The sequence below is a fragment of the Pongo abelii genome, chromosome 9 (assembly GCF_028885655.2).
Source record: "Pongo abelii isolate AG06213 chromosome 9, NHGRI_mPonAbe1-v2.0_pri, whole genome shotgun sequence".
NCBI lineage: Eukaryota > Metazoa > Chordata > Mammalia > Primates > Hominidae > Pongo > Pongo abelii.
The window spans coordinates 1,523,830-1,574,447 of NC_071994.2; the positions used below are offsets into that span (position 1 = coordinate 1,523,830).

At 46.8% G+C, this 50,618-nt stretch overlaps 3 protein-coding genes across 3 annotated transcripts; all 3 read left to right on the forward strand.

The window, feature by feature from the left end:
• The first annotated feature begins 288 nt into the window (after positions 1-288).
• On the forward strand, positions 289-4,710 carry LOC112135541 (uncharacterized). Its single transcript, XM_054523997.2, has 2 exons — positions 289-298; positions 383-4,710. Exons 1-2 carry the CDS (start codon positions 289-291, stop codon positions 1,054-1,056), a joined length of 684 nt encoding a protein of 227 aa, XP_054379972.1. The 3' UTR covers positions 1,057-4,710.
• Positions 4,711-12,860: 8,150 nt separating this feature from the next.
• On the forward strand, positions 12,861-23,101 carry LOC112135542 (CLK4-associating serine/arginine rich protein-like). Its single transcript, XM_054523999.1, has 4 exons — positions 12,861-12,902; positions 13,074-13,253; positions 22,379-22,578; positions 22,756-23,101. The coding sequence occupies exons 1-4, from the start codon at positions 12,861-12,863 to the stop codon at positions 23,099-23,101; spliced, it is 768 nt and encodes a 255-aa protein (XP_054379974.1).
• Positions 23,102-35,761: 12,660 nt separating this feature from the next.
• LOC112135545 (uncharacterized) lies at positions 35,762-38,641 on the forward strand. Its single transcript, XM_054524000.1, has 4 exons — positions 35,762-35,775; positions 35,925-36,065; positions 36,276-36,803; positions 38,440-38,641. Exons 1-4 carry the CDS (start codon positions 35,762-35,764, stop codon positions 38,639-38,641), a joined length of 885 nt encoding a protein of 294 aa, XP_054379975.1.
• The last annotated feature ends 11,977 nt before the right edge of the window (positions 38,642-50,618 follow it).

Sequence of the window (50,618 nt, forward strand, 5' to 3'; positions counted from 1 at the left end):
GTGGGCCACAGGAGAACAGGCAGCAGCCCAGGAGGATCCAGGGTCCTGATGGTGGTTGAGAAGCTGGTTCTTAGTGATCACACAGGAACATTGGCCTGGCCTTGTGGGGTCAGACCTTGCATCTCAGTCGGCCCAGGGAGAAGAAGAAGATGGTCCACACCCAAGTGCAGGGAACATCGTGGCGGTTGGCTGGGCACCCTCGTCCAGGCAAGGACACCTTCTGCATCAAGGAAACACGCGTTTCTGGAGTGAGGAGGCTGAAGGCAGGGCCCAGAGGAGAGCCAAGACATGCAAGGAGGTGTGTGCATGGATGGTGAGCTAGAGCAGGTGCAGCTGCCTCAGGGAGGATGTATGGGACGAACTGATTCAGGGAAACCATAAGAAATACTTTCACTGAACAGGAGAAACCTGAAGGTCTGGGTCCAGAGCCTCAGATCTTACACTGGCAGCACACGGGGACACAGCAGCTGGACTGGCAGCAGCAGGGCTTACAGCAGCTGGACTGGGAGCAGCCACAAGAACCACAGCCCCCCTTGGAGCCCCCACAGGAGCCACAGCTGGAGCAGCAGCAGATGGGCACACAGCAGCTGGAGCCACAGCCCCCCTTGGAGCCCCCACAGGAGCCACAGCCCCCCTTGGAACCCCCACAGGAGCCACAACCCCCCTTGGAGCCCCCACAAGAGCCACAACCCCCTTTGGAGCCCCCACAGGAGCCACAGCTGGAGCAGGAACAGGCTGGCACACAGCAGCACACGGGCTTGCAGCAGCAGACTGGCACAAAACAGCTGGAGCCACAGCCAGAGCCACAGCCCCCACAGCCGGAACCACAGCCCCCACAGCCACAGCAGCCCATGGTTCTGGTGGATTGAGGGTGGAGCAGGTAGAGGAGCAGGTGAGAGGGAGGTGCAGGTGTGGAGCTCCCTGAGCCTGGGCTCTTTATATACCTGTCCAGATGTCAGGCATGACACAGGGTCCCTTTCTTGTGACTGTTTACACTGTTTTTCCAGAGCTCTATTTTTTTCCCCTTTGCTAGTGACTTCCTCCTGGCTCAGTTGAGCATCTACTTTCTTTGTTTGCTAAATTTGTCTTTTTCCCCATTTGTTTTGGCCCCTGCAATTGAAACCTCAGCTCCAGGCTGTCTGGTGCTTCCCACCAAGCTCCAGGGTGCTGGTCACCTGCTCTCTGCTGGCCACATGTGACCAATGGGCAGCAGCCTCTGCCCACGAGCTCTCATCTTTCCTGTGTTGACTCCCCCAGTAATATTAATTTTACATTTTTAGATTTCAAAAGTTATCCATGGTCTTTATATTTTACTCATGCCAGTCTCAGCTTTCCAGGTGTATTAGACCATTCTTTGCATTGCTCTAAAGAAATACTTGAGGCTGGGTAATTTATAAAGGAAAGAGGTTAGAATGGCTCATGGTTCTGCAGGCTGCACAAGCATGGCACCCACCTCTGCTTCTGGAGAGGCCCTCAGGGAGCTTTTCCTCATGGTGGAAGGTGAAGCAGGAGCAGGCACGCTACATGGTGAGAATGGGAGCAAGGGGTGAGGAGGGGCCACACACTTGTGAACAACCAGATCTGAGTGAACACACTCATCACCAAGGGGATGGCGCTAAGCCAGTCATGAGGGATCCACCCCCATGACCCAAACACCTCCCCGCAGGCCCCTCCTTCAACACTGGGGATTACATTTCGACAAGAGATTTGGAGGGGACATCCCAACGATATCATTATTCCCCTGAACCCTCAAGTCTCATGTTTTTACATCGCAAAATAGAATCATCTCTTCCCAGCAGTCCTCTCAATGTCTTGACTCATTCCAACATCAAGTCCGAAGTCCCAAGTCCAAGTTCCTTCCACCAATGAACCTGTGAAAATCAAAACACATTATTTACTTTGAAGATACAATGAGGGTGGAGGCATTGGGTAAACATTCCCATTCCAAAAGGGAGAAGTCAGCCCAAAGGAAGGGGCCACAGACCCCATGCATGTCTGAAATCCAGCAGGGAAGCCATTAAATCTTAAAGCTTCAAAATAATGTCCTTGGACTCCCAGTCCCACATCCAGGGTACACTGGGGTGAGGGATGGGCTTCTAAGGCCTTGGGGAACTCCACTCTCATGACTTTACATGGTTCACCCCCCGCAGCTGCCCTCATGGGTTGGAGTTTGGTGGCTGCAGCTTCTCCATGCTCAAGATGCAAGCTGCCAGTGGCTCTACCATTCTGGGGCCTGGAGGATGGTGTCCTCCTTCCCACTGCTCAATTAAGCAGTGCCCCCATGGGGATCACTTACAGAAGTAAATGATCCTTCCCCACCCCTCACCCCTGGGGTGATATCTGTGACCTTGTTCTTCACAGGGCACCCCACTGGGGTGTGTCCCATGCACCCACTTCCAGTCACCCTCCTCTTTCTAGCTCACTTTCTCCAGTGCTTTGATTCCACCAGAACTCTCAGTCCATTGATACAACCACGGCTTCACTGATCCTCAACCTCTCTGATACCTCTTCTTGTTTTGTTAACAGCTTTATTGACATATCATTCATATACCACATAGTTCACCCATTTAAGGTATACAATTCAATGCTTTCAGTATATTCACAGAGCTGTGTACCCACCGCCATAATCAGTTGTAGAAAATTTCATAACCTCACGCCCTTTAATACCCCCCACTCACTACCCCACAGGACGGTTCTCCAGGCGGCTTCAGACCAACGCAATTTTCCCCGTGTCTCACTTGTGGTTCTCAGGCATGACTGCAGAGGGAGCTGAATCGACATTTCTGAAAGAAGACGTACAAATGACCAACGAGAGCTTGAAGAAATTCTCAGCATCATTCATCATCAGGGACACACAAGTCAAAACCACAACAAGGTGTCCTCTCATCCCACAGAATGGCCGCGATCAAAAAGGCAAATATAAATCCTGCAGAGGAAGTGAAGAAAGGGAACTCGTATGCTGTTAGTGGGAAGTTGTACAACCACTAAGGAAAATGGTTTGGAGGTTCCTCAAAAAGCTCAAAATAGAGCTAACCCAGCAATCCGACATGATATTTTGATACATGTATACAATGTGTAGAGATCATTCAGAGTGAACAGTATATCATCTCCTCAAACATTTATCATTTCTTTGTGTTGGGAACACTCAATATCTTCTCCTCTAGCTATCTGCAAATGTGCAATAAATTATTGTTAACTCCAGTCATCATACAGTGCTACAGAACACTAGGGCTTACTCCCCCTGTGTGGCTGTAGTTTTGTATCTGTGAACCAGGCTCTCCCTTTTCCCTCCTCCCCACCCCTTCCCAGCCCCTGGTAACCACCATTCTGCCCTCTACTCCTGAAATCAACTTCTTTAGCTTGCACCTGTGAGTGAGATTATGCGGTTCATCTTTCTGTGCCTGGCTTATTGCATTTAACATAATGTCCTCCAAGCTCACCTGTATTTTCACATATGGCAGAATTTTGTTCTGTTTTAGGGTTAAATAGAATTCCATTGTGTGTATACAGCATCTTTTCTTTTCCATTACTTCTCCATGTTTTCCATTCATCTGTTGACAAGCACTTAGGTGCTTTCATATTGTGGCTATTGTGAGCAGTGCTGCAATAAACATGGGGTGCAGATATCTCTTCAACACACTGATTTCTTTTCCTTTGGATACACACCCCATAGAGATCGTGCCACAGCACTCCAGCCTGGATGACAGAGTGAGGCTCTGTCTCAAAAAAAAAAAAAAAATCCTAGAAGAAAAGTTAGGAAATTCCCTTCATGATCAGCCTTGGCAAAAAAAATTATGGCTAAGTCCTCATAAGCAATTGCTACAAAAACAAAAATTGACAAGCGGGACCTAATTAAACCGAAGAGCTTCCGCACAGCAAGAGAAACTATCAGGGAGTCAACACTCAACCTACAAAATGGGTGAAAATATTCACACACTGTGCATCTGACAAAAGTCTAATATCTGCAGTCCATAAGGAACTTAAACAAATCAACAAGCAAAAAACAAATAACTTCATTAAGAAGTGAGTAAAGGATATGAACAGACACTTCTCAAAAGAAGACATGCACATGGCCAACAACTATATGAAAATGCTCCACATCACTAACTATTAGGGGAATGTAAATCAAAACCACCATGAGATACCATCTCATATCAGTCAGAATGGCTTTTGATAAAAAGTAAAAAACAAAACAAAACAAAAAAACCTAAAATCAGATGCTGGCAAAGCTTGAGAGAAAAGGGAACACTTGTACACTGTTGGTGGGAATGTAAATGAATTCAGCCACCACGGAGAGCAGTTTGGAGATTTCTCAAAGAGCTAAGAATTGAACCACTATTTGACCCAGCAATCTCATTATTGGATATATACCCAAAGGAAAATAAATCTACCAAAAGACACATGCATCCATATGTTAACTGCAGTGCTATGCACAGAAACAAAGATGTGGAATCAACCCAGGTACCCATCAATGGAGGATTGGATAAAGAAGATTTGGTACATACACACCATGGAATACTACGCAGCCATAAAAAAGAATGAAGTCATATCTTTTGCAGCAATATGGATGAAGCTGGAGGCCATTATCCTAAGAGAACTAATGCAGAAGCAGAAAACCAAATACCACATATTCTCACTTATAAGTGAGAGCTAAACATTGAGTACACATGGACATAAAGATGAAAACCATAGACACTGGGGAACAATAGGTGGGAGGAAGGGAGGGAGGGGGCAAGGGCTGAATACTGGGGAACAAGAGGAGGGAGGGAGGGGGCAAGGACTAAAAAACTACTGGGTACTACAGTCACTATTTTGGTGATGGATTCATTCATATTCCAAACCTCGGCATCATACAATATACCCATGTGACAAACCTGCACATGTACTGCCTGATTCTAAAATAAAAGTTGAAGAAAAAGTTCTTTATATACTCTAGATACTAGACGCTTATCAGATATCTGATTTGTAAATCTTTTCTTCCTTTATTATGTAGACTGTTCTTTCACTTTGTTGATAGTGTCCTTTGGTGCAAAAATATTTAACTTTTGATGGCATCCAATGTATTTGTATTTTTCTTTTGTTGCTGGTGCTTTTGGTGTCCTATCTATGAATCCACACCGAATCCAAGGTCATGTTTTCTTTTAATAGTTTTATAGATTTGACTCTTAAATGTAGGCCTTTTGACCCATTTTGAATTAATTATTGTATGTGGTGTGAGGTAGGGGTCCAGCTCATTCCTGTGCATGTGGATGTCTAGTTTCCCAGCACCATTTGTTGAAGTACTGCTCTTCCTCCATTGAATGATCTGGCACCCTGTCAAAAATCAGTTGGTCATCTACATGAGGGTTTATTTCTGGCTCTCAATTCTATTCCACTGGTTTATACATTTATTCTAACAGTGCTAAACTGCCCTGATGACTGCAGCTTTGTAGTAAGTTTTCAAATTGGCAAATGTGAGCCCTCCAACATTGTTCTTCCTTTTAACATTGTTTTAGCTATTCAGGATCCCTTGAGATTCCACATGAACTTTAAAATCAGTCTGTGAATTTCTACAAAGAAGCCAGCTGCTTTCCTGATAGAGATTGCATAGACTCTGTAGATCAATTTTGGGGATATTGCCATCTGAAAAATGTTAAGTCTCCTGATACATGAACATTAGTCTGCTTTTGGGCTGCCATAACAAAATACCATGGATTTGGTGGCCCAACAACAGGCATTTATTTTCTCACAATTCAGAAGTCCAAGATCGGGTGCAAGCAACTTTAGTTTCTGGTGCGGGCTCTCTCCTTGGGTTGCAGATGGCAGCTTTCCCACTCTTTGCTCACATGGCCTTTCCTTTGTGTGTGGAGAGAGAAAGAGATGGAGGGAGGAAGAGAGAGAGAGAGAGAGAGAAAGAGAGAGCGAGACAGAGGCAAATGCTTCCTGGTGTCTCTTCTTATGAAGATGCAAATCCTATGGAAGCCCTTATGACCTTATGTAACCTTAGAGAACTCATCTTCATATACAACCACAACGGGAGTGATGGATTCAACATACGAATTTGAAAGAACATAAATATTCAGTCCACAACAAATCTGGGATGTTTTAGATCTTCTTTAGTTTCTTTCAACAGTGTTTTGTCACTTTCAGAGTTGCAAGTGAGTAGAAATACAATTGATTTTTATATATTGGTCCTGTATTCTGAAAACTTGCTGGATTCGTTAGTTCTATAATCTATAAAACATTGGCCGAGCACGATGGCTCATGCCTATAATCCCAGCACTTTGGGAGCCCAAGGCAGGTGGATCACATGAGGCCAAGAGTTCAAGACCAGCCAGGCCAACATGGTGAAACCTCATCTCTACTAAAAATATAAAAACTAGCTGGGCGTGGTGGTGCATGCCTGTAATCACAGCTACTTGGGAGGCTGAGGTGGGAGAATTGCTTGAACCCAGGAGGCAGAGGTTGTAGTAAGCTGACATTGTGCCACTGCACTCCAACAACCGAGCGAGACCCTGTCTCAAAAAAATCTATAAAACATTAGTAGCTCTTACACATTGACAAGTAGAAGACAAACAACCAAGCTGTTGAAAAGGTGATTCTCTGATAAACAAATGGAAATGTGCAATTAAAAATATAAAAAGTAAATCAGACTCACTGGTAGTCAGATACATGGGATATTTTCTGTGGAGTCCTAATTATGGAAAAGGAGCCAGGGTGGTGGGACCAAGGGAAAGCAAAAAGAGAAGGCAGATAAGCTACAAGTCTGCCTTTCTTCATGGTGCAAGACTTAGCCCTCCTGCGCAAATAACTCACATAAGTCACAATCTTCTTGCACTCAACTTATGACCTCAGTTGATAGAAAAATGCAAATTAGCTCACTGAAACCTTGGCATTATCAGCACTGCATGTAACCCTCTCCAGCACAAGCACCATCCTATAAAATCTCCAGCAGGCCTTTGTCTCCTGGCAGCCAGCTCCTCCCTTGCTGACCTGCCCTTTCCATTCTTGCAACGTATTTTCCTACATTCTCTAATAAATCTGCCTTTCCTTACCTACAACTGTCTTGGTAAATTCCTTTTCTGCCCACGCTAGTGGACTCAGTTAATGGCTACCTGCAATATTTTATATCTACTAGACTGGCAAACATTAACAAGAATAATAACACCTACTGCTAGTGAAATTGGGGGGAAAGGTACTCTGATACATTGTTTTGGGGATATAATTTATTATAGTTTTTTTGAAAACAATAATAAAATTAGGTAATATCAATACAATTAGTCTTGAAATTACTGAAAAAAGATTAAATGTAAACATATTCATGTATACATATATATGTATGATATATTATTTACAGTGTCAGAAAAAGAATCCTAGCAAATTGAAAATTAATACTAAAAGTCATACCCACTAAAAAATTAGATTACACCTGTACCAGTGGACTTGGAGAAATTTCTTCAAGGCTCTGGCTAGTGTGAAATGTAGATGCAGAGAAATGAGCCCTGTAGGATCTTATTTTAGTAGCAAGCAATAAAAATATCTTTTACACATACGTTGAGTGTGTGCCTGGGGTACATAGGACGGTGGCTGGGTGGAGTGGGGAAGGTGTGTAGGAATCAACAAAAAGAAAATGACAGTGAAAAGTGAGTCCAGTATGTGTGATCCTACTTATGGAAAAATTTCATATATATGAATATGCATGTGCATAAAGAAACATAGACTTATACCCAGATCTACTTCCTAGGAGAGGCAACCATGATGCAGGTTTTAGTGAAAAAAATTAAGGGTCAAAGAAATGTGGATAATAAAATTCTAATTGGTAACAATACCCAATTGTGTATGTGCATCTATTTTTTATACATTGTATGTGCAAGGAGGAGGGTTGGGTGGGGGTGCCTGTGGGGCCTGGCACTGGGGGTGGCTTTTATTATTTTTAATTGTGTATATTTAAGACATACAATTCGATGATCTCATATGTGTCTACATTGTGAAATAATCACCACAGTCAAGATAATTAAGATATCCACCACTTCGCATGGCTCTCTCTCTCTCTCTCTTTTCTTGGTGGTGAGAACATTTAGTAACTACCTTCTCAGTACATTTTAAGTACATAATAAACACCATGTTGTTAGCTATGGTCACGTTGCTATGCATTGGGTCTCCAAGCCTTATTCATCTTGCAGAACTGAAGCTTTGGACCCCTGGGCCAGCACCTCCTCATTTCCCCTTTCCCTGCCTCTGGTTCCCATGCTTGCACTCTGTGCTTCTGTGAGTTTCACTCCTGTAGACTCCATGTGTGAGGAAGAGCGTGTGGTGTCTGTCTTTCTGTGTCTGCCTCTTTTCACCCTGTGTAATGTCCTCCAGATTCGTCCATGTTGTTGTAAGTAACCAGATCTCCTTCTTTTGAAAGCTGAAGAATATTCCATATATACACGTATAGATGTATGTGTATATTCCACATTTTGAAAAAGTCAAATACATAGAAACATAGAATACAACAGTGGTTACCAGGGTCTGGAGGAAGAAGGAAAGGGGGAGGAGGAGGTCAAGGGCTTGCAGTTGTGTAGGAGAGGGAGCCGAGCAGTCCAGTGCACAGTGCAAGGACTACAGGTGACAGGTGTTGTGTGTGGCAGGTGTGCTGAGAGAAGACTCCAGGTGCTCCTACCGCACACACATACACACACACACTCACATCATACACACATACTTACCCTCATACACACACATACACATACACACTCACCCTCATACACATACATACACACACTCAGTCTCACACACAATTAACACACTTTACACATACTCATACACACATAATCATACAAACACACACTCATACACATGCATACACACTCATACACACACTTATCCAAACACACCCATGCACACACACTTATACACACACATACAAAAAGGAACCATGGAAGGTGTTGGAGATATTAATTGTAGCCATCATTTCAGTAGTGTACATGTTTACCACAACACCATGTTGTCCACCATAAATATATACAATAAAAATAAATGTAAAAAAAGATGTGTCTTGGGAGAATCCTTCATAATAACACCTGAGAGGTGTCACCTTTCTTGACTTTTTCTGACCACGAAATGCACCTGCCAAGGTTGGCAGATGTAGGGAACTGACCTCCTGGGCCCTCACATGCCCAGTTATCTTTGGCCCTCCGGACTGGAGCAGTTTGTAGACCCTGGAAGCTGGGCCCCAGCACTGACTGCTCGACCTCAGGCCTCTGCCCCATCGGTGGTCAGGTGGCGGCCACGAGGGCGTGGGAGCTCGGCCATCCCTGCCTCCTGGAGTGGACGAGGTTGGCGGCTGGTCAGCCTGCTCCTGCCCCACCCTTGCCTCATGGACCCTGGTAGCATCACTGGCTCGGCCTTGCTGGGCATGCACAGGCAGCAGCACCCGCTCTGATGCAGGAGGCTTGCCCTGCTTTTGGCCAAGTTCTGGGTCCGGCCACTGCCACAGAAGGCTCAGTCCCCTGTGTGATCATCCTGGCTGCTGCTGGGTGCCCATGGCGCCCCTGATGCCCTTCCCTTGACAGGGCTTGGGTTAGCATCAGGCCAGGACCCTCTGGGACTGGGACTTGTGCCCTGTCTGGGGTCCCTGTCCCACAGGTTGGGCCAGAGGCCACAGGGCATGCTGCTGGCTGGCCATGGCTGCGGGAACGTGACACTCACCCTTCCCTCTGGCAGCCTCCAAGTGACGAGTTTTCCAGTGGATATTAATTTCCTGAGGCCAGGGGCCATCTGGGGCTGCAGGGCCCCTTCCACACCGTGCTGGCCACTGCCTGTCATGGGGGTCGGATGCAGGCGATCCCGTGCAGGAGGTGTCCCTGGACCTGCCTCTTCTCTTGCTCATCACAAGGCCAGGCCAAGCCTGGTGTCAGGGCCCTGGTGGGGTTGCAGGGCCAGGCCTGTCCCATGGGCCTGGGGTGTCCAGGGCACACGTAGAGGAAATAGGGGCCCTGCATCCCAGCTCCTCAATGTACTGTGGAAATCATGGGCCCTCAACATTCAGGTCCATGGGAGGCATCCACAGAGACTTCCAATGAAGGAACCGTAAGACAACTCCTGGTCTCTCCTGAGTTGGGGACAGGCCAGCCACACCCTGAGCCCCTGGGGACCCCCAGAGAGTGGCCCACTGTCTTGGGTTCTGAGGAAGTGCTCTCATTGTAGAGCACAGGGGATGTTGTGGCCCACTCCTCTCAGTTTTGCTGTGAACCTAAAACTGCTCTGAAAAAAAAGTCCATTAAAGGAACTAGCATGGGCTGATGGGGAGGGGCTCATTCACCCCTCAGTTGGACACTGTGTGGCTACGAATCCACCCTCAGACCACAGAGTGGGTTTTGGCAGCTACACCACACCCTAGCCTCATCCTGAGCTCAAATTTAACTCAGATAAACCAGGCCCTTTTTCTATTGTTCTTAGCCACTGTTAAACCAGGTCATTCGTTCTGTGTTTTTGCAATTGGCTTTTAAACAAAAGAGCTGGGTTTGGTGTATATTTCCTTGTCAAATATTTTTTCCGCAATTCTTTAAAACAAACAAACAAACAAACGAATTTTCATGAGGACTGGAATATAAGAACTTGATGCTTTAGAGTAAATGGATTATGGGCAAGTTTACCTTATTTTCAAATTATTTTGTTTGTGGCTGTCACGATGTTATTGTGCAAGAAATAAAAACTGGTAGAGTGAAAAATGAAAAACAATTACAATCAGAGCACCCCGGGGTGTTGGCCTCTTTTCCTGTGGGCAGCCCCGGCTGGGGATTGCACCCACACCTGACTGTGGGGGCTGCAAAGTTGGAACAGCAATGAAAATGCACAGCCCTGCAATCAGGTGCTAATTATAAAGTAGGAATATGACTGGCGAGGAGCAGGTGTTTGCTGAAACTCTTCAGATGAAATCATCTGGGTGGACACAGGTGAGCCAAAAACTTGGAATCCCCAAATTTCCCTGAACTCTAAGAAGCCTGTTCTGGCCCACCCTAGTCACCACCTCACACCCACCCACCCCCAGCTAAGGTGGTCCCATCTGCCTTAGAAAGACCCCTTTCAGTGACTTCACTTGAAGCAGTCGCCACTCAAGGACTCACCATCATCCCCAGTTCCACAAGAGAGGTGGCTCCCAGAACAGCACAAACAGAAACAGGCGAGCTTGTCCGGGAGGAGACAGACTACACGCCAGCACAGGTACAGGATGCCGCCCGTCTCATTGTCCAGAGTGTGGGAAGTTGAAACGGGGAAGGATAAGAAATGACAGAAAGTCAAGCTAAGTGTATCTATTCAAGTGCACTCACCAGGGTTAGAGTTTTAGCCTCAGTGTAGGCTTAGTGTAAAGTAATATTGCTGGGGCATTAGACATTTTGAGGCTCTGACCATGGGGAGCGAAAACTGGGGAATGAATTTAATTTTGGTTCGGTGGGATACATTTATGGGAATCAGAGTCCCTTCCAACTATAGCCCAATAATCTCTTATCCTTTAGAGGATGGATTACTTCCAGGAATACTCCTACCATCCACTGTGAAAACTTGCCCAAGTATGGTGACACAAAGATGAATGACCAGGATGATGTCATGATACCATGCATCCTCCAGTGGCTGCACGTGGGCAGCGGAAAAGAAACAAGGTTTGAAAGGTACAGAGGTGCCTGTAATCTCAGCACTTCAGGAGGCCGAGACAGGCAGATCACGAGGTCAGGAGATCGAGACCATCCTGGCTAACATGGTGAAACCTCGTCTATACTAAAAATACAAAAAATTACCCAGGAGTGGTGGCGGGCACCTGTAGTCCCAGCTACTTGGGAGGCTGAGGCAGGAGAATGGCATGAACCTGGGAGGCAAAGCTTGCAGTGAGCCGAGATGTGCCACTGCAGTCTAGCCTGGGTGACAGAGCGAGACTCCATCTCAAAAAAAAAAAAAAAAAAGAAGAAAGGTACAGAGGCAGAGCTGGTTTTCAGAAATGTCTTCCAAATATTATAGCTGATATAGGAAACCAATTCGATGACATTTCCCCAAATTTGATAATCCTAAAAATGAACATAGTTATAGATAGTGAGCTATGAAACTAAAAGCAAACTTTCTAAACTATAGATAATACAAATTTTTAAGAGAGCAGTGCTAGAAGAAATAATGAATTCTCCGCACTATGTCCCCAACCATTAGCGGTTGTAGGAACCTCTAGCTGATGCCAAGAAGGAAGGAAGAGCTTGGCTGCCCTAAAGCTTTTCTTGGCACCACCCATGGGAATGGCAGGAGGCAGGGAAGGGGCTGCAGACACACCCTGGGGGAGAAGCAGGGGCCGCTCCGCCAAGGTGTGGGGAACACGCAAGGCCCTGGGGATTCCCACATAGACTCAGGTGGGAAATGCAACCCTCTGCCTACAATGGGGGCTTGGGTCATTGTTATGGGGCCAGTGAAGAGCCTGTGCCTTGGCAGGCAGAACACCATGATGACCTTGGGCAACAGAGAGGTCATGAGATGCCCGAATACACAAATTACATGGGAGCAACCAAAATGTTAGCACTCTAGAGATAGGGATTATGGGTAATTTGTTGTCTTCCCCAATTGTCTACTTTCATTTAACTAAGACCTCATTTTTAACACTAAAACACTAAGAATTTAAAAATGAGAGAGTTTTTGGCACAGAAAATACAGAAAAGCTAGGAAAGATACCTTGATCCACCAAATGCTTGTGGCCAAAGATGGCAGCTCCAAGAGCGGACGAGAGACACCCTGCGTCTTGATGGCATTTGTTTATACAGGCAGTAAACAAGATGGAGAAAAAGCCAAATGTAAAAGCCTGGGACAGTCTATGTTGGGAGAAACCAACAGAAGCCCATGGGCTCTAGAGACACAAACGAGCCATGGCTCCAGAGAAATGGCCCTGTGGGAACCAGGAAGTTGCCGTGAGCCCCACACTTGACCCTGAGCAGGGACATAAACGGCCCAGACTCAGCAGAGAAATGGCTCAGCAGGAACCAGGAAGTGGCCGTGAGCCCCACACTTAACCCTGAGCAGGGATATAAACAGCCCAGACTCAGGGGGGTCCACACCTGCACCTTCTTCTCACCTGCTAGTCTATATGCTCCATCTTCAACCCACCAGGACAATGGGTTGCTGTGGCTGCTCTTGAGGCTGTAGCTCTAGCTGTGGGGGCTGTGGCTTTGGCTGTGGGGGCTATGGCTCTGGCTGTGGAGGTTGTGGCTCCAGCTGTGGGGGCTGTGGCTCTGGCTGTGGAGGCTGTGGTTCCAGCCTCTGTGTGCCCGTCTGCTGCTACAAGCCTGTGTGCTGCTGTGTGCCAGACTGTTTTTGCTCCAGCTGCGGTTCCTGTGGGGGCTCCAAGGGAGGCTGTGGTTCTTAGGGGGGGTCCAAGAGGGGCTGTGGCTCCTGTGGTGGTTCCAAGGGGGGCTGCCAACCAGCTCAAAAATAGTGCATTATAGAACCAAAACTAAGGACCCTCACAGAGTCCATTTCACCACCTCTGCCACTTCCACTGCAGCAGTGCTGGTGTCCATGGCTGAGAGACCTACAGATGGTTCACATTACAGGACTCTGGGCAGACAATCCCCAGTACAAGGCTGGAGCCCGATAGACCTGCTGGGTGGGTAGATCCAGAAGAGAAGTAATCACTACAGCTCAGCTCTCAGGAAGCCACATCCCTAGGAAAAGGGAGAGAGTACTACATCAAGGGAACACCCTCTGGGACAAAAGAATCTGAACAACAGCCTTGAGTTCTAGACCTTCCCTCTGACATAGCCTGCCCAAATGAGAAGGAACCAGAAAACCAACTCTGGTAATACAACAAAACAAGATTCCTTAACACCTGCAAAAAATCACACTAGCTCACCAGCAATGGATCCAAACCAAGATGAAATCCCTGATTTACCTGAAAAAGAATTCAGAAGGTCAGTTATAAAGCTAATCAAGGAGGCATCAGAGAAAAGTGAAGTCCAATTTAAGGAAATAAAAAAAATGACACAAGAAATGAGGGGAGAAATTTTCAGTGAAATAGACAGCATAAATAGAAAACAATCAAACCTTCAGGAAACAATGAATGCACTTACAGAAATGCAAAATGCTCTTGAAAGTCTCAGTAATGGAATTGAATAAGCAGAAGAAAAAACTTCAGAGCTCAAAGACAAGATTTTCAAATTAACCTAATCCAACAAAGACAAAGAAAAAAGAACAAGAAAATATGAACAAAGCCTCCAAGAAATCTGGGATTATGTTAAATGACCATATCGAAGAATAATTGGTGTTCCTGAGGAAGCAGAGAAATCTAAAAGTTTGGAAAATATATTTGGGGGAATAATTCAGGAAAACTTCCCCAGCCTTGCTAGAGATCTAGACATCCAAATACAAGAAGGTCAAAGAACACCTGGGAAATTCATCACAAAAGATCATCACCTAGGCACATTTTCATCAGGCTATTTAAAGTTAAGACAAAGGAAAGAATCTTAAGAGCTGTGAGGTAAAAACACCAGGAACCCATAAAGAAAAACCTATCAGATTAACAGCAGATTTCGGAGCAGAAACCCTACAAGCTAGAAGGGATTAGGGCCCTATCTTCAGCCTCCTTAAACAAAATGATTATCAGCCAAGAATTTTGTATCTGGTGAAACTAAGCTTTATAAATGAAGGGAAGATACAGTCTCTTTCAGGCGAACAAATGCTGAGATAATTTACCATTACCAAGCCAGCACTACGAGGACTTTTATAAGGAGCTCTAAATCTTAAAACAATTTCCAGAAACACATCAAAACAGAACCTCTTTAAAGCATAAATCTCACAGGACCTATAAAACAAAAATACAACTTAAAAAAAAACAAGGTATACAGGCAACAAATAGCATGATGGATGGAATAGTATCTCACATCTCAATACTAATGTTTTATATAAATGGCCTAAATGCTCCACTTAAAAGAGACGGAATAGCAGAATGAGTAAGAATTCACAAACCAACTATCTGCTGCCTTCAAGAGACTCACCTAACATATCAGCACTCACATAAACTTAAGGTAAAGAGGTGGAAAAAGATATTTCATGTGAATGGACTCCAAAAGCGAGCAGTGGTAGCTATTCTTACGTCACACAAAACAAACTTTAAAGCAACAGCAATTTAAAAAGACGAAGAGGGACATTATATAATCATAAAAGCCCTTGTCAAACAGAAAAAATACACAATCATAAATATATATGCACATATCACGGGAGCTCCCAAATTTATAAAACAGTTATTACTAGACCTAAGAAATGACATAGACAGGAACACAGTAATAGTGGGGGACTTCAATACTCCACTGACAGCACTAGACAAGTCATCAAGACATAAAGTCAATGAAGAAACAATAGATTTAAACTACACCCTGGAACAAACAGACTTAACAGATATTTACAGAACATCAACTCAACAACTGCAGAATTATTCTGTTCATCAGCACGTGGAACTTTCTCAAGGATAGACCACATGATAGGCTATGAAACAAGTCTCAATAAATTTAAGAAAATTGAAATTATATCAAGCACTCTGTCAGACCGCAGTGGAATAAAGCTGGAAATCAAACCCAAAAGGAACCTTCAAAACCATGCAAATACATGGAAATTAAATAACCTGCTCCTGAATGATCACTGGGTCAATAATGAAATCAAGATGAAAATTTAAAAATTCTTTGAACTGAATGACAATAGTGACACAAGCCATCAAAATCTCTGGGATAAAGCAAAGGCAGTGCTAAGAGGAAAGTTCATAGCCTTAAATGCCTGTATCGAAAACTCTGAAAGAGCAAAAACAGACAATCTGAGGTCACTCCACAAAGAACTAGAGAAACAAAAACAAAGCAAACCCAAACCCAGCAGAAGAAAGGAAATAACCAAGATCAGAGCAGAACTAAATGAAATTGAAACAAAAAAATACAAAAGATGAATAAAACAAAAAGCTGATTCTTTTAAAAGATAAATAAAATTGATAGATCATTAGCATGATAGACCATTAGCAAGATTAACCAAGAAAAGAAGAGAGAATCCAAATAAGCTCAATTAGAAATGAAATGGGAGCTATTACAACTCACATCACAGAAATACAAAAGATCATTCAAGGCTACTATGAAAACTTTTACACACATAAACTAGAAAACCTAGAGGAGATGAATAAGTTCCTGGAAAGATACAACCCTCCTCGCTTAAATCAGGAAGAATTAGATACCCTGAAGAGACCAGTACCAAGCAGTGAGATTGAAACAGTAATAAAAAAACACAACAACAAAAAAAGTCCAGGACCAGACAGATTCACAGCTGAATTCTACAAGACATTCAAAGAAGAATTGTTACCAATCCTATTGAAACTATTCCACAAGGTAGAGAAAGAGGGAACCCTCCATAAATCATTCTATGAAGCCAGGGTCACCCTAATACCAAAACCAGGAAAGGACATAAGCAAAAAAGAAAACTACAGACCAATATCCCTGATGAACATAGATGTAACAATTCTTAACAAAATACTAGCTAACCGAATCCAACAACATATCAAAAAGACAACTCACCATGATCAAATGAGTTTCATACCAGGGATTCAGGGATGGTTTAACATACACAAGTCAATAAATGTGATACACCACATAAACAGAATTAAAAACAAAAATCACATTATTATCTCAATAGATGCCAAAAAAAATTTGACAAAATGCAGCATCTCTTTATGACTAAAACTCTCAGCAAAATTGGCATACGTGGAACATACCTCAATATAATAAAAACTGTCTATGATAAACCCACAGCCAACATAATACTGAATGGGAAAAAGTTGAAAGCATTCCCTCTGAAAACTGGAACAAAACAAGGATGCCCACTCTCACCAATTATCTTCAACATAGACCCAGAAATCCTAATCAGAGCAATCAGACAAGAGAAAGAAATAAAGAGCATCCAAACTGGTAAAGAGGAAGTCAATTAGAAATGACTTGATGTGATGGAAACACATCACATGCTCATGAATGGGTAGAATCAATATTGTGAAAATGACCACACTGCCAAAAGCAATCTACAAATTCAATGCAATTCCCATCAAAATACCAACATCATTCTTCACAGAACTAGAAAAAAAATCCTAAAATTCATACGGAACCAAAAAAGAGCTTGCATAGCTAAAGCAAGACTAGCGAAAAGAACAAATCAGCAGGCATCACATTACCTGATTTCAAACTATACTATAAGACCATAGTCACCAAAACAACATGGTACTGGTAAAAATAGGCACACAGACCAATGGAACAGAATAGAAAACCCAAAAATAAAGCCAAATACTTACAGCCAGCTAATCTTAGACAAAGCAAACAAAAACATAAAGTGGGGAAAGGACACCCTTTTCAACAAATGGTGCTGGGTTAATTGGCAAGTCACATGTAGGAGAATGAAACTGGATACTCATCTCTCAGCTTATACAAAAATCAACTCGAGATAGATCAAGGACTTAAATCTAAGACCTGAAACTATAAAAATTATAGAAAATAACTTTGGAAAAACCATTCTAGACATTGGCTTAGGCAAGGATTTCATGACAAGAACCCAAAAGCAAATTCAATAAAAACAAAGATGAATAGCTGGGACTTAATTAAACTAAAGAGCTTTTGCACAGCAAAAGGAACAGTCAGCAGAGTAAACAGACAACCCACAGAGTGGGAGAAGATCTTCATAATCTATACATCTGACAAAGGACTAATATCCAGAATCTACGACAAACTCAAACAAATTATCAAGAAAAAAAGAAATAATCCCATCAAAAAGTGGGCTAAGGACATGAATAGACAGTTCTCAAAAGAAGATATACAAATGGCCAACAAACGTATGAAAAAATGCTCAACATCACTATGATCAGGGAAAGACAAATCAAAACCACAATGTGATACCACCTCACTGCTGCAAGAACGGCCATAATCAAAAAAATAAAAAAAAAATAGATGTTGGCATGGATGCAGTGAACAGGTAACACTTCTACACTGCTGGTGGGAATGTGAACTAGTACAACCACTATGGAAAACAGTGTGGTGATTCCTTAAAGGACTAAAAGTAGCACTACCATTTGATCTTGCAATCCCACTACTGGGTATCTACCCAGAGGAAAAGAACTCATTATACAAAAAGGATACGGCTGGGCACAGTGGCTCATGCCTGTAATCCCAGCACTTTGGGAGACTGAGGTGGGTGGATCACCTGAGGTCAGGAGTTCAAGACCAGCCTGGCTAACCTAGTGGAACCCCGTCTTTATTAAAAATACAAAAAAATTAGCCGGGCGTGGTGGCAGGTGCCTGTAATCCCAGCTACTTGGGAGGCTGAAGCAGGAGAATCACTTGAATCCGGAAGGCAGAGGTTGCAGTGAGCTGGGATTGTGCCACTGCACTCCAGCCTGGGCGATAGAGTGAGACTCTGTCTCAAAAAAAAAAAAAAAAAAAAAAGCAAGAAAGATATTTACACACGCATGTTTATGGCAGCACAATTCACAATTGCAAAAATGTGGAGCCAACCCAAATGCCCATCAATCAACGAGTAGATAAAGAAACTGTGGTACATGTGATGGAATACTACTCAGGCATAAAAAAGGAATGAATTAATGGCATTTGCAGCAACCTGGATGAGACTGGAGACTATTATTCTAAGTGAAGTAACTCAGGAATGGAAAACCAAACATCATATGTTCTTACTCATAAGTGGGCACCAAGCTGAGGATGAAAAGGCATAAGAATGACACAATAAACTTTGGGGACTAAGAGGGAAAGAGTGGGAAGCGGGTGAGGGATAAAAGACTGCCAACTGGCTGCAGTGTATACTGCTCGGGTGATGGGTGCACCAAAACCTCACAAATAACCACTAAAGAACTTACTCATGTAACCAAACACCACCTGTTCCCCAATAACCTACGGAAATAAAAATATTTTTAAAAAAAGAAAGAAAAAAATCCTAAAATTAATATGGAATCTCAAGGAACCCTCAATAGCCAAAACAATTTTGAAAAATAACGAAATTGAAGGAATCACATCTCCTGATTTCAAAACATATTACAAAGCTACAGTTATCAGAATAGAGTGGTTCCAACAATAAGACAGAAATACAGACTAATGGAATGAATAGAATGAAGTACAGAAATAAATCTTCGCATATACGGCCAAATGGTCTTTGACAATGGTGTCAAAACCATGTGATGGCACAAGTACAGTCTCTTCAGCAAATGGTGTTGGGAAAAATGAATATCTACATGAAATGAAGTGAAATTGGATACTTATATTACATCATACACAAAAATTGACTCAAAATGGCTTAAGGACCTAAACATAAAACTCAATACTATAAAATCCTCAAAAGAACAGATAAAAAGCTTCACTGGATTTTCCAATGATTTCTTGGTCATGACACCAACAACATAGGCAACACAAGCAAAAGTGGGCAAATGGGACTCTATCAAACTTAAAATATTTGCTCCTCAAAGGACACAATCAAAGGGATGAAAAGGCAGCCTACAGAATGAGAAAATATTTGCAAATTATACATCTGATATGGGGTTAACATCCAGAATATGAATATATCCATGTATGAATATGCCACATTTTGTTTACCCACTCATTACTTCATGGACATTTAGATGGTTCCACTTCTTGGCAAATGAGAATAAGGCTGCTATGAATATCATCATACAAGTTTTTATGTGATATATATTTTCAGTTCTGTTCTGTAGTTACCTAAGAGTGGAATTGCTGAGTCATATGATAACTCTACATGGAACATTTGAGGAACTATTTTTCAAAGTAGTGGCATGATTTTTTATTTTCATCACCAATGCACAAGGGCTCCCATTTCTCCACATTCTCATCAGTGCTTCTTATTGTCTTTTTGGTAATAGCCATCTCAGAGGATGTGAACTGCTATCTTATTGTGGTTTTGATTTGCATTTTCCTGATTTTCCCTGATGTCTAACAATGTTGAGCTCCTTTTCATGTGCTTATTAGCCATTTGCATATCTTCTTTGGAAAATGCCTATTTAAATCCTCTGCTGAGTCTTTAATTGGATTGTGTGTTTGAGTAGTAAGAATTCTTTATACGTATAGATGCAAGTTCTTATCAAATATATGATTTCAAAGTAGTTTCTTCCACTCTGTTGGTGTCTCTTCATTTTCTTCATAGTGTCCTTAGAAGCACAAAAACTATTCGTTTTGATGTAGTTAGTTAATCTAGTTTTTCCCTGTGGTTTTGGTATCATTATCTAAGAACCATTTCACACTCCAAGGTCATGAAAACGTAACCTGTTTTGCTTCTAGTAATCCTCTAGTTTTGGCTTTTACAATTAGGTCATTGATCTATTTTTTTCTATTTTTTTGTTTGTTTGGATATGGTATGAGGTCAAGATCCAAATTCATTCTTTTGCATGTGGACATCCAGTTGTCTCAGCAGCATTGTTTGTTGAAAAGATTCCTCTTTTTCCATGGAATTGTATGATACCCTTAAAAATCCATTGACCACAACTGTGAGGCTTTATTTCAAAAGTCTCAAACCTACTCCATTGATCCATCTTTCTATCCTTATGCAAGAGCCACTCTGCCTTGATGACTGTAGCTTTGCAGCCCATTTAGAAATTGGAAAACGTGAGTCCTCACACTTTGCTTTTCTTTTTCAAGATTGTTTTAGCTATTTAGGGTCCCCTGAATGTCCACATAAATTTTAGGATCAACTTGTCAGTTTTTGAAAAAATAAATCTGAGATGTTGATAGGAATTGCATTAAACTGGTAGAACAATTTTTTTTCGGAGTGTTTCAATCTTCACAATATTAGGTCTTGCAATACATGAACATGGGATTTTTCTCCCATTTACTTTGGTCCTCTTTACATTCTTCCAGTGGTGTTTTGTAGTGTTAAGTGTCCAAGTCTTGTACTTTTTTAGTTGCATTTATTCCTAGGAATTTTATTGTTTCCTTACATCCTTTTTGTGTTGCTTTTTGCTGTTGTATAGAAACACAGCTGACTATTGTATATAGTCGTTGTGTCCTGCACTCTGCTGAGCTTAGTTATTGGCCCTAATAGTTGTGTGTGTGTGTGTGTCCCTCAGCATCTTCTGTATACAAGATGAAGTTTTCTCTGAATAGAGATAGTCTTGCTTCTTTTTTTCTTATCTGGATGCATTTATTTCCTTTTCCTGTCATATTACTCTGGCTATAGCTTCAGTGAAATGTTGCATAGAAGCAGTGGGTGTGGGTATCCTTTTCTTGTTCCTGATCTTAGAGGGAAACATCTGGGTTTTCACAGCCAAGTATGGTGTTCACTGTGGGTAGATGTCCTTTATCAGGCTGAAAAGAGTCCCTTCTGTTCCTCCCTGTGCCAGACCAAAGCTGTGAGTCCTGTGAGTGGTCGGAGGACACTTGGATTCTTCGTCAATCAGAGCCCAGAGATGGAGGCTTGTGCTCGGCCACACCATCTCGGTTCCCTGAAGCAGCACAGTTTCCAGTGTTGTCCCACAGAGCATCTCAGGGACACAGCTCATTCTAGACTCACTTCTACCTCTCCTGGCTTCACCCCCACTCTGAGGCCTGGCTGGGCATAGAGACCACCCATTATACCCCTTCCTAGGCACTGAGGGCAAAGATTTCCTTCTCCCCCAAACATAGCCACTTATGGAGAAGAAGCAGGAGTCCACGATTCCAACAAAGACTGAATCCCACTGAAACGTAGCTGGGACTCCCTGTGTACTAATGAGAGATACTCACTCATTCACTCATTCATTCACTCATCTTATTGCTAGTGATTCCTTCATTAATCAGTTCAGCAACTGTTTCTGGAATGCGAGCTGGGCCTGGCACATTGTCACAGCTGTGGGAGAAATAAGCTATCAGGGAGGAGGGGAAGGACATGTGGCCAGTTTGCCAATGAGACAGAGGCTGGAAGAAAAGAGTCAGTGAGACCAAGGCTGAGGGGTGGAGAATTTATTTAGTGCTGCACACAGGTGCATTTTGGATTTCCATAGATACACATGATTATTTGGGTTACAGGACATCCATCTGCAAATGCCATGGAGCTCCTGGCAGGCACAGGAAAGAAAGGTTTGTTGTCTCCCATGGAATTATCAAGAAGGGGAATTCCAGGCACCTCCTTGGCATGAGGACCACCCCCAGTGCAGTCTGGCTCAGGCATATGGGGGCATGTGGGAAGGAGGGGCAAAAGTGCCTGGGTCTTGGGATATCCTTATAGGGAACGGGCAGGGAGTGGTTCATTCCATTTCCTCAAGGGCTGGAAAAAGACGCCCTGAGCCAAGGGAGTCACCGCTCAGATCTGGAAGGTGATGTGCTTCAGGGGTAGTCATTTGTTGGGAAGCACAGATCTTCAGGAGCTACCTGAGGTTTCCCACTAGAGCCTCAGATCTTGCACTGGCAGCACACAGGGACACAGCAGCTGGACTGGGAGCAGCAGGGCTTACAGCAGCTGGACTGGCAGCAGGATGACCCACAGCCTGAGGAGCAGCAGCAGGGCTTGCAGCAGCTGGAGTGGCAGCAGGATGACCCACAGCCTGAGGATGAGCAGCAGGGCTTACAACAGCTGGATTGGCAGCAGGATGACCCACAGCCTGAAGAGCAAGAGCAGGGCTTGCAGCAACTGCACTGGGAGCAGCCACAAGAACCACAGCCTCCCTTGGAGCTCCCACAAGAGCCACAGCCCACTTTGGAGCCCCCACAAGAGCCATAGCCTCCCTTGGAGCCCCCACAAGAAGCACAGCCCCCTTTGGAGCCCCCACAAGAAGCACAGCCCCCTTTGGAGCCCCCACAAGAGCCATAGCCTCCTTTGGAGCCCCCACAAGAGCCACAGCCCCCGTTGGAGCCCCCACAGCAGCCACAGCTGGAGCAGGAACAGGTTGGCACACAGCAGCATACAGGCTTGCAGCAGCAGATGGGCACACAGCAGCTGGAGCCACAGCCCCCACATCCAGAGCCACAGCCCCCACAGCCGGAGCCACAGCTTCCGGAGCAGCCACAACGGCCCATGGTTCTGGTGGTTTGAGGATGGAGCAGGTAGAGGAGCAGGTGAGAGGGAGGTACAGGTGTGGAGCTCCCTGAGCCTGGGCCATTTATATCCCTGACTGAGGGTCCTGCTAGGCACATGGTCACTTCCTTGTGTCTATTTATGTTCTTTCCCCAGGAAAATTGCATTTCCTTTAAAATGACACATACGTTGCTTTGCCCTTGTGACTCACTTCCTACTTCTACATTGTTTTCCTCTCCAAACCTTCAAGGCCTAACTCTGCTCCATTCTGGGAACCCCTTGCAATGAGTGAGCTTCACATATTCCTTCCCTGTTCAAATCTTCGTGTCTTTCTTTGGGGGCTCCAATGGACTGAGCCATGTTTCTGAGCCAGAGCCCGAGAAATTCAGATACTGGTGTGGATGAGTGGGTGATTGTGTTGGGCTTCAGCCTCACTACTCTCTGGAATTTGCAGCTTCAGTGGGTGTAGGGGGCTCTGTGCAGGTGGGTTCCACTTTCCCCCCTCCTCCTGCTTTTTGTCTTTTTAGACAAACCTCTGCCAGTCCAGCTACTGCAGCCCTGCTGCTCCCAGTCCAGCTGCTGTGTCCCCATGTGCTGCCAGTGCAACATCTGAGGCTCTAGTGGGAAACCTCAGGTAGCTCCTGAAGATCTGTTCTTCCCAACAAGTGACTACCCTCAAGCACATCCCCTTCTGGATCTGAACAATGACTCTTGGCTCAGGGCCTCTTTTTCCAGCCCTTGAGGAAATGGAATGAACCACTTGCTCTTTGTCGGAGTTGCCTGCAAAAGAAATTGCTCCAGATTGCTTCATAACACCTGCCTCAGTCTTGCAGTGATGCCACCATTCACAACCTCTTATTTGCTGAAGAGCTCGGGTCTCCAGGGCACGGAGAACCCTGGCCTTCTCTCCGGACATGTAGAGAACAATTGTCTATACCTCATGTTTAGGTAAAATTATTTTGTCTATTTCTTAGAGTGCAAAAATAATATGTTTCATGTCAAACAATCTCAGGACACTCACTTAAGCTCAGAAAGAGCCAGGACACCTGCAGTTTTGCCGTTGCAGAGGTAAATATCTTCTTTTAGGATTTGACCCTCCAGACCTTGGGAACTTGGTCCTTTTTGCTGTTCAAGAACACATGTGGTCCCCATGTCTGTTCGTTTCCCTGGTGCCTGGGGACCGAGGCCATGTTTGGCCCATGATGAAGGGCTGTGCTCTTCTTTTTGCAGACAAGGGCCTTACCTATCCTTGATGTGGCTGCACAGAACCTTCTTGACATTGGGGAATGAGCATGAGTCTTGGAGCTGACTCCACTGAGTCTGACCAGTATTCCAGCGAAACCACCTTTGCAAAAATTACAACTGAGAAAATTATGATAGTGAAAGGGATCTGACCTAACCAACTCCATCTTGCTTCTAACCTCCAAGCTGCCCTTTTCTTCCTGGGCATGGGCCAAACTGACTTTGGGAGGAACTTAGTTTACAGTTTAATTTTGAAACAAAGTTGATGACAACCCTTCCTGAAATAAACCCCCTTCTTTGGGGTTTATTAGTTCGTCCTCACACTGTTATAAAGAACTACCCGAGACTGGGTAATTTATAAAGAAAAGAGTTTTAATTAACTCAGGCTGTAGAACAAGCATTGCTGGGGAGGCCTCAGGAGACTTACTATCATGGAGGAAGGCGAAGGAGAAGCAATGCGTGTCTTACCATGACAGAGCAGGAGAGACAGAGCAAAGGGGAAGTTCCTCACACTTTCAAACCATCAGATCTTGTGTGAACGCACTCACTATCATGATAATAGCAAGCGGAAAATCCACTCCCACGATCCAATCACCTCCCACCAGGTCCCTCCCCCAATATTGGGAATTACAACTCGATATGAGATTTGGGTGGGGACACAGAGTCAAACCATATCATGACCGGACTGCCTTTGTAAGACAAACAAATTAGCCACAAGATGAGAAATTATGGCTTAGCAGTGGTGCAGACAGAGTTCACAAAATTCCCGACCTCCCCAGTTGCTTGTAGGGATAACATCACTGTTGTAAAACCTAAGATTGGGGCTCTAGATATTTTTCAGGCCCTGCATTCTGATGCAGAAACTGGTGTTACTTAGACCAGAAATCTGGCTCAACCAGTTCTACAATTCCACCCAGGAACAGAAGACAGCATGAACAAACCAGTTTGACTTCTTATTATTCCATCTCCAACCCAACCGATCAGCACCTTCCATCCCTGGCTCCCAGCCAAGTTATCAAAACAACAACAACAACAACAAAAACGAAAACAAGAAACCCACAGTCTCAGAATTTTGGGGGAGATTGATTTGAGTGATAAAACTCTGGGCTCCTGTTCAACAGCTCTTCATGAATTAAACATTTTCTCCGTCGCAAGTTCCCCCCCCTGCTTGATCAATCAGCTCTGTCTGGGCAGAAGGCAAGGAAAACTCACTGGGCGGCTACACCAACACCTTAAAACCGTGTGTCTTGCACAGGCCCCTTGTCACTCAGATTCTTCATGTGCACAGGGCACGCATCAACTCCTTGCTTGCAGGACTGACCACGGGTTAGCAGTGTGAAGAGGAGTGTCTCCAAGTTGCTAGCTCTCCATCACGGGTGTTGTCTATGGCGAGGGCTTCTCCTCTCTCTGTGACGTCTGTCCCTTGATGTAGCTCTCTCCTCTGAACTCAGACTACTCAGTGTGGTCCTCCAGGGGCCCCGACCTTGCCCTCTAATTCCTCTGAACTTCTTTTCCGAGGCTGTCTTGACCTCTGAAAAATGAGCTGCGGTAGGAACATGAGGACTACACTCTGGCCTTTCTTCTCTTGCCCAAATTCCTGTCTGGCCTGGGGAGTTGTACCCTACAAACCATAATGTCAGATGGGTTTTTATTAACCCTGTATAATAATGTGGCTTGCTTTCCAACCTGACTCTGGTGTAAACGTCACATGACAGGTAGCAGACTCTGGAAGGGAAATCAAAATATTGTATCCCCAAATACGTTTCTATGATGTATTTTGAAATGGCCCTACAAAGCTGTCTTTTGTGGGAAAAATTTGCATCTGTAGAGAATCTCCATTAATAGATCCAGGCCTTTTCCCTTCTAGACCTTTCCCGGATCTAGGGGAGGTTAGCTGAGAGCCTGACACCTCTGAGGTCTGAGAAGGGACATTGGCCGTCTATTCTGTGAGTGCTGCCTAAGAGGCTTCATCTATTTAATAAGAACCATGGTCTCTGTAAGCCTGGCCTGTCAGCCCAGGCATTCCTTTCTACTGAATTCAAGCCTTTCGACAACAGCTTAACACTCTCAACCAACTGTCAACTAAAGAATGCCTAAAACCCATCTATGATTTATAAGCTCCCTTTTTGGGCTGAACCAATGTTTACCTTCCTCATATTGGTTTATGATTTCAGCTGCAATTTCTGTCGTAACCTGACCGTCTCAAGCACCTTTTCTCAGGACCTTTTGAGATTGTGTAACCCCAGCCCAGACCCTCATATTGGCTCTAAATAAACCTCTTTAAATATATTTTGGTAGAATTTGGATTATTCCATCATCAAACCTCATGACACAAGACAGAAGATCCGTTTGCCCCTGAGTGACCCACCCAGGTCTGGCAGTGTAGATTGCATGCTTGCTGTGGATGGGCAATGAGAAAACAGATTTCAGGCCAAGGGTTTTGACCCCCCTGAGGGCACTGGGTTTGGGGCTTCAGCCTCCTGCTCTTTTCTCCAAATGCCAAGGGCTTGTGGAATGAACTTACATCTGCCCCAGGCTCGCAGGGAGCAGGGACCACTGCCCTGAACTCAGAGGAGCCCTCCCCCAAGATAAGTGTGATCTGTCAGGACCCCAGCTTTCTTTCTCTCTCTGTGGTGGGTGGGGTCAACTCTGGGTGCCCCTGACCTTCAGGAGTCTGCTCCTTGTACAGACAGAGCCAGCGGACCCTTTAGGGTGGCCCAGGTTTGGGGGTTGTAAAGGAGGTAGGAGGACACTGAAGCCCCTGCCACATCCAGTTCTGTGGATTCACTGAGCATGGCTGGATGGGGCTGTGCTGTGGGGACAGCTCATGGTGCCTGACCTGGGGGCTGGCACAGAGAGGGGCTGCCCTGGAGAAGGGAAGCAGGGGCATGGGCTGGGGCTAGGGTCTGGATGGAGCTGCTAGGTGTGGGTGAGGCTAAGTGTGACAGAGCAACAGGTGGCGGGGGCTGAGCAGAAGCGGGTGGGTCTGATCTGCCCTGCAGGAAGTGGGGAGCAGGAGTAGGGTAGGGTGACTACATAACTCATCATCCAAACTCAGAGACACTTGAAAAAAATACTTAAATTTTGAAATTGAGACTCACAGGAAGTTGCAAGGCTAGGACAGAGCTCCTGTGTAGCATTCACCCAGTGCCTCCATGATAATTCCTTTTAAATGTGATAAAATATTGATACAGTTTGGCTGTGTCCCCACCCAAATCTCATCTTGAACTGTAGTTCCCATAATTCCCATGTGTCATGGGAGGGACCTGATGGGGGTAATTGAATCACGGGGGTGGTTACCTCCATGCTGTTCTCATGATAGTGAGTTCTCATAAGGTCTGATGGTTGTATAATGGGCTTCCCCCCACCTTCACTCTGCACTTCTCCTTGCTGCTGCCATGTGAAGAAGGACGTGTTTGCTTCTCCACCCACCATGATTATAAGTTTCCTGAAACCCCCCCAGCCATGATGAACTGTGAGTCAACTCTTTCCTTTATAAATTACCCAGTCTTGGGTATGTCCTTATAGCAGCGTGAGAACAGACCTATACAAATATCCACATAAAAGTTACCATTTTTACCACTTCTAATTGTATGTTCAGATTAGTGACTTCAGGTGCCTGCCCATGGTTGTTCAACTGTCACCACCATCCATCTCCTTATCTTCTCAGACTGACTCTGCCCCAGTAAACACCCACTCCCCACCCCCCACTACAACTGTCATGCACTGTCAAAAATAAGAAACCGGCCTTGGCATGAGGCTGTCAACTCAGTCACAGCTTACAAGGATTTCTCCCATTTTTATGTGGATCTTTTAATGTCCAGTTCTGTGACATTGTATCACATGAAGATTCAAAGAACTACCACCACAGTGCAGACACTGACTGTTCCATTGCCCTAAAGAAACGCCTCACGTGCATCCTTCCCTCCACCCCAAGCCCTGGCAGTCACCGATGTGGTCTCCCTGTAGTTCGATCCCATCCAGAATGTTTTGGACCTGGGATAGTACATGAGACACTGAGATCTGACGTCGGCTTTTTTCCCCATGTGGCATAAAGTCCTTGAGATCTATCCAAGTTGTAACATGGGCCAACAGATCACTTTCCTCTATTGCTGAGTTGAATTTCATTGAGGGTAAAGAGAGGCAGGTTTTCTCTCCTAACCCCACAGAGACAGGGTGGATCACCTCCCAAAATTTAGTTTGGATGTCAAGAGAATGAAGCCTCCCTCCAACTTGTGTGACAAGGTTCCTTCCTGACATGGTGCAGCTTTCTGGTGGCAGCAGGGTGGCTCCATGCAGGCTTGAGAATGGCTTCAGAGAGCAGGGAGAGCAGGCAGGCTTGGGGCTGGGTGGCAGTCAGTCTGGGGCTAGCTTGAGGGTGCCCAGGAGTGGGGTGGAGTTCTTGTTGGCACCAAGAAGTGAGCACAGGCTTTCTTATAAGCTTGTCCTGATGTGGGGCAGAGAGGGAAAAGGAGAAGTGCAGCCTAAAAGCTGTCAGCATCAAACATCAGAAATGAAGTCAGTGGCTTTTACCAAGAAGACAAAAAGTAACAAATGCTGGAGAGGATGCGGAGAAGAAAATCACAACTTCCCTGCGTGCAGCATCCCGGAGCCCAGCTCTTCCCACAGTCCAGGTCCCCACGCTTCTTGGAGCTTCTCTTGTGGCTCGTTCTCCCCCTCCTCCCCCCTCCTCCTCCCCCCTCCTCCTCCCCCCTCCTCCTCCCCCCTCCTCCTCCCCCCTCCTCCCCCTCCCCCTCCTCCCCTCCTTCCCCCTCCTCCCCCCTCCTCCCCCAACCTTACATAGGTTGATTGATGCCTCCTCCTCCCCCCTCCTCCTCCCCCCCGTTCCCCCACCTCCTCCTCCCCCCGCTCCTCCCCACCTCCTCCTCCCCCTCCTCCTCCTCCCCCTCCTCCTCTTCCTCCTCCTCCTCCTCTTCCTCCTCCTCCTCCTCTGGCTCATGGCTCTCCAATGTCTATGCTCCCAGGGCTCTATCCTTGGCTGCTGTTCTCTCTACCCTGTAATTCACCTTGACATTGACACACTGGGAACCTTGTTTGTTCCCAGGTGTGTTGCTGCTGTCCAAGTTGACAGCTTCATCCCATGGGTGCAGTGAACCTGTCCTGTCCACATCTCCCCAGATTGGTCTCTCCTCCTGAGACAAGACTTGGAAAACGACCCTCAAAGACCCTCACCCTCTGTGATCCCCTCTTGAGCATGGGTGGATACTGAGATGATGAAGATCATCATGTGGTGATCATGCTCTGCTGTATGGCACAGGGCATGTGTCCAGGTGCAATTCAGGTCACTCATCTGCTGAGTTCATCAAAATGAGCAGATCCTGGGTGGGCCTGACCTAATCGGTGAGCTCTTAAAAAGGAGGTCTAGCTGGTGGTGGCAGAAGGTGTCAGAGAGCGGCATCCCTGCTGACCAGGAAGCAAGCAAGCAGCTCTGCTGTGAATGCCTGTGGCAGGGGGGTCCCAGAGCAATGAGCTGTGGTTGCCTCTAGCAGCTGAGAGTGGTCACTGGCTGACAGACTACAGGAAAATGGGGACCTTGATCCTAGGGTCACAGGGAACTTAACTCTCCAAATGACCTGAATGAGCTTTGGAGACGGCCCAGCTTCACCTGAGAGCCCAGCATAGCCAACACCTCCACTGTGGCCTAAGGATTCCCTGAGGAGGGGATTCCAATTCAATGTCCTAGGATTGACCTTCAGTCATGGTGGGATAATATATTTGTGGTTCAAAGTCTCTGGGTTTGTGGCATTTTGTTATGCATCAAGAGAGGACAGTGAATCCTGAAAATCTGAGACAGGTCTCAGTTAATTTAGAAAGTTTATTTTGCCAAGGTTGAGGATGCATCCCCATGGCACAGCCTCAGGAGGTCCTGATGACATCTGCCCAAGGTGGTCAGAGAACAGCTTGGTTTTATACATTCTAGGGAGACACGAGACATCAATCAACCTATGTAAAATGAACATTGGTTCGGTTCAGAAAAGGCAGGACAACTGAAAGTGAGGAGGGGCTTCCAGGTCTTAGGTAGGTAAGAGACAAATGGTTGTATTATTTTCAGTTTCTGATTAGCCTCTCCAAAGGAGGCAATCAGATATGCATTTATCTCAGCGAGCAGAGGGATGACTTTGAATAGAATGGGAGGGAGGTTTGCCCTAAGCATTTCCCAACTTGACTTTTCCCTTTAGCTTAGTGATTTTGGGGCCCCAAGATTTCCAAGATTCATTTTCCTTTCACATTTCCCTGTTTTCTTTGTACAAGTCTTAAGTCTCAGGCCTCAGATTCCACCTGATCTCTCATGGCTAGGATGGTTTATGCCTAGCTGGGTAGGTCCTGGGTTGTTAGGAAAGTTCATTTTTAGAAGGTTGTGAAGTCTCATGTCCTACGAAGAGAAAATAGGGAGAGGGAGAAAAGCAACAACAAACAAAAAAACAATACTGGGAAATCAATATAGGCCATGTTACTCTGAAGTTCATACATCAGTAGGCAGGTATGAAAGCAGCTTATGTATGTAAATAGGTTGCTGTTATTTTCTTCTGAAGTTTAAGTTGTCCAGCTTCAGTTTTCAGGGCTTTAAGAAAGCACAGCTTAGGTTTCAGTGACTCCAAATTAGGAAAAATGGAGGTGGGGGGAAAGGAAAAAATTGAAAACTATATTTAAAGACTTGTGTCATAGAAAAATTAGCATCCAGTCCAAATTGCAGAAAACAATTTAAAAATTGAAAAACATTAGGCAAGACTAGAATCTAATGATGGGTGTACTATAGTTTTTGAAACATAATTTTTCTCTCTCCAGTTTACCATTTTTACTAAAGACACATCGTGGTAGGACTGCTTTGTTTTATTATAGTTGGCCACATTATTTGTATAAAGTGAAGCAAGAATAATTATTTTTCACATTGGCTTTTAAAATTGGCTTTGATGGAACTTTATTCCCTAGAAGGACTCTAAGATAAGACTTTTTAAAGCTGAGCCCAGCCATGGATTTGTACCATCAAATATCTATGAGATGGGTGAATTCTTCTCTTCTTGAGGTCCCAAGATAACTTGGGGCTCTGGGCCTGTCAGAAAGTGACATTCTTTACTTACCATAGGTCAGGAACCCTGTACAGGGACTGTGTAGACAAGGTATGAGGCCAGTTTTCCCAAGGGGTTTTTATTGGCTCTATAAGTTGAATTTAACACCTTAAAGGAAAGCACACCATTCCACTCAAAGCCTTGATAAAATAACCAGTTTCTCCAATTGTGTCTTGCTACAAATGAAAACAGATTCTTATTGCACTTATGCAAATAACTATATTGCTATAAGTTAAGAATACTTGCAAATAGTTTCCAAATTCTGGAGAAATCAGGTAGAGAGAAACAAATATGCTCCAAATTGTGTTTACAGGAGTATATTCAATTGTTAAAAGCTGTCAATAGCTCCAAAGACTGAAAAAAAAACAAAGGATCAGCAACATTTTATGCAAAAAAAAAAAAAAAAAAATCAAAAGGATTACTTCAGTCTTCTATTAGTTCAGTCCATGCAGTAAATTCCTGTTCTGCTTGATACTCATGAACACTTCAACTCTTCATGAGTTCTGAGAAGATTTTCCTCTATTCTGATGTCACAATCTCCAAAGTTATCAGAAACCTGCATTCAAGAGCACCTGTTAGAGTAGTATAGCTGATTATAAAACCACCTTCTAAAGAAGACCAAAACAAGAAAACAATTGTCTGTGGTTGACAGAAAGTTTTAGCACAGCCAGAGTCAAAGACACAATTGACAAGGAAGTTGTTACCTCTGTGGCACACAATAACTTAACAATTATAATTATTACTGATAATGTATATTACATCATATCAGAATTATAGGGATTTCCCTTACTTTTGGAGCACATACCAATAACATATTTATGCAAATATAGCCCAAAGAAAACCAAACATCATTTTATATTTGACAATGCTTCCTGTATAATTTTTATATCAAATAAGTCAAATTTGTTATTTTGTTATGTCTTTTTCTGACTTAATTAATCCTTTAAGATGTTAGAGATGCCTTGATAATTCTTGATAACCCTAGGCAGTTATCAGCTAAATAGTCTTAAATTTGCATATTTGAGGAGGGATGGGGGACTACCAGGTAGCTGGGGCCAGTGGGGTCACCCTGCTACATCCCCTGCTCCCCCAACCCTCCAGCACACTTTATAACCTGGTCTCTGTGGTCTGGGAAGGTAAACAGTTGTGTTAACACGAGCTTACAGTATAGCCCAAGAAACTTCCACATAGCACAGAATCCACTGAGTGGCTTTTTGCAAGGTAGATGTTTTGTGTTGTGGGTTGAATATGTTGAAGTATCTACTTTAATGTAAGTATATACGGAGTATACATTGAAGTCCTAATGCCCGGGACCTGTGAGTGTGATCTTACATGGAAATAGGAACTTTGTGGCTGTCATTATGTTATAATAAGGTCATTAGGATGGGTTCTGGTTCCACATGACTGGTGCTGTTACAGGACTTACAGGATGAGAAGCGAGACGCAGACACATGTGGAGAGGAGGCTGCGATGGTGCCAGCACAGGTTGGAGCAATGCAGCCTGTGAGAAAACAAAAACAAACAAACAAAACCCTCCCCCAAATCACAAAGCCAAAGGGAAACGTCAAGCTGGGAACTGCATAGGACAAACCCGCCTCCCATTCTATTCCTAAATAAGATTGCTGCAAAGATAAAAAAGCGACATCTCTCCCTCACCGTTTGCCCACAGAGGAATTCCCTGTGGACAAACGACAGGCAGAAGTCAAAGTCCTTCACTCAGCTCCCGTGAGACAAACGCATATCCGATGGCTTCCTTTGCCCTACTGTTTCACTAAGTCAGACTAAGGCATGAGTGACTATTCCTGTAAATTGTGCATTCGGGGAAAGGCTAATCAGAAACTCAAAAGAATGCAAGTTTGTCTCTTATCTACCTGTGGCCTGGAAGCCCCCTCCCCCTCCAAGTTGTCACACCTTTCTGAACCAAACCAATGGTCATCTTACATGTATTGATTACTGCCTCATGTCTCCCTAAAATTCATGAGAGCAAAGCTATGTCCCGACCACCTTGGGCACATGTCATGAGGACCTCCTGAGGCTGTGTCACGGGCATATCCTTAACCCTGGCAAAATAAACTTTCTAAATTGACTGAGGCCTGTCCTAGATGCTTTTTCATTTATAGATCACATGCCCCAGGACACCTGGAGCCCCCAGAAGCTGGAAAAGACAGGAAGGCCCTGCCCTGGAGCCTCTGGAGAGAGTACAACCCTCCCGACACCTGCATTTCTGACTTCTGGCCTTCAGAACAGTGAGAGAATCTGTATTGCTTTAAGCCCCTCACTCTGTGGCCATGGGATCCCGTTCCATGGAACAGGTGCTGTTTTCTGGAGCTACCTGGCTGTCGGGAAGCCCCGTGGGTCAGGCTCCAACATCTGAGCACCTGCTTATTTCTGCTGCAATCAGCTCCTCTCCACGTGGTGATGGCAGCTGGAGAAATGGCTCAACAAGAAGTTGGAAGAAAGATATTTTCAGAGGCACAGCTCCAAAACAGGGTGACTGGTGGGCTGGCACTGGGGGAGGGGGAGAGCACGGGAAAGGGGAGGCATTGCCCCCTGAGAACTCAGCATACACCTGAGGCTATGCCCCCCGAGCAAATGAATGGGGAACCCTTGTTTGAACTGGGGACCATGGAAGCCTGGGAGACCTGGAGCCAATGCACTGCCCTCTCCTCTCCCCACCAAGGACCCTCCAGGACCTGGGTTGGGTGGGAACCGAAAGGCCTGTCTTTTCAGATGGAACATTCTGAAGCCCTTGTCCTGGTGGAAAGAGTGTGACAATAATTCAAGATTAGCGCAGAATGACACTGAGTGGGTCCCTCATCCTAGAGCATCCCCGTCCATGTAACAGGAAGGCTGGGGATGGAGGGGCCACATTCACTTCTGCCCTTGCTTCCAAGCCAGCATGCTCTCCAGCCCCCTGCGGCTCTCAGGCCACCTCTTTGCTCCCCTACCCGCCCCTCCTTCCATTGCTGGCTGTCTCAGCCCCTGAGTCAGGTCTGGGGTGCTCCCCAGCCTCTGGGTTCATCACCCTGGTCCCATAGCTGTGTGCTCCTCTTTTATGAATGTGATACTTTCCAGAATCTCTCTGTAGATAAAAAGAGCCACTAGTATATGTGTACGAGCATGATTCATAATTACACATGGGAAAGGACTGGCTTGGTTGGTTGTGGGACTGCTGAGTATAAAATCTGGGGGGTGGCTTGGTGGCTGGAAGCTCAGGCAGGATTTCTATTACCGTCTGGAGGTAGAATGCCTTCTTTTCCAGGGACCCTCACTTTTTGCTCTTAAGACCCTCAACTGCTTGGATGAGGCCCTGTACATCATGGAGAGCAAAGTGCTTTACTGAAAGTTGAATGTTAATCTCAGTAACAAAACACCTTACCGGCAACACCGGGGTGAGTGTTGGGCAGAACAGCTGGGCACTGCAGCCTCGCCGGGGTGGCATGGGGTTACCATCACAGGCTGCACTCCAGCCCATCACCTGACCTCCCCAGGTCACCTGGAGGATGGGTCTGTTACTGGGGTCTCATAGCATTGCTGCCTGAGCTACCAGGTGGGACTGAGTTTGAGGCATCGTCCTGAACTGAGCGTTTGGTTCACACAAGCCCCAGTCTCCCCCTGGGGCAGCTGGTTCAGGAGGACAAAGTGCTCCTGGGGGGGACCCCAGCCCCATGCTGATCACACAGAGCATCCCCTGCAGGAGGAAGCCTTCTCAGGGACCTCCCTGGAGAAGAGGAGACGTCTCCCATGCTGGGCACGGCAGAGCCTCCCTGCAGGAGGAACCCTTCTCAGGGTCCCGGGGACATCCCTGGAGAAGAGCAGACGTCTCCCATGCTGGACACAGCAGAGCCTCCCTGCAGGAGGAACCCTTCTCAGGGTCCCGGGACCTCCCTGGAGAAGAGCAGACATCCCAGGTGGTCCCAGATATTTCTCACAAGAAACCTCTCACCCCGGTGTATACTGGGGTACACACAGACCCTTGGGGAACTGTGGCAATTCCGGATCCGAACTCTATCCACAAGGGCCCAGCACCCACTGCTTTCATGTCAAGAAAGGAGCCCATGCTCAGAAGGAAGCCGGGCTCTGTAGAAAGACGTGGCACAGAAAGAACCCAAGGAGACGCAGGCTGGGGGTGGGTGTTTATTTAGAGGATAAGGGTCCAGCTGGACTTTAGCAGGTAACGCATAACAAAGTGAGCTTCTCAGTGGGAGAGTGGGGTCCACGGGAGAGAACACAGATCTGGCCATGGCTGAGTTCTGCTGTCTCCTGGGCCTCCCTGAGCTCCAGCACTGGCTAGGGCGCAGGGCAGGGGAGGGAAGCTCTCTGAGGAAGAAGGGAAGGGCAGGACAGTTTGGCCCCAGCAAGTGGGGTGAACTTTGTGATGAGCAGCAGAGGAAATGGCTCACCCCAGGATTTCCAGTGGGGTGATGATGCGGAGGACAGGGTGAGTGGATTTTTAGGGCAAAGACGTGGAATAACCAGCGGATCTCTGTTTCTGATTCCAGGGACTGTCATATTTCAGAGAGACACAGCTAAAAACTGCGTCACAGGTCTGGGATACAGGATGGCCTTCATCTGACACCTGGGGCCAAGCATCAAATCTTACACTGGCAGCATACAGGGACACAGCAGCTGGACTGGGAGCAGCAGGGCTTGCAGCAGCTGGATTGGCAGCAGGATGACCCACAGCCTGAAGAACAGCAGCAGGGCTTACAGCAGCTGGACTGGCAGCAGCTACAGGAGCCACAGCCCCCTTTGGAGCCCCCATAAGAGCCACAACTGGAACAGGAACAGGCTGGCACACAGCAGCTCACGGGCTTGCAGCAGCAGATGGGCACACAGCAGCTGGAGCCACAGCCCCCACAGCTGGAGCCACTGCCCCCACAGCTGGAGCCACAGCCCCCCTTGGAGCCCCCACAAGAGCCACAGCCCCCCTTGGAGCCCCCACAAGAGCCACAGCTCCCCTTGGAACCCCCACAGGAGTCACAGCCCCCCTTGGAACCCCCACAGGAGTCACAGCCCCCCTTGGAACCCCCACAGGAGCCACAGCTGGAGCAGGAACAGGCTGGCACACAGGAGCACACGGGCTTGCAGCAGCAGATGGGCACACAGCAGCTGGAGCCACATCCCCCACAGCCGGAGCCACATCCGCCACATCCTCCACAGCCGGAGCCACAGCCCCCACAGCCAGAACCACAGCCCCCACAGCCAGAGCCACAGCCCCCACAGCCGGAGCCACACCCCCCACAGCCGGAGTCACAGCCCCCACAGCCGGAGCCACAGCCCCCACAGCCGGAGCTGCAGCCTCCACAGCCAGAACCACAGCCCCCACAGCCGGAGCCAGTGCCTCCAGAACAGCCACAGCAGCCCATGGTTCTGGTGGGTTGAGGGTGGAGCAGGTAGAGGAGCAGGTGAGAGGGAGGTGCAGGTGTGGAGCCCCCTGAGCCTGGGCCCTTTATATCCCTGCCCAGGGTCAGGTGTGAAGCTGGGCACATGGTCACTTCCTGGTTCCTGTTTGTGCCATTTTCCCAGGGAGATTTTGCTTGCTTTCTTGAAACTAGAAACAATCACGTTCTGTTTATTGTGTTTTGCAGTTTTACTTCTGGCTCTGCATCTCTACTCTGACTGGCGCATGCCACACCCGTGTATCATAGAAGAGACTGACTGGGGCCCCCAGGGGCCAGTGGACCTGCCACACATCCCCTTCCCCAGTGGTTGTCCTCACACGACTCCTGGCCATCAGGGAAATGCCTCTGAACAGCCACCAAGAGACCCGGAGAGCTTGGCCAGGAGGGGCGTGCAGGACCTCGTAGCTTTCGCAGCTCTTAGGGCAGGAAGCTGGGATCAACTCCTCCCTCCTTGGGGGCTCCCCAGCTGAGCAGCTGCCAGGAGCTGCTTGCAGGGCCTCACGCCTGAGGCTGCATCAAATTCGAGGTCACGCATGTGCAGGGTGATGGGGCTGGGAGGGGCCCGACACACTCGTTCAGAAAGGCAGAGCTGGCTGGGTTACTCTTCCGACACTGTTGAGAGAGACCTTTGCAGGATGTCAGAAAAGGAGGGAGCCAGAGGCAGGGGTGAAACCTGTGTCCCCGTCCTGGGGCTCCCGTGACAAATGACCACAAACTGGGGGCTCAGACAAGAGGAATTAGTTCTCTCACAATTACAGAGGACAGACACCTGGGTGTCTGCAGGCTGAGCTCCCGCCAAAGGCTCTCGGGAGGCTTCTTTCTGCCTCGTCCAGCTTCTGGGCTCCGGGTGTTCCCTGGCTGTTCCTTGGCTGTGGCCGCATGGCCCAGCCTCTGCCTCCGCAGCCACAGGGCTGTCTCCTGCGCTCCAGGCCTCTCTTCTGCAGTCAGGTTCCTCCGGCCTCCCTCTTACCAAGACGCTGAGGTCACACTCAGGCCCCGTCCTGGAGTCTGGGATATCTTTCCCATCTCAGGATCCTAGACACAATCACGTTTGCCAAGGCCCCTTACATCCACAGGACCCAGGAGCCTGGATATGGGGCCAGGAGGGCATCGGTCAGCCAAGCACAAGACGCCCTGGAGTCACCCTTGGTGTCCGTCTCTGTTCAACAAGGTGGGTCCCTTGTGAACAGAGCTTCGGGTTCCAGGTGGCCTCCCTGCAGGAGCCACTGCCCCTTGGGGGTGGTGGGCAAGGGGGGGCAGGCCCTGGTCAGGTGGCAGAAACTTTGGGGCTTTTGTGGGTCCACTAGTGTCCTGCGGTCTGTGTCCGCGATCTGTGAGAGTCAGGCAATGTTCTTTGCAAGCTCATCCTGGCCTGGAAGCACTGGGGGAGGAGGAAGTGTAGGAAGGAGGGGTCTGGAGTTAGGAAGCCAGCTCCTGCTCAGGAGGGCCCAGCTCCGTCCAGCAGGGAGCCGTGAGGTCTTGGGCCGGAACAAGGTGTGGGGTAAGGGTAGTTCTGAAAGGGTGAGGGGGGCTCAGGCTGAGACTGGAGAGGGAACCCCAGGAGAGGGAACCCCAGGAGAGGACAAAAGGAATAGGGCTTCTCCCTCCTCCCACCCTCGGAAGATGGAAAGTTCATTCCTGGGCCCCAAAACTCCACTGCCTCTTTCCAGGATCTAACACGCCGCTCACTCCCTGGATAGGCAGCCGCTGTGCTGGCACAGAGGGAATGGTTGTGAGGGGTCCCAGCGCCAGCCCCCGCTGCTTCTGGTTGCTGCATGTTCCTTCGGGGCTCTGGACCCGCACCTCTTGTTCTTCCATCTTAGAGAACACCAGTGTGCTAATGATGACGCCCGTGTGCGCGGGAACACATACATGTCACTCAATGTGTTCCTTGCAGCATGATCAGTTCGCAATGTGGAAATGAATGAAGGCTGCCTAACAGGAACGCGCGGAGGCTGTTTACCCGGAGCTTGCTCTGGCAAGGGGTCAGCCACGCCACCTGCATCGGGCACTGTCAGTTGATATATTCAGTCTCTCAACATTTTATTCGCATATAATTTAAACAAATTTCACCAAATGTTGTGTGTATATATTTAAAAAGTCAAATAATGCCAAGCGGCTTATAATTGCTTCACCTTGCTCAGCCCAGCCTCATGCAGGGGATGGGCGTGTGTATAACCACGCGCCTTCTGCAGTTACTGGCCAGGCTTTCCGTAGGTGCCGGTCCTGCAGGCTCTTGGCGTATCATTTCGAGAGCATAGGTCTTTACTTTCTGTTGTGATGTATGTGGGCTCACCTCTCCTACACACGTCTTTCGTGTCCTCCAAATACGCTCCCTGTGTGTGTTTTGTGAAACCACCGTTCCCACCATTGGAATGTTTGTGTGAACATTGTTCTCTGTGGAGCCCAGCTGCCCATGCAGGTGATAGTTCCTTCTTAGCCTCCTTCTTCGGAAGCTTAGGTTGGCTTTGTTTTTTCACTTTTATCATTTGTTCTCCCTGAGCCTTGATTCTCCCATGGTTTCACTGTCTCTTCTCTGCCAGGAGAGTCGCCAGGCACCAAGGCTCCTGTCTGGCCCCATGCACAGTGATCACAGGGCTCAAGTGGGAGGTGGCGATTAGCCAATTGGCAATTAGACAATCTGCTTCTTCAGGAGATTCTGGGTGATGAATCTGTCCCTGAACACCCTGTTTTCTTGGGACCTCTTTTTCCTAGAGCCCCTGTCTTCCTGATCCAAACTGGGTAGATCTGATTGGACCCACACACAGCTGTCAACCCAGGTCTCAGTCTTCGCCTCTCCTGGGCTGAGCCCCCTCCTTCTTGGAGCCTGGGCCTTCTTCCTTCTTGTTTTACGCCTTTAGTTGACTGAGCAACTCCCCGCCCCGGACCGCACCCCAGACCCCACCCCATGTAGCTTCCTAAGTGAGCCTGGGAAGGAAGAGCCAAGCTCTTTCATGCATTACTCTATCCTTTCTACCTTTGTAGGGACTTGAATTTGGAGGTTGCAACCATTTCCAGTTCCAACAACCAGCGCTGCTGTTGTGAAATCCAATGAAATTTCTTCCCAGCCTCCTGTTGTGTGGGGCCTGTGTTCTCTGTCTGGAAGCTTGGGGCCCTCTCTTTGCTCCTGATGTGTAGACATTTCATGACGGAGGCCCATTCCATTCACTTTCATTGATTGCGCTGCAGCCCCTCTCGTGTGGAGGCTCGCAACCTTTGCCATTGGGGCTTTTTTCTTACATAATTTCTTGGATACTCTCCTCTCCATTTTCCACTTTTTATCCTTCTGTAATTCCCATTAATCTGAAGCTGAGCCTCCTTGATCAGGCCCAAGAACTCCCTTTCATAAGTATGAGTATTTTGTAATTATTTTTTTTAGATAAGGTCTTGCTATGTTGCCCAGGCTAGAGTGCAGTGGTGTGATTATAGTTCACGGCAGCCTCAACCTCCTGGGTTCAAACGATCCTGCTGCCTCAGCCTCCCAGTAGCTTGGACTACAGGAGTGCACCACCACACCTGGCTAATTCTAAAAGTTTTTAATGGAGACCAGGCTCTCACTCTGTTGCCTACACTGGTCCTAAACCCCTGAGCTCAAGTGATCCTCCTGCCTCAGCCTCCCAAAGTGCTGGGATTACAGGCGTGAGCCACTACACTCTGCCAGCATAAGATTTTGTAACACCTTTTTAATGCATTGAAATAAAACTTATAAATAATATAAACAACCTACACATGTAAGTTTAACAAAATCTATCCAAAGCCCCAACTGTTACATAAAGAGGAAGTAAAAGGAAACCAATTAATACTAAAACTTTATGCATTTCTCAAGATGAAAACTAGGCACAGCTACACTGGAAGATGGAATGCTGGCTATGACACATGTATCCAAAATGAGTAAGTTTGCATGTAAAGAAATGCAGAGGTGGCTGGGCACAGTGGCTCACGTCTGTAATCCCAGCACCTTAGGAAGCCGAGAAGGGCAGATCACCTGAGGTTAGGAGATCAAGACCAGCCTGGCCAACATGGTGAAACCCCATCTCTACTAAAAATACAAAAAGTAGCCAAATGTGGTGGCACATGCCTGTAATCCCAGTACTTTGGGAGGCTGAGGCAGCCTGATAACTTGAGGTCAGGAGTTCGAAACCAGCCCAACTAACATCGTGAAACCATGTCTGTACTAAAAATATAAAAATTAGCTGGGCATGGTGGCTCTCGCCTGTAATCTCGACTACTCAGGAGACTGAGGCAGGAGAATCGCTTGAACCAGGGAGGTGGAGGTTGCAGCGAGCCAAGATTGCACCATTGCACTCCAGCCCAGGTGACAGAGTGAAACTGCTTCTCAAAAAATAAAAAAAAAAAAAGGAAGAAGAAGAAAAGAAGAGGAAGACAAAGATGAAGACGAAGAAGAAGAAGGAAAAGAAAAGGAGGGAGGGAAGGAGGGAGAGAGAGAGAGAAAAAGAAAGAAAGAGAAAGAAAGAAAGGAGAAAGAGAGAAGGAGAAATGCAGCAGCAGAGAGAGAAAGAAAGAAAGAGAAAGAAAGAAAGGAGAAAGAGAGAGAAGGAGAAATGCGGCAGCAGACACGATTCTGCGTGAGCACCACGGAGACGTGAAGGAGTGGCAGTGCAGGGACACAGGACCCGTGGCCTGGGCTGGACTCACTGTCCATGATGAGCGGTTGTCCACATGCACACATACGGCTGACTGATGACCACTTGCAAGCTGGGCCTGACCTACCCATGGAAAATCAATGTCATCCCCCAGGTTGTGAAAAGTATCACAGGAAGCACATCTTGTGCCTCCAATTCCAGTCCCTATGGAGGCCACGTCTCCCTCCAGTCTTCAAAAAGAGCCTGAAGAGTGAGGCTTTCAGCGTGAAGGGGATGGAGAGAGCACTGGGAAGGAGACCGCTGGCGACAGGTCAGGGCGGGAGGAAAACACGGGGACAACCCACAAAGAGCTTCAGGCTTTCCACGTGCAGTTGCACACGAGGCTTCTTGTTACCAAGCAGCAACAATTTCAAGAATGTGTGGGACAGAAATAGTACAATGCCCTTTAACAACAACTTCTACTGATGGAACTCAATGCGGCCCTGTGAATAATACAACACACTTTAACAACAACTTCTACTGATGGAACTCACTGGAGCCCTGAGAATAATACAATACACTTTAACAACAACTTCTACTGATGGAACTCACTGGGGCCCTGTGAATAATACAATACACTTTAACAACAACTTCTACTGATGGAACTCACTGGGGCCCTGTGAATAATACAACACACTTTAACAACTTCTCCTGATGGAACTCAGTGGAGCACTGTGAACAATACAACACACTTTAACAACAACTTCTACTGATAGAACTCAATGCGGCCCTGGGAATAATACGACACACTTTAACAACTTCTACTGATGGAACTCAGTGGAGCCCTGTGACTAACACAACACACTTTAACAACAACTTCTACTGATAGAACTCAGTGGGGCCCTGCGAATAATACAACACACTTTAACAACAACTTCTACTGATGGAACTCAGTGGAACCCTGCGAATAATACAACACACTTTAACAACAACTTCTACTGATGGAACTCAGTGGGGCCCTGCGAATAATACAACACACTTTAACAACAACTTCTCCTGATGGAACTCAGTGGGGCCCTGTGAATAATACAACACACTTTAACAACAACTTCTACTGATGGAACTCAGTGGAGACCTGTGACTAATACAACACACTTTAACAACAACTTCTACTGATGGAACTCAGTGGAACCCTGTGACTAATACAACACACTTTAACAGCTTCTCCTGATGGAACTCACTGGGGCCCTGTGAATAATACAACACACTTTAACAACTCCTGATGGAACTCACCGGAGCACTGTGAACAATACAACACAGTTAACAACAACTTCTACTGATAGAACTCAGTGGGGCCCTGTGAATAATACAACACACTTTAACAACAACTTCTACTGATGGAACTCAGTGGGGCCCTGTGAATAATACAGCACATTTTAACAACAACTTCTGCTGATGGAACTCACTGGAACCCTGCGAATAATACAGCACACTTAAACAACAACTCTACTGATGGAACTCAGTGGGGCCCTGTGAATAATACAACACAGTAGAAGTAGAAGAAGTTCAACAACTTCTACTGATGGAACTCAATGGAGCCCTGCATTTGATGTGTCTCCTCAGTGTTCACATCTTCATTCTGAGTCTGTTCAAAGGATTCCCAGGTCTTGTTCCTCATGTATTTGCAGGTGGTGGTGGCAACCATAAGACCACCATGTTGGCAGGCCAAGTACCAGGAGTGCTGTCCCACAAAGGGATGCGAATTTCCAACATGGTGAACAGATCTTAATACATTCGAAATATTTTTTAAAAGGACACACTTCCATTGAGTGACAATGGCAGTTGCATTCCTGGAAAATTTAGTATATGTCAAAATCTGCAAAACTTCTGTGTGCGCATGTGTGTATGGTGTGTGCCATGTATGTGTTGTGGGTATGTGTTTGTGTGTGAGCATGTGTGAATATGTGTGTGTGTGGTATGTATGTGGTGTGTGGAGGTGTCTATGTGTATATGTCTGTGTGTATGTGTGTGTTTGATATGTGTGTATGCGTGTGCATGTGTTTGTGTATGCATGTGTATGCATATGTGCATGTGTGTTGGTGTGTATGTGTGTATGCATGTGGTGTGTGCATGTGTATTTCTGTTTGTATGTGTATGTGTGCATGTGTTGTGTGTATGTGAACATGTGTAGAGTGTGTGCATGTGTATATATATGTGTGTGATGTGTGTGTTTGTGTGTGGTGTATGTATGCATGTGTTTGTGTGTGTGTGTGTTTTTGTGGTGTGTCTGTGTGTTTCTGTGGTTTGTGTTTTTGTAAGTGTGTGTATTTGTGTGTGTGTGTTTGTGTATGTATATGTATGCGTGTGTTTTTTTATGTGTTTTGTGCATGTGTGTGTTTGTGTGTGGTGCATTTGTGTCTGCATGTGCATGTGTTTGTATGTTTGTATGTGATTTTGTGCCCACATATGTGTATGTGTCTGTGTGTTTGTGTGTGTATGTGTGTGCTCCAGAGCAGCCACATCAGCCCATGGTTCTGGTGGGTTGAGGATGGAGTAGGTAGAGGAGCAGGTGAGAAAGAGGTGCAGGTGTGGAGCCCCTTGAGCCCGGGCCCTTTATACCCCACATAGGAACACACCATCATTTCTGTCTCTTTCTGTTTGCTGTTTACACAGCTCCTGGAGGTATGTCTTGATTGTTTTTCTTTGGCTATGTTGATATTTTCTGGATCCAAGTATGAGCTCTTCCTCATGAGATGATTTCCTTGTGGAATTCATACTGAAAGGAAAGACAGCTCCAACGCTGGTTCACCTCAGGGGGAAGTGCAGACTCCTCAAGGTCTTAGGCTCTGTCCCAGGTCCTGACTCTTACTCTTCCTGGGCCTTTGAGCAGATCCAATCAGCCCCGGAGCCCCAGCTTCCTCTCCTGCAGAGGGGTGCTAGCAACACCAGCCTCTGGGGGTTGCATGAGAATTATCTGAGATCATTCATGTATTGCTTCTTTTGCAGCACCCCAACTCCCCATCCCCCATGCTCATTCAGGGTTCCATCTTGGCAGGACTGGGTCAATGTTGTGGGTTTCTCACGTTCGATGCTGTGAGACGCCCTCCCTCCCCAGAGCAGTGCCGCTCTCTACCTGATTCCTGCTGATGCCCCCAGGATGTGGTATCTTCTCTGTGGCAACTGTGGCTGAGGATGGCAGGGTTCTCAGCAGTGGGGAAGGAGGCATCCTCTGTTTACCTCCTTCTTATTCCTGGGCCAGTCCCTGTGGTGAGGGCGATGGGCTCTGTGATTACAGAAGGGAAGTTCACACAGCACGGTCCTTGGGGACATGTGAGCAGAGTTTCCCGCTGCTTTGAAACTATTGTCTGGACAGGTTCTTCTCTTGGAGGAAAACAAAGCTTGGAGCAGAACTTGGAGGGTGGTGGGGGGACCATGATGGGTATGAAGAGCAGCCAAGAGACAGGAAGGATACTGCAGCCAGGAAGTAGGGCACCAGCAATGGTGTGGAGGCTGCAGGTGCAGGAACCCATCGGTACGGTCCACACTCAGATGCGGTTCAAATGTGTGATGAGTGGATGTGCAGATTTACAACCTTCCAGCGTGCCTCAGCCAACTTGAGGTGAAATCCAAACCACTGACACTGGACCCATCCACCTCTCCAGCTGGATTTGACAGTGGCCTTGGCCACCCATCGTTGCAGAACCAATCAGCCCAAAGCTCAGTGGATCAGGAGTTCAGATCTGGCACTGGATGGTGGCACAGGCCGCATGATTTGTGGGGTCTCAGTTAGGAAGGTACCAATGGCTAACGATGGCAGCATTGCTTGGCTGGGCTGTATTTTGGGACCTCAGTTCTGGCTGTCTGCAGGGTTCCTTGGTTTTTCTGTATATTATGTCAGCTGCGGCTGGCTTGTCCAAGATGCTGTGTTCACACACCTGTGGGATGGCTACAACAGGTGAGGCTGGACAGATCTCCCTCCCCTCCCCCACCTCACGGCCTCTTCCCATGGCTGGCTTGGGCTTCCTCACAGCATGGTTGGCTCAGGGCAGCTGTACTTCCTACAAGGTCACTGGAGCGGAGACTAGAAGGCACCTTATGACCCAGCCTAGGAATCCTAGAGTATTTCTTGCTCCTCAAGTCACTAAGGCCAGTCCAGATGGCGGAGAGAAGAGAAAGTCCACCTCTCCACGGGAGGAGAATGACTTGGCGTCATCTTCAAACTGCCTCAATCATTCATCCAGACCTGGATCGGTGCCGGGGCCACACTGCACTCCTCCTTACGTCCTGTGTGCTGGCGGTTCCTTACATGGAACAGACTCACCCAGGACCGCCCTGGACTGCGTCCCTCCTGTCTGCCCAGCTCAGATCCACCTCTGACACCCCGTCCTGAGATAGCTGCCCCTGCCACCTTGCATTCTCTGCTTCATTTATTGATTCCCATGATGCCAAGCTGGCTCTGCTCTCACCCTTGTTTGTTCTTAGAGGTGTGTGTCCCACCTCAGGGGGGTGTGAGTCTCGAAGGGGCAGCAACTTTATCCCACATGCAGCCATGCAGCTGTGTCACCAACACCTGGACACGCTCCGTCATTGTCATGGAGAGAGGGAGGTGTCAACTGAAGAAGGACGAGGTCGTCAATTTGGAAAGGAGCGCTTTACTTCTCATAAAGCGCTGTGGGCTGAGTGTGGCTGTTCTGACCGTCTGGGAGGCACAGCCTCTGGTAGGAAGCTGGAAACAGACACTTAGAGGGAGGGAAGAATAAAGCAGGGATCTACACTGAGTAGGGGGTGGCTGAATATGCATATTCAATAAGCTGTGGGAGGGGCATGAATATTGATGAGAGGTGAAACCAGGCATATGTGCAATTGAGCTTCACTTCTCTCCATGTGCCAAAACCAGAGGTGTTAGCCTGATCTGAGGGCGGAGTTTTCAGCCCTCTGACGTTAAAGGTGGAGCAGCAGACTCAGAAGCCCTCCCTGCACCTCTTCCCTAGACTGGCCAGGGCCTCTCCATGGGGGATCTTCTATCAGGAAGGAGAGGGGCAACATCAGGGGTTTGCTGATCTCAGCGGTGCAGTCTCCACAGGGTAGGTTCCTGTTTTCCCTGAGGTGAGTGTCAGGCCCCTGAGCCCAAGCTAAGCCATCATATCCCCTGTGACTTGCACATATACATCTAGATAGCCTGAAGCAAGTGAAGAATCACAAAAGAAGTGAAAATGGCTGGTTCCTGCCTTAACTGATGACATTCCACCATTGTGATTTGTTTCTGCCCCACCTTAACTGAGCGATTAACCTTGTGAAATTCCTTCTCCTGGCTCCGAAGCTCCCCCACTGAACACCTTGTGACCCCCGCCCCTGCCTGCAAGACAAAAACCCCCTTTGACTGTAATTTTCCACTACCCACCCAAATCCTATAAAACGGCCCCACCCCTATCTCCCTTCGCTGACTGTCTTTTCGGACTCAGCCCACGGGAACCCAGGTGATTAAAAAGCTTTATTGCTCACACAAAGCCTGTTTGGTGGTCTCTTCACAAGGACGCACATGAGAGTGAGGGAGCTGGGTCATGGCTGGCCAGGAAGCAGAAGGAGGTGAGTCCAGCCTCCCATCCTCATAGCCAGGAACTCAGCTTCCAAGGTTTCCCTGTAAACCAGATATAACATTCTAAGGCCCCCTCCTCCACCATCTGAATGGACTTCCTCCTCAGCCAGGGCTGTTTTAAAATTTAACCCGAGAAACTATGACGGGCAATGGGGGTCAGACATGCTTCACTCTACGTCTCCGGCATTAACATCTACATAGACTTCAAGTCCGATAAGAAATGTTTCACAACCTCTTCTCTCTGAAGCCTGCTACCTAAAGGCTTCCTCTGCAAATAACAACCTGGGTTTCCATGATCTTTTATCCTAACCCAGACATTCCTTTCTGTTGATCCCAGGTCTTTAGACAAGCTCAACCAATTGTCAACCAGAAAATTTTTACATCTACCTATATCCTGGAAGATCCCCGTCCTTCAAGTTGTCCCACATTTCTGGACCGAACCAATGTATTGTTGACGAAAAGAGTAAAACTCTGTAAAATATTTGAAGAGATTTATTCTGGGCCAAATATGAGTTACCATGGCCCATGACACAGCCCTCAGGAGGTCCTGAGAACATGGGCCCAAGGTGGTCACGGTACAGCTTGGTTTTATATATTTCAGGGAGGCAGGAGACATCAATCAAATACATTTCAGAAATACATTGATTTGGTCCATATTTGCGGAACAACTCAAAGCAGGTGGTGGGGGTTGGGGGATGGGAGGATTCCAGGGTAAAGGTAAATTTAAACATTTTCTGATTGACAATTGGTTGAGTTTGTCTAAAGACCTGGGATTGGAAGAAAGGGAGTGTGCAGGTTAAGATAAAGATTGTGGAGACCAAGGTTCTTTAGAAGTCTTATGGTGGCTCCCTTAGAGACAATAGATGACAAAAGTTTCCTATTCAGATGTTTATGTTTAAAGGGTGCTAGACCCTTAGGTAATCTCTTTAGGACTGGGGAGGCCTGGAAGAAAAACACCTAGCTATGTTAACAGAGATTCTTTCCAGATGCAAATTTTCCCCCTCAAAGGACAGCTTTGCAGGGCCATTTCAAAATACGGCAAAGAAACATGTTTGGGGGAAAATATTTTGATTTTCTTCCTTGTCTCATAATGTTATGCCAGAGTCAGGTTGGAAAGTAAGTCACAATATTTAGGGCTAAACAAAACCCGTCTGATGAGAGTTTATGATTTGTAGGGCACGCCCAGAAGCCTTAGATAAGGAATTTGAGCAAGATTAAAAAAAACAGAGTTTAGGCCTTAGTATTTCTTAAATGTATTTGACTGAAGTCTCATGTCTCCCTAAAATATGTAAAACCAAGCTGCACCCTGACCACCTTGGACACCTCAGGACCTCCTGAGGGCTGTGTCACGGGCCATTGGTCACTCATGTTAGGCTCAGAATCTTTTCAAATGTTTTACAGAGTTTGACACTTTTTGTCGACACCCCCTTGGCCAAGAGGGGTCCCGTTCAGTCAGTGGTTGGTGGGGGCGTGGCTAGGATTTCCTTCTGATTTCTCGGGGGAAGACTCTTGCTTCTGCCTGCTGCTCACATGTTGAGTGAGTTCCTCTGGTTGGCAGCTGGGCTTGAAACCGCCTGCAAAATTATGACTGAGACGGTGAGATCTAACTTAACCCACTCCACCTTGCTTCTAACTTCCAAGCTGTCCTTGTTCATTCCTGGGCGTTGGCTGAACTAACTTTGGGAGAAATTTAGTTTGTAGTTTATAGTTTAAACAAAGACAGTAACAACCCTTTCCCAAAGCAGACCGCCTTCTTGCCTGGGGACTAGACTAACACTAGCCACAAGATTAGAAATTACGGTTTAGGAGTCACGTAGCCAGAGGTCATTTACAAGATTCTGACCCTCCCTGCACTTGATGGGTCAGTTGGCACCACCCAGATCAATAAATTGGCTCATCTGATCTTGTGGCCCCCACCCAGGAACTGACTCAGTGCAAGAAGATGGCTTTGACTCCCTGTGATTTCATCCCTGACCAATCAGCACTCCTGGCTCACTGGCTTCTCCGCCCCCCACCAACAAGTTGTCCTTAAAAACTCTGCTCCCTTGGCACATATACACCATGGAATACTATGCAGCCATAAAAAAGGATGAGCTCATATCCTTTGCAGGGACATGGATGAAGCTGGAAATCATCATTCTCAGGAAACTATCACAAGGACAGAAAACCAAACACTGCGTGTTCTCACTCATAGGTGGGAATTGAACAATGAGAACACTTGGACACAGGGTGGGGAACATCACAAACCTGGGCCTGTCGGGCATGGGGGGCTGGGGGAGGGATAGCATTAGAGAAATACCTAATGTAAATGACGAGTTGATGGGTGCAGCAAAGCAACATGGCACATGTATACCTATGTAACAAACCTGCATGTTGTGCACATGTACCCTAGAACTTAAAGTATAATAAAAACGAAAAACAAAAAAAACCCTCTGCTCCCCAAATGCTCCGGGAGGCTGATCTGAATAATAATAAAACTCCGATCTCACGCACAGCCGGCTCTGTGTGAATGACTCTTTCTCTATTGCAGTTCCCCTGTCTTGATGAATCAGCTGTGTCTAGGCAGTGGGCAAGGTGAATCCCTTGGGCAGTTCCAGACTCATGGTTTCTTTAGTTAGATTCAGTACCGTGGGCTTCAAGTGCTAGAGGTCAGGAAGGGACCTTTCCCTTGAGCAGATCTGTGATCTTGCTTGCCGGGTGTCTGCCCTTTCTCCTGCCTTCCTCAGAAGTCAGCAGCCCCTGTGTCTGTCCTCCAGGCAGCCCTGGGCTCCCTGGCCCTCCTCCAGCAGCAGCCGCGCTGCGGCCTGACTCTCAGGGTGGTGTGGCTCTCTGCTGCGAGCTGCTTCTTCAGTGGCCCTGATGCCTTGCTTACCTCTGTGTGCAGTCTTTCTCAGGAGCTGTGGGGAAACAGCTGGCAGGCTGGTACTGATTCAACTAGGCTGGGACACCTGGGAGTTTAAACGCTCGCACCCATCCACATTGGGCCTGTCAAAGTCTTTTTTTTTTTTTTTTTTGAGATGGAGTCTCACTCTATTGCCCAGGCTGGAATGCAATGGCGCCGTCTCGGCTCACTGCAACCTCCGCCTCCTCGGTTCAAGCAATTCTCCTGCCTCAGCCTTCTGAGTAGCTGAGATTACAGGTACACACCACCACACCCAGGTAATTTTTGTATTTTTAGTAGAGATGCGGGTTTTGTCACGTTGGCCAGGCTGGTCTCGAACTCCTGACCTCAGGTGATCCACCCACCTTGGCCTCCCAAAGTGCTGGGATTACAGGCGTGAACCACCGTGCCCGGCCTCAAAGCCTTTTTAAAAGCTCAGCTGTTTTCTTCCTTGATTCGTAATAGCTTCCTCCTGCACCCGTTGCACAGAATCAAATGATGGAAAGGACTGATGGACATGCGCAAAGCACACTGACCTGGAGCTTTCACTGTGTGAGAAGAGACGGTCTTGATCTTACTCCCTGGCTTCTGGCACAGAGCTCTTCAAACCCTTGCAATTTCTCTGAGAGTTATTGTTTTCTGTTTGTTTGTTATTTCTAATAAGCTCCCTTAGATCACACGGAGTTTATGCTAATGAGGTGACTTGGGGGGGCCCTACATGGCCTCAGGATGGGACCAGTGGCCAGAAAGATGCAGTGAAAAGAGCCTGGGAACTCTCAGCTCCAGGATGGCGAGGGCTGCGGGTAAAAACTCTACAAA

Excerpts from the sequence above, each read along its gene's own strand:
- LOC112135545 (XM_054524000.1), top strand. Across the intron at positions 36,066-36,275 it reads AGCAGCTGGACTGGCAGCAG|CCACAAGAGCCACAGCTCCC; the intron begins CTACAGGAGCCA and ends CCCTTGGAGCCC. Across the intron at positions 36,804-38,439 it reads CCTTTATATCCCTGCCCAGG|GCAGCCGCTGTGCTGGCACA; the intron begins GTCAGGTGTGAA and ends CTCCCTGGATAG.
- LOC112135542 (XM_054523999.1), top strand. The coding sequence starts at position 12,861 with ATGGCTCCAGAGAAATGGCCCTGTGGGAACCAGGAAGTTGCC. Across the intron at positions 12,903-13,073 it reads GTGGGAACCAGGAAGTTGCC|TCTATATGCTCCATCTTCAA; the intron begins GTGAGCCCCACA and ends CTCACCTGCTAG. Across the intron at positions 22,579-22,755 it reads AACAGCTGGATTGGCAGCAG|CCACAAGAAGCACAGCCCCC; the intron begins GATGACCCACAG and ends CCTTTGGAGCCC.